This window comes from Rhinoderma darwinii, chromosome 1, assembly GCF_050947455.1.
Source record: "Rhinoderma darwinii isolate aRhiDar2 chromosome 1, aRhiDar2.hap1, whole genome shotgun sequence".
Lineage (NCBI taxonomy): Eukaryota > Metazoa > Chordata > Amphibia > Anura > Rhinodermatidae > Rhinoderma > Rhinoderma darwinii.
This window is the reverse complement of record NC_134687.1, coordinates 241,876,233-241,948,321: the sequence shown is the minus strand read 5'-3', so window position 1 is coordinate 241,948,321 and position 72,089 is coordinate 241,876,233. Positions and strand designations below refer to the sequence as shown.

Sequence of the window (72,089 nt, the reverse complement as noted above, 5' to 3'; positions counted from 1 at the left end):
AACCCCTTCCCGTTTCTGGACGTACTATTAGGTCATGGTAACTGTATCGTTCGCGCTCCATGACCTAATAGTACGTCACGGGAGTAACGGCCATTTCGGTTGTCTTCCCGACACATGCAGGAGCAGTGACAGCTGTTGTCTCGTACAGCAGTTGCCGCAGCTCCTATCGCGGGGACCGACTGCTGTGTCCCTGCTGATTAACCCCTTAAAAGCTGCGTTCAATAGCAATCGTGGCTTTTTAGGGGTTAAACCACCATCGACGGCCCGCTACATGATAGCGGGCAGCGATGGTTGCTATAGCTAATAATGGCGTCCGGCTATGCCATCTACGGAAGCCTAGTGGGTCCTGACAAAGTGACGAACCACTAAGCTTGCTGTCAGTGAGTAGCTGACAGCTCTAATAAACTGCACTACGCATGTTAGAATTGCGATCAGGGCCTCCTGCCCTCAAGTCCCCTAGAGGGACAAAGTAATAAAGTAGAAAAAAAGTTAAAAAAAAGTTGTGTAAATATAAGAAAATAAAAGTAATAAAAGTAAAAATAAATAAATAAATAAACTATACATAATTGGTATCACCGCGTCCGTAATGGCCTGACCTACAAAATTATTTCGTTATTTATCCTGCGCGGTGAACGCCATAAAAGAAAATAACAATAAACCATACCAGAATCACAAGCATATGGTATCGCCGTAATCGTATCGCCCCGCAGAATAAAGTGAATGTGTCATGTGAATGTGGGATATTTCTCAAAACTGCAGAATCTGGGCAATAAGTATTGAGTTGCGTTTCTCTAGTAAAAGCTTCTGTTTTACAGAAAAAAATGGAATAAAAAGGATTTTCTGACAAAAAAAAAAAGAAATATGTCAATTTCACCTCTACTTTGCTCTAAGTTCCTGTGAAACACCTAAAGGGTTAATAAACTTTTGAAATGCTGTTGTGAATACTTTGAGGGGTCTAGTTTCTAAAATGGGGCGTTTGATAAGGGTTTCTAATATATGGGCCCCTCAAAGCAACTTCAGAACTGAACTGGAACCTACAAAAAAAATAATGAGGCAATACTACGCTTCTTACATTATACTGATAATGAGCAGTATACACACAAGAAACAGAGTATAGAGCCAAGTATATATCAAAAGAATAGCAAATTTTATTAAATACATATAAGAACAGACATGTTAAAAAGGTAAATGAGTGGAGAGACTCTATATAGTATAAACACAGGTAAATAGGTTAGCCAGGTATGTAGTATATTATAGCCCCTATATTGAGGACATATGAATGGGACAATGTGTTATCATATATAACGTTAGTTGTTTAAGTGTAAACTATTTAGTTAAGGACATAAATGTCCACAGAGAAATTTCTACAATAAAAGTACTCCGGGCATTGGTAGTTCGGATAACCTTACCATATCAGTAGTATCTGGTAGCCTGGATACCTGTGTGTTGAACCCCGACGCGTGTTTCGCGATATCCGCTTCCTCAAGGGGTATAATGTGTCTAGCTGTAGTGTGCCCTAAATAGTATATGGCCCAGGTAATTTGAATATAATTTAGTGCCTATTTCCACATCCGTAGGTGTTCGACGCACATCCATCGACACGACCAGAAGTTTGGCATGCCTTACATCCGGCCTCCAGTGCTGCGGCGCACATCCGGGTTCCTGACGCGTACCAGGAATTCCAGACATGCGCACCACACTATAGGAGGCTCGGTCAGCGACAGTCCCGGATCCCGTGCGTATGGAGCGCGCTCCCAATAGGACGATATGAACTAGGAGAAGGTAAGTGTCTAAACACCAATATGTGTGTGTAACGTAACACAGAACGGCCCATTTCACATGTCCTCAACCAGAAACTTTTAGGGAATGTTCATACGGCAGCGTCCGTAACGGCTGAAATTACTGGGCTGTTTTCAGGAGAAAACAGCTCCGTAATTTCAGCCGTAATGGCATGTTGAGGCGCTTTTTGCTGCGTCCATTACGGACGTTAAATGGAGCTGGTTTTCCATGGAGTCCATGGAAAACGGCTCCATTTACGTCTGAAGAAGTGACAGGCACTTCTTTGACGCGGGTGTCTTTTTTACGCCCCGCCTTTTCACAGCGGGGCGTAAAAAAAATTACCGTGTGCACAGAACATCGTAAGACCCATTCTAATGAATGGGCAGATGTTTGCCAACGCTATCGAGGCGCATTTTCGGACGTAAATCGAGGTGTAAAACGCCCGAATTACGTCCGTAAATAAGCCGTGTGAACATACCCTTAGGCATAAATAAGTGTACAGATAATAATCGGTGTGTTAAAAAAACTGAATTGTGTATAAGTATAATAAAGAGTGTGTTATAGAAGCAAGGGGAGGAATGGCAACACATAATAATCCCTTATATTAAACTGTTTGTGAATAAAAACATTGTGAAGGAAAGATTTTTTGGAAGTTCACATATTAACAATGCAACATATTTATATAACTTTATAAAGCCACATAAAATGCAAAATGTTCCGTTGATAAAGATCATACTGAATAATGTTTGGTGGTATTATTTCAAGTCCACCACATGGACAGAAATGATTTTAAATTCGTTCTCCGTAATATTAGAAAAGAAAAAAAGTAGATCCGGAGTGTATATAAAATATAACTTTTACTTGTTTTTTTAAAAAACATTTATAATAAAGTAACATGTGTACATGAAGGTTTCATGTGCCAATATTGCATGCAATTTTTCATATATTCTTTTGAGACAGCAAGTAGTCCACCTTTTTAAGGATTATTAATCTGTATTATTTTATTGTTTCTCTTTTCATAGAGGTTCCCCCACATTTATTTGCTTTCTTTGGCTTGCATGAATTACATATACAGGTAATATGGAAGTTTTTAGGGCTGTTGCCCTCCTACCCCTTTTTTTGGATGTTAGTAGTCCGTCAGTTGTATCCAATACCAAGATAGTGGTGAACCTCTTTAAATAGCAAATGATAAGTGAATGTTCTCCCAACGCGCTTCCTCCTGACCAAACGATTCCTCAGGGGAGATAGGACAACAAAGCAGATACATCCAAGTTCATAGGAGGCTGCTTGAAGATTTATGTGGCTGTCTATTTTTCAAGAAAAATGCTTTCCAGTAAAAGCATACTTGCAGTGGCAAGAAATCAATCTTCCCATCTGGGAAATCAGACAACGCCCGTTCCTACGTCTGACGTTACTATACTAGGAGATTCCCTATCCTTTTTATATCCGATCACTCCCGCCGCCCCAAACCGTGCCAAAATCGAGCGCGTCGTTCTCTCTCATCAAGGGGAGATACAATGGGTCTGCAAGCAGCGATTGTAGTTCTTCGCTGTCTGGAGACGCGTTGTTAGGGAAACAGAGTAAAAACCACCCCTGGTTGAGTGACATTTCACCAACCTACTTCTCATTGGCCAAGTCCACAGCATCTCGGACAGGCGCTGTGGATCTGTGCCAGAGTAGGTATACAAATACACAGGAAAATCCTGTCTATGTGTGAGAGCAACGAGCCCGACCGCCAGGTGGAGGGGAGGGGGTTTTTTTTTTTTAGAAGACAAGACAATGGTATGGTGTATGAAAGTCGGGGTAAGACGTCCATGCATCCCCCACATAAAGATAGCGTCTCAAAACTCAGATTGGACTTGTTTATTTTTATGGGAATATATATTATATGATCATGTGATTATATATTAAAAATATTTAGTGGCAAGAAGACAGATTGTGAAACTGTCTCTAAAGCAAGTATAGATTGCAAAGATAGGAAGTATCGTTTTTATCTAGAGGAACTCATAACGGTATTTAAATGAAAATGTTTCATTTTTGCAAGAAGCACGCTAAGTTAGTTTAAATAAAACATCCAAAATCGAGCTGCTCATTGAGCCCATTTGGTACAGTTGATCCTAATTTAAAAATCCATTTTGACTCTCTCTGTAATAGTACTCTATCGATGTCCCCGCCTCTTATTGATGGTTGCAACCATTCTATTACTGTGAATTTAAGACAGCCTGGGTCTCCTTTATGTTTAAGATGAACATGACGGGATACTGGTTTGTCTCTTTTATGTAAAACGTCGCCTATATGTTCAAGGACTCTCTTTTTTAGTTCTCTTGAGGTCTTCCCGACGTAATCTAAGGAGCATGGACAAGTGATTTTGTATATTAAATTTTTTGTACTGCAGTTGGAGAAACTTTTTATGGGGTAACGGATTCCTGTATGGGCGCCATGAAATACTTTCGTTATTTGTATGAACGTGCATGCTTTACAGTGTCCACATCTAAAGCATCCGTCTATTTTTCTGTTTAGCCAGCAGCCTTCTTTTTTCATGCTGTCTAGATGACTATGTGTCACTCAATCCCCTATATTTCTTCCTTTTCTATAGGTAATTTGTGCCCTCGGTGTTGTTATTTCCCTTAGGTCTGCATCTATATGAAGAATTTTTCAATGTTTTTCTAATATACCCTTTATCGTATGATCTGCCATGTCATACGTTCCTATCAACCGTATGGGTTGGTTAATGGTTTCCTTCTTTTTGGGAATTAGTAGTTCTTCTCTTTTCTGGGAATATGCGTGTTGATATGATTCCTTTAGAATTTTGGGTGGGTAACCTCTTTCAATAAATCGTGCTTCAAGGTCTTTCGCTTTTTTCCTAAAATCTCGTGCATCGGAACAGTTCCTTCTGAGGCGGAGATATTGCCCCTTCGGTATGCCTTTCTTGAGTGGGTAAGGATGATAGCTTTCCCACCTCAGAAGGCTGTTTGTGGCAGTGGGTTTTCTGTAAATTGATGTTTTTAATTTACCATTATCTTCTATGGAGCGCATGAATTGCCCATAACGGTACCTCTGAGCTGGTGGTACATGCGTCCTTTGAACAGGAAGTAGTTCCTTGTTAGAACGAATTCTAACAGTTTCAACATGAGCGCGCTATGATCCCTAAAGTGTGTTCTTCTAGTGTGTAGAAAGTGACGTACTGCCTCAAGTCCCATTTCGTGAGGAATGGAAGAGTATAGTGCCTCAAAGTCTATACTACATAAGATAGTGCCCTGTTTGATGGGCAGCCCATCAATTTTGGCCAACAAATCCATGGTATCTCTTGTATATGAGGGCAGAGTTTCCACATAGGTGCTTAGAACCCTATCAATGTAGACCCCCACATTCTGTGTCAATCCCGCAATGCCAGATACAATAGGGCGCCCTTTTAAAGGGTTAATGCCCTTATGTATCTTCGGGAGAGCATAAAATGTGAGGGTCTTGGGTTTGTCGATCATCATGAATTTGTATTCATGTTCTTCAATAAGATTATTTCTTTTTGCGTCACTTAATATTTTGAAAAGGTCCTTTTTGAATTTCATGGTGGGGTCTTCGGTGAGAATTTCATTACTAGTGGGGTCATTCAGAATATTGTAGCACATTTCGATATATTTTTTCCTTTCCAGAATTACTACGTTGCCCCCCTTGTCTGATGATTTAATCACGATATTCTCATCCCTTTCCAAGGAGACTAGTGCATTGTTGTAATTTCTAGTCAGATTTGTTAGTTTTCTCTGTATGTTGATCTTCATAAGATCATTGATGACCATTTCTTGAAATACGTCTATGACCGAGGTTTCTCCAGTAGACGGCATTTTCTGACTTTTCGTTTTGCAAGTAGTAAAAGGACCCGTCCCTCTCTGTTTGTCATTTGAGGCTAGTAGAGCCGCTATATCTCTTGCATGTGGTAATTCCTTTAGCGTTATTCCCAATTCCTGACATTCTTTCTTGTCTTTAAAGGAAAGGTGTCACGAAAAAAAAAAAATTTATATCAATTTGCATTTAGTGTTTTATTATAAAATCTTTTATTTATGTGTGTGTTTGTTTTTTACTTTTTTCTAACTTTTACTTCACTATGGGGGCTGCCATTTTGTTTTTCATCTCTGTATGTGTCGATTAACGACACATACAGAGATGGAATACGGCAGCTACAGTGCATAGGAGTCAATGAACGGGAGCCGTCCCATTGACTTTGCACTATGGCTCTGTCCTGCGCAGACGCAGGTCAGAGTCACACAGAGCAGAGCAGCTGTTTGCAGGGAGAGAGCAGGCGCCATCTTGAAGACCAGCTGCACTGCAGGTAAGATGTGTGTCTCTGCATGTCCCACTCTCTACCTCACAGACCCCCGCTCTCGTGACCCCCGTCACGGGCCCCCCCCATAACAAGAGACAGTGCACTCAGGACAAGCCCTGCCCTCATGCCATAGTTGTGGTTCTGTCTGCGGTGATGGCGGTGGGTGGCTCTGACACCCGCCTCCCCCGTCGGGTCATCTCAGGACAGAAGGGGTGTCCGGATTTGAGACACAGCGCCGCACCTGTCCTCAGGTTTTGTCTGGTATTGCAGTTCACCTCCATTGAAGTGAATAGGACAGAGCTGCAATACCACACACGACCTGAGGACAGGTGCGGCGCCATGTTTTCCTGGACGACCCCTTTAAGACTTTTCCAGTGTGTGTGTGTGTGGCAGAGCGGAGAGTGCACGGGCGCCGCTGATACTTCATAGCCGCTTATCAGCTGTTTTGAAGAATCAGGGGCGAGAACACACACACATCCCCCAAACACGCAAAATCAAGTGTAATCAAGCGTTTTTTATGTGGTTTTTTTGCACGTAAAATGTGCAAAAAAAAAAAAACATGTCAAATACACGGCGTGTGAACCGGTCAACTGAAAAGTCATTCACTTCACTTTCATCATTCTAAGGCTGGGTTCACACGACCTATTTTCAGGCGTAAACGAGGTGTTTTACGCCTCGATTTACGCCTGAAAAGATGGCTCCAATACGTCGGCAAACATCTGCCCATTCATTTGAATGGGTTTGCCGACGTACTGTGCCGACGACCTGTAATTTTACGCGTCGCTGTCAAAAGACGGCACGTAAAATAACAGCCTCGGCAAAGAAGTGCAGGACACTTCTTGGGACGTAATTTGAGGCGTTTTTCATTGAATTCAATGAAGAACAGCTCCAAATTACGGCCGTAATTGTCCAGTACGCGAGTACGAGCAATTACGTCTGAAATGACGGAGCTGTTTTCTCCTGAAAACAGCTCTGTCATTTCAGACGTAAATGCAGTTAGCGTGTGCACATACCCTAGGGGTATGTTCACACACAATGTTTTCAGCTGAAAAATCGGAAGCAGAACGCCTACAAGCATCTGCCCATTGGTTTCAATGGGAAATACGGCGTTCTGTTCCGACAGGGCGTTTTTTACGTGGTAGTTTTCCAAAAACGGCACGTAAAAAGACGCCCGACCAAAATGAAGTGCACATCACTTCTTGGGACGTTTTTGGAGCCGTTTTTCATTGACTTTATAGAAAAACAGCTCCAAAAATGGCCGTTAAAAAACGCGAGTTTGATTAAAAAATGGCTGAAAATAGCAATTAGACCTACCGGTAATTGTATTTCCAGGAATCCATCATGACAGCACTACAGGAGGTTGCCCTATTGACCTCTGTAGGGACAGGAAGACAGAGAGGTTAAAAGGCCCCCTCCCACCACCCCTTGCCAGTGTTTTTCAATTACTACACCAGGATGGATGCAACCCTATTTTATTTCTAGGGATAATAACTGACATGTTAAATGCACAAATCAGAATTCAATAAGGGAGGGATGTAATGGTGCTGTCATGATGGATTCCTGGAAATACAATTACCGGTAGGTCTAATTGCTATTTTCCAGTACATCCCTCATGACAGCACTACAGGAGCAATACCAGATTATAATGCTCAGGGCGGGACTATGGATTGAAGGACTTTCCGTCCAAAACTTAAATCCGTATCGGACAGAACATCGAGCCTATAATGTTTGCAAAACGTATGATGGCTTGACCAAGTGGCGGCTCTGCAGATTTGATCCATAGAGGCTTCTCTTTTTTCTGCCCAGGATGCCGAAACTGCCCGCATTGAATGGGCTCTGATGCCTTGTGGGGCACATAGTCCTTGGGACTTGTAGGCTTCTTGTATGGTGGTTTTTACCCATCTCGCTAGAGAGCCTTTTGAGGCTTTCTTTCCTCTATTCTTTCCCCCAAACAGGACAAATAGATTTTTATCTTGTCTCCAGGAGGAGGTTCTATCCAGATACTGAAGAATTGTTCGCCTGACATCCAGGCAATGGAATTTTTCTTCTTGTTGGTTTTTTGGATCTGGATAAAAGGAAGGTAGAATTATTTCTTGTCCTCTATGGAAAGCAGTAGATACCTTTGGAATAAAGGAAGGGTCCAGCTTTAGGATGATCTTATCCTCTTGTACTTTTAGGTACGGTTCTATGACTGACAGAGATTGGATTTCTCCAATCCTTCTTGCTGAAGTAATAGCGACTAAGAATGCAGCTTTTAGAGTTAAAAAATGCATACTAATTGTGTTGAGCGGCTCAAATGGGGGCTCACAAAGAGTCGTTAACACCACATTCAAATCCCAGGTAGGAACTGATTTCTTTAGGGAAGGTTTCAATTTAGAGACCGCTTGGGTGAATCTTCTGATCCACCGATGTTCAGCCAGAGGAGTGTTAAAAAAATTACCTAAGGCTGAAATCTGTACTTTTAAGGTACTAGGGCTAAGCCCTTTCTTGAATCCCGATTGTAAAAAATCTTGGATTTTCGCAATGTTGGGAGAAAAGGGGTCTGGTCTTGGGTTTCCATGCCAGGAACAGAATTTCTTCCAAATTTTTTGATAGATTTTAGAGGTAACTTCTTTATGACTTGATAAGATAGTTGAAATTACCTCATCTGACAGACCGTGGTTCCTCAAGATCTGCCTTTCAGGATCCAGGCTGACAATTTCAGAGTTTCTATTCCCTGAAAGAATAAGGGACCCTGGGAGAGAAGATTCTCCTTGACTGGGAGCATGATAGGGTCTTCCAACGCTAGGTATTTTACGATTGGAAACCAACTTCTTTTTGTCCAATAGGGAAGAATAATGATGAGCTTTGTCAAATCTTCCTGGATTTTTCTTAATACCATTGGTATTAGAGGAAACGGAGGAAAGGCATAGGCCAGATCCATGTCCCAGGGTTGGGACAATGCATCTACTCCCAATGGGTTGTCTCTGAGATTTAGGGAGAAGAATGTCTCTACTTGAGAGTTTTTCCTCGTGGCAAACAGGTCTATTTGTGTATAACCCCAATTTCGGGTTAGGGACAGAAAGACTTCCCTGTTTAGGGACCATTCTCCAGGGTCTACTTTTTCCCGACTCAGGAAATCTGCTGATAGGTTCTCTGAGCCTTTTAGGTGGACTGCAGAGACTGATAGGACATTTTCTTCTGCCCAACTGAAAATTTGTGTAGAGAGGGCCTGAAGAAGAGTGTGTCTTGTTCCCCCTTGATGGCGAAGAAAGGACACTGCTGTCGTGTTGTCCGATAAAATTCTTATATGCTTCCCTTTTATGGCGGGTGAAGCTCTTATAAGTGTCTCCCATACGGCTCTTAGTTCTTTGAAGTTTGAGGACATCATCTTCATTTGAACAGGCCATGTGCCCTGAAAGTGCTGGTCTTGGATTACCGACCCCCAGCCGTGTTTGCTGGCATCTGTGGTAATCACTACATAAGGAGAAGTTCTCCAGGGGACTCCTTTGTCTATGTTGTTTGTGCAGAGCCACCACAGGAGGGATGATTTCACAGTCTCGGAAATTTGAATTTTTGAATTCAGGGAGTTTTGTTTTCGATCCCACTGGGACAAGATCAGATTCTGTAAGGGTCTGGAGTGAAATTGGCTCCATGGAATAGATTGGATGCAAGACGTCATCATTCCCAACATCCGCATACATTCCCTTATGGAACAGGCGTCTTTCCCCCAAAATTTCCTTACTTCTGCCAGTAGGAGTATTTGTTTCTCTCTTGGGAGGAAGGAATGTTGAAGGGAGGAGTCCAGCAGTACTCCTAAGAAGACCTTCCGTTTCTGGGGAGGAAGACTCGACTTCTGAAAGTTGATTATCCATCCCAATTCCTGTAGTAGGGAAAGAACCTGTGACCGATGACTGACTAAGATAGCCGGAGTATCTGCTGTCAACAAGAAGTCGTCTAGATATGGGATAATTACTATACCTTGACTTCTTATGAATGCCATGATCTCTGCCATCATTTTTGTAAAAATTCTGAGGGCGGAGGAAATACCGAAGGGGAGGCAGACAAACTGGAAGTGGAGAATGGAAGGACCGTCCTGAATTGCGAATCTGAGGAATCTCTGGTACGCGGGGTGGATAGGAACGTGATAATACGCATCCTTTAAATCGATCGTACACATTAATGCCTCTTCCCTTATTAGAGGAATCGTTGATCTGATAGACTCCATCTTGAATTTTCGATATTTCACCCATTTGTTTAGGACCTTCAGGTTGATTATTGTCATGTAGGAACTGTTTGGTTTTTTGACTAAGAAGATTTTTGAATAGTGGCCTTTGCATATTTCGTTGTGGGGAACTGGAGAAATGGCTCTCAATTTGAGTAGTTTCTGGACGTCCTGGATAAGGATCTGATGAAGGTCTTTTGCTTGGTACTGGGTTATTAGAAATTTCTCCGGAGGAATGGAGGAAAATTCTATTTTGTACCCTTCTTCTATGATCTTTAGAACCCAGGGGTTCTGGGTTATTCTCTACCATTTGGGATAAAATTGTAGGAGTCTTCCTCCTATGCTCTTGGCGTCATTGCTTTGAGGGCTGGAATGAATTATTTGGGTTAAGGAGATATCCTCGACCCCTTTTTCCTTTGGGGTAACTCCAGCGACCGGACTTTCCTTTCCCGCTGTAGTTCTGTAAGGTAGGATCCCTCTGTTGGCGAAATCTTCCAAACTGAGGGGGTTCTTTTGGTTTCTCTTCAGGAAACCCCTTTTTCCTATCTGTTGCACTCTCCAGCATGTTATCGAGGAGAGGACCGAACATCAGAGACCCTGTAAACGGGATAGAACACAATTTGTTCTTGGATTTCGTATCTCCTGACCAAATTTTGAGCCATAATGCTCTTCTAGCAGCATTTGAGAGAGCCCCATTCCTGGCAGCAAATCTAATAGATTCCGCTGAAGCGTCTACCAAGAATCCGGTTGCCATTTTTAGTAAAGGTAGAGATTCTAATAGATCTTGTCGTGATGTCTTCATCATCAAATGGGTCTCTAGCTGGTTTAGCCATATAAACATTGCTCTTGCTACTGATGTGGCCGCGATATTAGTTGAGATCAAGGCAGAGGAAGATTCCCACGCTCTTTTCAGTAGTCCGTCTGCCTTTCGGTCCATGGCGTCCCTCAACTGCGAGGAATCTTCAAATGGGATTGCGTTTTTTTTTAGCAACCCTGGCTACTGGGAAATCTACTTTTGGGATCTCATCCCAAGGCTTAGTGTCCTCTGGATCAAAGAGAAGTCTGTTTTTAAAATCTCTTGAAATGAAGAGCCTTTATTCTGAATATTCCCATTCAGTTGTCACCATTCTTTTGAGATTTTCGTTTACCGGAAAAACCCTTGTTTTCTTTTCCGTTAGACCTCCAAACATCTCATCCTGGATGGTATGTGGTTGGTCTTCTTCGGGAATATCCATGGTTTCCCGTATTGCTTGAATTAAGGTATCCGACATCTCGGAAGAGATTAAGAATTTTTTCTCTTGAGTGGAAGAAGTTGAAGGCAAGAGTTCCTCTCCTTCTTCTAACTCACCCTCCGATAGGTAATAACACTCCTGCTCAGAGTCAGACCCCTGAGAAGGAGGACAATATTTTTGATCCACTTCAATCCGTGGTCTTTTTGCCCGGGAGTGTGAGGGAGTTTCTTGCGGAGGGGCGAGGGAGGCTACTGACTGACCCACTTCTTCACGAATCATAGCCCTAAGTTCAGACATGAACGTTGGTTGTTCCTCCTTTAGTATTTTTGCAATACAATCCTGACACAATTGTTTCCTATGGGACTCTGGCAATTTTTTTGCACAAGTCGCACATTTTTTAACCTTCTTTTTATCAGTTTGTCTCTGAGAGGAATCTTTTTCCTAGAGAAAACAGAAGGTAGGTAAAGTATGGTGTACATACATAAGGGGTCATACCCTTCCCCAAGGGTGAGACTCACGTGACCCTGGGACATATCTGGAGTTCCATCAGGACGAGGAAGTTCCATACCGCGACAGGTAACAGGCAATGCAGAATGCAATCCACAAAAATAATCCAAGTTAGAGTTATCAGCTCTAACTACATACCTGTGCGTGTCCCTTTAAATGCGGGCGTTTTGAATTTCCCGCCTTCCAAGATGGCCGCAGACCGGAAGTAGCCCGACGTCATTTCCGGTCGGCTATTCGTCTCCAGCGTGTTTCCTTTGGAGTGCAGCGGTGCAGCGAGGATCCCTGCCGGTGTGTCCACGTTTATGGAGCTGCCGGTCCCCGCCTGGTCCGCGGCCAGGCCGAAGCCTGCTTGGGAAACCCCAGCCCCCACACACTACCAGAACCCTGCCTAGGATTCCTCCGGTAGGTGTCTCAGGGTGGGAGCTAAGGGACCCCTCGTTCGAGGGGTGTTAGCCTGGGCTTTAGGGGGAAGAGAAGGGGGAGTGCACGGACCCCCCGATCTTGTCCCCTGCCCGAGTTTATTTCCTGCACTAACACAGGAGCGACGCTCTCTGCTCCTGACCCTGTGGGGACAGGAAGAACACTGGCAAGTGGGTGGTGGGAGGGGCCTTTTAACCTCTCTGTCTTCCTGTCTCTACAGAGGTCAATAGGGCAACCTCCTGTAGTGCTGTCATGAGGGATGTACTGGAAAATCAGGATCGGTTTTCCCTTTGTTTAGTAAGCGTGTGAACAGAGCCTTAGCCTTTTGGTGTGTCCTAGAACTTCTTCCAGCTGCAGAATCACACCCAATATGGCTGCCAGACACTGCTTAGCAGTTTGAAGACACCTTTACCTGGCTTGTGAGAAGGGGGTGAGGTTCCCTCCCACATTTACAGCAGCTGTGAGTCAGGTTGCTTTGCCTTATTCACCTTGCTGTAATTCTGGGAAGTGCTCCCCCTGGTGGCCAACATTGGAAAACATGTCAAATTATTATTTAATTTGTAATACTTTCCACCATACGGAAAAAAAAAAAAAAATACAGCAAAAAACGTAAAAAATATAATAGAAATAAGTAACGACACTTAAAAAAAAAGGTTTAATTTGCGACACATTCCCTTTAATTTTGTATAGCTTATGCCATTTTAGTTTCCTCGTGAATAAATGAATGTCCTTGATCCAGTTGATAATATCAAAGATAGTGGTGGGTACGAATGATAATCCTCTACTGAGAACAGAAATTTAATTGTCAGTCAGTTTTCTTTCCGATAAATTTATTACCGTTAGTTCTTTATTTTTTATTTCGGATTGCTTGGTTTGTTCCGTAACTGATATGGTGTTCTTGGACCATCCCTATCTAAAAAAGGGGTTGTTTCTACTTTGAATCCAGAATTTTGGCTGGTTCCTGAATAGTTGGAGGTGCCCAAATTTTGCGACGAGTCCCATCGTTTTTGGGGGTTTCTGTTCTTTGGGAAACCTCTTGCTTTATTTGGTCTGGTAGAGTTCCTCCCTCTGTTTCCTCTGGTCCAGCTCTGATAATTTGATTCCTGATCAGTATAATCAGTGTCTGTTGAAGACTGATCTGTTTCAATTTTTGATCTTCCCTTTTTGGCTTCAAACGTATATACTTTGTTGTCTCTAAAGTCTTGTAGGTCCCGAACAAATTGATTGTGTTTCCTTTCTGTTAGATTGAATTGAAATTTCTCAAAGATGTTTTGCAATGTGAGTTCTTTTGCAGTGTATTCTGGTTCAGTTTTGAACTTAAGAACTATTTCAACTTGTTCTTTTAATTTCTTAGTTGTAATATCCAGAACTCGCTTTTCTTCATCCAGCAGAATTTGTATGAGTCTCAGAGAGCTATTTGTGGCCCCTGTTTCCCACCAATGCATTAATTCAGGGGTCTGCAGTCTTGTTGCGGGCATAAGCATAATTCTTAGTCCTCTCGGGACTATATTATGTTTAAGATCATTTTCAAATGATTGAACCTTCCACCATGATGTAGATTGTTCTTTGTAACATTTGGTTAGTTTAGAAAAAGTCGATTTCAAAGATGACGTATACTTCTTTTGGGAAAACTCTTTCTCAGAGAAAACTTCCCTAGCCTGATGCAACCATGCCTCTGTATTGATGCTACTTGCAATAAAATTTGCCATATCCTTTTGGAAATTTTTGAATAATGTTTGGTGGTATTATTTCAAGTCCAACACCTGGACAGAAATGATTTTAAATTTGTTCTCCATAATAATAGAAAAGAAAAAAGTAGATCCGGAGTGTATATAAAATATAACTTATACTTGTTTTTTTTAAAAAAACATTTATAATAAAGTAACATGTGTACATTAAGGTTTCATGTGCCAATATTGCATGCAATTTTTCATATATTCTTAATGCTATGCATTTTCATCATATTTTTTTGAGACAGCAAGTAGTCCACCTTTTTAAGGATTATTAATCTGTATTATTTTATTGTTTCTCTTTTCATAGAGGTTCCCCCACATGTATTTGCTTTCTTTGGCTTGCATGAATTACATATAGAGGTAATATGGAAGTTTTTAGGGCTGTTGCCCTCCTACCCCTTTTTTTGGATGTTAGTAGTCCGTCAGTTGTATCCAATGCCAAGATAGTGGTGAACCTCTTTAAATAGCAAATGATAAGTGAATGTTCTCCCAACGAGTTTCCTCCTGACCAAACGATTTCTCAGGGGAGATAGGTCAACAAAGCAGATACATCCAAGTTGATAGGAGGCTGCTTGAAGATTTGTGTGGCTGTCTATTTTTCAAGAAAAATGCTTTCCAGTAAAAGCATACTTGCAGTGGCAAGAAATCAATCTTCCCATCTGGGAAATCAGAGACAACGCCAGTTCCTAGCTATACTAGGAGATTCGCTGTCCTTTTTATATCCGGTCACTCCCTAATCCCTCCCTGTACACACACGTCTCCCTGTGACGTTTGAGGGCGTGTGCTTAAGTCCAGGGCCGTTTTCCAGCCGCGCGACCACAGCCCCACTGACAGCACAGAAAACGTCCACATATCAGTAGAGGCCGCGATCGCGCCGCTAGACGCCACCCCTTCCTGTTCAACAGACGCGTGTGCCACCAGCTCAGAGGTACCGCTATGGGCAATTCATGCGCTCCCACTTATGCCAACTTATTTCTGGGCTGGTGGGAAGAAACCATAGTGTTCACTGATGAACGATATATTTAGAATCTACCGGTTTCAATGTGGGCGCGCTATATCGACGATATTTTCGTCCTGTGGACTGAACCTATAGAAATTTTTGAGGGGTTCATTCGGTCCATAAATCAAAATGACATTGGGTTGAGATTCACGTTGGAATCTAACCCCAACACACTTCCATTTCTAGATGTGCTAATATCCATAGAAGATAATGGTAAATGAAAAACATAAATTTACAGAAAACCCACAGGCACAAACAGCCTTCTGAGGTGGGAGAGCTATCATCCTTACCCACTCAAGAAAGGCATACCGAAGGTGCAATATCTCCGCCTCAGAAGGAACTGTTCCGATGCACGAGATTTTAGGAAAAAGCAAAAGACCTTGAAGCACGATTTATTGAAAGAGGTTACCCGCCCAAAATTCTAAAGGAATCATATAAACACGCTTATTTACGGACGTACTTTATTATAAATGTTTTTTTTTTAAAAACAAGTTATATTTTATATACACTCCGGATCTATTTTTTGTCTAAAGATCATACTGGAAAGTTTAAAAGCGTATTGAGGAACATAGGTGTAGACGTGACTGCGCCTCCCACATATGCTCAACATTTCAAAAAAATATATAAATACAAAACAGTGCAAAGAAATAATAAATTGACAACAACGATTTAAGGTCATCTGTAAAGGACAGACGGCAAATAGTGAATATTCCGCAAAAGAGGAAAAAGAAAAAAGAAATGGCAGGACTTTAGCACATCACAAATTAGTATCTCCCGTATAAGACATATTTATCTTGATCCGTAGTATAAAAGATCATCTGGGTTTTAGGTTCTTATTTCAGTTGTATGGGCACTCAAAGTATAGTCAACTGGTACATCAAATACCTATTAAAAAGATATTATATTAGTACAAGACACACAAATAATAAAAAGGGATTAAAATAGCAAGCTGGTAATAGGGTGGTTAAACTTATTCACAAGTAGGGTGCAAAACGGAGTTTCTCGTTAAGTCCAGATGGTGTCATGGAACCCAGTTGGACAATCCATCTGCACTCCTTCTGCACCAAGACCTTCTTCATGTTGCCACCCCCCCCTGATGCCACAATGTATACGCTCAATACCGCGTATTTTTAAAGATTTTGGATTACATCCGTGGCACAATTTAAATTGCCTTGGCAGGGTTTTCAGCTCTGTAAGATCGTCTATGGCACTTGCTCCAACAATATCCTGCACGTGTTCTCTTGTGCGTACTCTTAACTCCCTGGAAGTCAGACCTACGTATACCTTCGGAAACCCACACACAGCATAGTAAATTACATGCGTAGTGCTGCAGGAGATGTAATCTCTAACATCAAAAGATCAGGAGCCATCAACTGTTTCAAATTTTGTCGCCCTACTAATATTCGGGCATGCAACACAATTACTGCAAGGATAGCAGCCTACCCTTTGTCCCCGTGATCCAAAATAATTCACTTTTTTTGGCGTATAATGGCTTTTTACTAGGAGATCTCCAAGATTTCTGCTTCTCTTGGCCGTCATCATTGGTCTTTCACTAAGACAGAGAGCCAGGGCTGGTTCAGTTCTTAGAATGGACGAGTGTCGCCCTAGAATTGTTCGCATTTCCTCCCATCAATTGTTATAAGTGGTAATAAACCTTATAGCGGTTTCTCCTGTTCTGCGGGTTTTAGTTCTTAAAAGATCAGTACAGGGTGTATTTTTAGCTCTACGGTATCCTGCTTTGATAGACCTTTTGCTGTATCCCGTTTTAAAATCTATATTTAAGATCCGCAGATTGTTGTTCGAATAGATGGTCAGTGGAGCAGATCCGCCTCATCCTGAGGAACTCACCAACTGGGATGGCTTTTACTGTAGACGGTGTGTGAGAGGAAGAGGCATGCAGCAGTGAATTGACGGAGGTAGATTTATGGAAGACATCCGTTTGGAGAAATCCGCACTCGTCAGTAAAGATTACAATGTCCAAGAATTCAATTTTATGTCTGTGAAAGGTATATCTTAGTTTAACATTAACCTGATTCACATTCAATTGCTGCATAAACCTCCTCAGCTCACACTCGGAACCCTGCTACACAAACAGAATATTGTCTATGTAACGGAGCCAGAACTGCACATGGTCAGCGGCGCGAGCGCCATCTCCATGAAAAACCTGCCTCTCCCAAATACCGAGAAACAGGTCCCCCGGGACATCCGATCGTGTCAGGTATGGGAGGCCTATGTGAACCTATATGTAGGTTGTTCCGTAGGGACATTACCTAGCCCATTATTATTTTTGCATTAGGAGGTTATTAATTATAATGATAATGAGCAGTGCCCACCCTGAGATGACCCCAGTTTTGACAGTTTATATAAACTTAGACCCCTATTAGACCATTTCAGTGCCCGGTTTTCCCAAGTGTATTTCAATTGATGAGTCTTTTGGTACATTTTAAAGGGAGGCTTGAATTCCGCCAGCACCTGCCGAGTAAGAGGGCAAGGTATGGCGTGAATATGTATAAGCTGTGTGAGAGGGCATCAGGGTATACTTACAAATTTAGGATATATGAAGGGAAGGACACCAGTATTCAGCCCCTATAATGCATCCCCCCCCCCCCTTACTGGGAGGTAATTCTAAAATTGTGTGGGATTTGGTGCACCCACTGCTGGCAGAGCAGGAAGCGGAAAGTTTCCTGCTCTGCCATAGTATTCAACTGTATCTGTGTCCTGAGGACGCAGATACAATTGAAGGTAGCATTTGCCGGGAGAAGTTCCGGGACAGTGATTTGTCAGGACTGTCTCTGTAAATTCGGGACCGTCCCGGCGAACTTGGGACAATTGGAAAGTATGCTATGGGCGTATTCACACAGGCAGTTTTGGCTCTATTTTTTTTAAGCCAAAGCGGATCCAAAAGGAAGAAAAGGTATAATTAAAAGACTGATGCATCCCCTTCCTTTTGTATCCACTTCTGTGTTTGGCTAAAAAAAACTGAGGCAAAAAGTGCATCAAAACGGTGTGTGATCCTGGCCAAAGGCTATTTTCAAACATAGTGAAGAAAATCTGCAAATTTTATTTTGCTGTAGAATTTGTTGCTGATTTCACCCCTCTCACTGAACGGAGTGAAATTTGCAACAGAAATTTACATACTGCAGATTTTAAAATCTGCACCGCAGGTCAATTTCTGCATGGAGATTATCTGCCGCACGTGGATGAGATTTGTTAAAATCTTATGCACTTTGCTGCTACTTTAACACGCTGTGTCATTTCCTGGAAAATCTTCAGCATTTTCGCTATGTGTCAACATAATCTAAGGCCTTATACAGACGAACGTGTCTGTTTTGCGTCCGCAAAAAAACGGCACGTTTGTAATGCGTTGCAGTTCCGTGTGGCATCCGGGTATGTTCTGCGTGGCATCAGTTGTTGATGTCTGTTTATGTACACATTTCTTTATTTTAAATTTTTTTTCTCTTCATCTCTTATTAACTTGTGCGTGAGTCACGGACAGCACACGGATGTGTGTCCGTGTGCTGTCCGCGATTTTCACGCACCCATTGACTTCAATGGGTGTGTGATGCACAAAATACGCACAAGAATAGGACATGCAGTGAGTTTCACGCAACGGAAACACGCTGCATTTAAAACACTGCATGTCTGAATGGCCCCATTGAATTGCATATGTCCGTGTGACGCCGATTGTTTTAACGGCCGTCAAACGGACGTATTCAACGTTCTTGTGAATAAGGCCTAAGTATAAGTTCACACACGCAATATGTGTTGCAGAAATTTCTGCCGCGTGTTACTGCACCCAAAAGGATCTTACCACTAGAGAAAACGAAGAGGTCCTTTCAAAATATGGAAAAAACTCTTTCCCACATGACAAGTCTATCCTTACACCTGAATCGACCACTAGGGGGCATCCTTGGAAAGGATGGGAAATGGCGTGTTCCTATATGAACTGACTGGTTCCTACCCCAGTACTGGACCAGACCATTAGAGGAAAAAAGTCAATTGCCTAGATAGGAAATTGCTCACTCATACAGTATATGTTATTTTATAATCACTGTGTATGGTAATACAGATTTTTATCTATTCTATGTCTATGAAAGATTTGCAGCGTCTTCGGTACAGCGGCCATTTTGGCTAGCATCTTGAACGATTCGCATACAACCTGACTCCGGAAAAATGGCCGCCAATGTAGGTTTTAGCACCCATGTAGCAGTTTGCGAGTCACACGTTCTTTATGGGACTACGTGCTCCCTTATTGGTGCTGCGAGCTGTCCGTCGGAAGTCGGTATATTGCCCTATAACAATCGTCCAAGGAACGGAAGTCGCCGCCCGGGAACGTGGGACGGAGGGAAAATGGTGAGGTTGTGATACTCGCTGTCATGCAATTCAAAAAGGGTTCTAAGCGTGCACAAAATGCAGTCATATCCTACGTGTGCCGGTATTGCCTCACTAATCCTGAGTATGTGCTGTGAGCCGGATTTTTATATATGAAATATATACGGTGAACTAGAGTTTTATCTGCAGACCGTACTCGGGTATTTCACTTGGTATTGGTATCAAAGTTTATTACACCTTGCTGTCCTCAATGAAGGTCACAGATGCCAGGTCATGCATTAGAGCTGTAAATGGCGTTTTCAGGTGATATAATGTGCAGCTCCTCGTGCACACACCTTTTTTATCCACGGTTAGGCCCCATGCACACCGTAAAAAATCTACTTTGTATGGGAGCACGGCCCGAAAATGCATCCGTCGGTGGCTGGCCGTGCTCGCAATCGCGTGCCGTGATTACGTGCACGGCCGTGTGCATGAGGCCTTGCGGGTCTGTAATTGCGGATGAAAATACTGATCCATTCATTTCTATGGGCCACGGACACCTTCCCGCATATTTGCGGGTGTGTGTCTTGGCCGTAGAAATGACCTGCAAAAAATAGGATGTCCTATTTTTTGCATTTATCGGCCGTACTACTATAACTTGTGAGCACGGCCTGTCTGTGCCGTAATCGCGGACCGTGCACACGGCTATGGCTGTACGCAGGGGGCCTAAAACTGATTGCATTTGAAAGGTCTACTATAAATAATAATGGCTTAACCCCTTAATGACCAGCCTATTTTAAACCTTAATGACCAAGCCATTTTTTACGCTTTTCCATCGTCTCATTCCAAGAGCTATAACCTTTTTATTTTTGCGTCGACATAGCTGTATAAGGTCTTGTTTTTTTGCGGGACAAGTTGTATTTTTTATTAGCACCATTTTGGCGGACATATTATTTATTAATTAACTTTTATTAACTTTTTTTGGGGGGGAATAGAAAAAAAACTGAAATTTCGCCACTCGTTTTCGCGTCTTAAATCTACGCCGTTTACCGTGTGGTATAAATAACACTAACTTTATTCAGCGGGGTGTTGCGATTGCAACGATACCAAATTTGTATAGTTTTTGTATGTTTTACTACTTTTACACAGTAAAAACGCTTTTTTTTCAAAAATATTTGGTTTTGTGTCTCCATATTTGAAGAGCCGTAACGTTTTTATTTTTTTGCCGATGCGGTTGTGAGGGCTTTTTTTTTGCGGGAAGACTTGTAGTTTTTATTGGTACTATTTTGGAGCAGATGCGACTTTTTGATCACTTTTTGTCACATTTTTTTAAAGTCAGGATTCACATAAAACAGCAATTTTTCCATAGTTTTTTGTTGAATTTTTTACGGCGTTCACCGTGCGGGTTAAATAATGTTATAGATTTATAGTCGGGGTCGTTACGGACGCGGCGATACCAAATATGCGTAACGTTTTTACTTTATTTTGGTTTTTTAATAGTAAAGCATTTTGTAATGGGAAAAGCTGGGTTTTTCATTTTTTTTTTCACTTTTTTTAAATTAACTTTATTAAACTTTTTTTAAACTTTTTTACTAGTCCCACTAGGGGACTTTAATATGCGATTCTCCGATCGCTATTATAATACACTGCAATAAACGGGGTTAAACGGGTGAGATCGATACTTATATTGATCTCACACGGCAGAGCAGGGACGCCCCCAGCCTTCAGCTGCCTCTGGCAGCTGAGAGCAGGGAGATTTGACGCTCCCTGCTCTGTTTACTTATCCTGATGCAGTGCCGTAAAAAGGCATATGCATCAGAATAAAGCCCGTTAGTGGCCGCCGTTAAAAGGCGTATTGGCGGTCACTAACGGGTTAAAAGGCCTCAAGCGCACATCTGTTGCCAAATATACAGCCATGCAACACGGAGCGCACACGGATGGCTTTCGTGTGCCGTCTGTTTTAACGGACCAAATGAATAGAAAGGCCAAGACTGATCCACAAAAAACAGATGGGAGTAGGACCTGTTCTATTTTTTGCGGAACGGACGCACGGAACCGTTAAAGTAACGGAAGTGTTCATGGCCCCCCTAGAAATGAATGGGTCAGTATTCTATTCGTTAAAAAAACGGATAGCCCACTGAAGCATGTCACTGACTAACAAATTGTCACACCATTAACGGACGCTAGAAAGGAGCTCTATGGTGAGCGCCTCGCTCTCCACAAAATCCAGGTCCCATAACAAAGGCCCCATGTACCTTTTTTGCACCGTAAGCCCATGCTGTCTGTGTCCGCTACTGACGCGTTTTCATGCAGTTATACTGTACCATCCTCATAAAAGAATATATGTATGTTCCTAGTTTATAATCAGGATAATCTTAATTGTAACTAAACGTACAACAGACTTCTGGCATATCAGAAGTTTTGATCGGTGGGGGTCTGAGCACTGAGACCCCCACCAATCGCTAAAACGAAGCTGCAGAAGGCCTCGTGTGAGCGCTGAGCCGCTTAGTTTTTGTTCAGCTATTTCCGGAAAGCCGATGTATTGGTATACGGGCTCATAGACTTTCTATTGAGCCCGTACACCGCTATGTCGATTTCCGGAAAAAGCCGAACTGAAACGAAGCGGCTCACGAGCGCGTCTTCCGCTTCGTATTTGCCATTGCTGGGGTTCCTATCTTTTGCGGGGTCTTTCTCTGACAAGGACACCTTCCCGGAAATATACGGGAAGGTGTCCGTGGGCAATAGAAGTGAATCGGTCCATAATTACGGACGAATTCTACGGTCGTGTGTATGGGGCCTAAAACAGTGTATTTTAGTGTGAGGGTATGTTCACACGCAGTGTTTTCAGGCGTATTTCGGGGCGTTTACGGAAGCTGAACGCCTACAAACATCTGCCCTTTGAAATCAATGGGAAAAACATCATTTAGTTCATACGGGGCGTATTTTTACGCCACGGTTTTAAAAAAAACGGAGCGTAAAATTACGCTCCGTAAGTCCCTGTTCGCACAGGTTTTTTTACCCGTCTTTTTTACATGGAAACAGCGCCAAAAAACGGCCGAAAATGCCTCGCATTGATTTCAATGGGAGGCGGACGCGTTTTTTACTGATCCGTTACGGATCCGTCAAGAAAAAACGGACTTTTCTTTCTGTTTGTCATCAGTTCTACTCTGTTTTTTAATGGATCCGTTTTTATCTTTGCATCTTTCTTGCTTTCATTTTTAGTCTGTGCATGTACAGAAATAAACTAGATCCATTAACCCCTTAATGACCAGCCTATTTTGGACCTTAATGACCAAGCTATTTTTTACGTTTTTCAATCGTCGCATTCCAAGAGCTATAACTTTTTTATTTTTGCGTCGACATAGCTGTATAAGGTCTTGTTTTTTTGCGGGACAAGTTGTATTTTTTAATAGCACCATTTTTAGGTACATATTATTTATTGATTAACTTTTATTAACTTTTTTTTTGGGGGGGGGAATAGAAAAAAATCTGAAATTTTGCCACTCTTTTTTTGCGTCCTAAATCTACGCCGTTTACCGTGTGGTATAAATAACATAATAACTTTATTCAGTGGGTTGATACAAATTTGGTATCGTTGCAATCGTATGTTTTACTACTTTTACACAGTAAAAACGCTTTTTTTTCAAAATTATTTGTTTTTGTGTCTCCATATTTGAAGAGCCGTAACGTTTTTATTTTTTCGCCGATGCGGTTGTGTGAGGGCTTTTTTTTTGCAGGAAGACTTGTAGTTTTTATTGGTACTATTTTGGAGTAGATGCGACTTTTTGATCACTTTTTATCACATTTTTTTAAAGTCAGTATTCACAGAAAACAGCAATTTTTCCATAGTTTTTTATAAAAAAAAATTTACGGCGTTCACCGTGCGGGTTAAATAATGTAATAGATTTATAGTCGGGGTCGTTACGGACGCGGCGATACCAAATATGTGTAACTTTTTAACTTTATTTTGTTTTTTTAATAGTAAAGCATTTTGTAAGGGGAAAAGCTGGGTTTTTCATTTTTTTTCACATTTTTTTTTAAATTAACTTTATTAAACTTTTTTAAAACTTTTTTACTAGTCCCATTAGGGGACTTTAATATGCGATTCTGCGATCGCATTTATAATACACTGCAATACTTCTGTATTGCAGTGTATTATGCCTGTCCGTTTAAAACGGACAGGCATCTGCTAGGTCATGCCAGAGGCATGACCTAGCAGGCATACACTACAGGCAGACCTGGGAGCCTTTATTAGGCCCCCGCCTGCCATCGCAGACACAGACACTCGGCGATTGAGCACCGCATCTGAGGGGTTAAACGTGTGAGATCGATACTAATATCGATCTCACACGGCAGAGCAGGGATGCCCCCAGCCCTCAGCTGCCTCTAGCAGCTGAGAGCAGGGAGATTTGACAGCTCTGTAAACTTATTCCGATGCCGCAACGTAAAAAGTCTATGGCATTGGAATAAGGCCCGTTAGTGACCGACGTAGAAACACGATGGGCCGGTCACTAACGGGTTAAAAGTAATGCATAACTGATACAAACGGATGGCATATCAGTTTGTATCTGTCATCCGTTGACTTTAATGTTAAAAACAGAAACGGAAAGCTCCTTTCCGTCAGGTTTCCCTAATTTTTGACGGAAACAATAGAGGCGCAGACTATGGTATTTTTTTTCTGTCGATAAAACGGAAACCTGACGGAATGGAGCCCAATTGAGCAAGACTGATGCAAAAATAAAACCCATTGAAATCAATGTTTTTTTTTATGTAAACATCCGCAACAGAATGAGTTTTTCACGTCCGAGGTGCACCCGTGCAGGACGCGTTATCACGGATTAGAGTCTATGGGGGGGATGCGTGAAACGCAAGAAAATGGGACATGTCCTATTTTTTTCTTGGACCCTTCACACGCTCCGTTGAAACCACGCTTTGAAATACAGAAGTCCGTGTGATCACTGTTGTTTCAAGGACAACTTATACGCTCGTCTGAATGAGCCCTTACTGTAAGAGAAAGGAAACGCCTCATAAAATGTGTATGTCCAAGGCTATGTTTTCATTTTGCGGCTTCCCCTTTACAGCAAGAACAGTGTCGTCTGCAGCAATAACACCACATTGACCATTCAGGGGCTTATTTACATATCGGGTGCCAAATATAACGGCACCAATATGTAAATAACGGAGGAAAATAGGATTTTTTTTTTTTTAAGTGAGACCATGCTTGTGAAGCCCTGCTTATTACATGCTGCACATGTATGGGCAGGGGAAAGGTTCTTTCACTTTCTGAAATTTTTATTCACTTTGGAAACAGTGTAGCACAGAGAGCCATAAATTTCCGAGGTGGGAATACCGCATAAAATTGGAGGAGCCACAGTGAGAGCAGGGAACCATTTGAAAGCCTGGGTGATTGTGACTAAATGATGGCTTCTATAAGTTATCTTCTTTCTGAGCCCCACTACAAGAGGTCGAGAGCAGAACGGCTATTATAGGAAGTAAATCACAACACCCTGTGATAGTTTTCAACACAAAACAGAAGTGTAGATTTCTGGGCATGTCCCTTTTTAGTTGCTTTTGTTTTCTAACCAATAAATCAGGGGCGGCAACCTTCAGTACCCATGCCACAGCTGGCACCCGGTGCCTTGATCTCTCCCCGTGTCCAGGGCCGTTGTATGCTGCGGCGCTAGAAACGGAGAGAGCGCGGGGAGACTGGGGCAGAGCGGGTTAGAGCAAAGGTAATGCTGCTTTCTTAGGTCGGCAGAGCGGGGTTTCAATTTGATCAGATCGCTGATAGAACGAAGCTCTGCTGCTTGTATTTCTTGCCGCTGAACACTGGATGGTGCTGTGTTGTGTGCTTGGCTGTATGCTCTTTGTCCTGTTCAGCGCTGACAAGCCTCTGTTCTCCTCGTCGTCGCCGCCTCCGCCGCCATTACAGGTTTACCTGTAAAATAAGAGATACAAGTTATGAAGTTATTAGAAATCACTGAAAATATAAAAATCTTCTGAGCAGCTTTTTGTCAGCCCCCACGCAAGTGTTTAGCACCCCCCAGGAAAATCTCTGTAGAGCCCCCCCCCCCCCCCGTTGCCACAAGCTGGTGTTTAGTAGCCACTCCCGCCTGTGAGCACCCCCCTACAAGCTGGTGTTTAGTAACTGCTCCCTCTTGTGAGCACCCCCCTACAAGCTGGTGTTTAGTAGCTGCTCCCTCCTGTGCGCACCCCCCTACAAGCTGGTGTTTAGTAGTTGCTCCCTCCTGTGAGCAGCCCCTACAAGCTGGTGTTTAGTAGCCGCTCTCTCCTGTGCGCACCCCCCCTACAAGCTGGTGTTTAGTAGCCACTCTCCTGTGCGCACCCCCCCTACAAGCTGGTGTTTAGTAGCCGCTCTCTCATGTGCGCACCCCCTACAAGCTGGTGTTTAGTAGCCGCTCTCTCCTGTGCGCACCCCCCTACAAGCTGGTGTTTAGTAGCCGCTCTCTCCTGTGCGCACCCCCCCTACAAGCTGGTGTTTAGTAGCCGCTCTCTCATGTGCGCACCCCCTACAAGCTGGTGTTTAGTAGCCGCTCTCTCCTGTGCGCACCCCCCTACAAGTTGGTGTTTAGTAGCCGCTCTCTCCTGTGCGGACCCCCCCTACAAGCTGGTGTTTAGTAGCCGCTCCCTCCGGTGAGCACCCCCCTACAAGCTGGTGTTTAGTAGCCACTCCTCTCCTGTGCGCAGCCCCCTACAAGTTGGTGTTTAGTAGCTGCTCTCTCCTGTGCGCAGCCCCCTACAAGCTGGTGTTTAGTAGCCGCTCCTCTCCTGTGAGCAGCCCCCTACAAGCTGGTGTTTAGTAGCCGCTCCCTCCTGTGAGCACCCCCCCCCTACAAGCTTGTGTTTAGTAGCCGCTCCCTCCTGTGGGCACCCCCCTACAAGCTGGTTTTTAGTAGCCGCTTCCTCCTGTGCGGTGCCCCCTACAAGGTGGTCTTTAGTAGCCACTCCTCTCCTGTGAGCACCCCCCTACAAGCTGGTGTTTAGTAGCCGCTCCCCTCCTGTGAGCAGCCCCCCACAAGCTTGTGTTTAGAAGCCGCTCCCCTCCTGTGAGCAGCCCCCCACAAGCTTGTGTTTAGAAGCCGCTCCTCTCCTGTGAGCAGCCCCCCACAAGCTTGTGTTTAGTAGCCGCTCCTCTCCTGTGAGCAGCCCCCCACAAGCTTGTGTTTAGTAGCCGCTCCTCTCCTGTGAGCAGCCCCCCACAAGCTTGTGATTAGTAGCCGCTCCTCTCCTGTGAGCAGCCCCCCGCAAGCTTGTGATTAGTAGCCGCTCCTCTCCTGTGAGCAGCCCCCCGCAAGCTTGTGATTAGAAGCCGCTCCTCTCCTGTGAGCAGCCCCCCGCAAGCTTGTGATTAGTAGCCGCTCCTCTCCTGTGAGCAGCCCCCCGCAAGCTTGTGATTAGTAGCCGCTCCTCTCCTGTGAGCAGCCCCCCGCAAGCTTGTGATTAGTAGCCGCTCCTCTCCTGTGAGCAGCCCCCCGCAAGCTTGTGATTAGTAGCCGCTCCTCTCCTGTGAGCAGCCCCCCGCAAGCTTGTGATTAGTAGCCGCTCTCTCCTATGAGTATCTGTGAGCAGATCTTCTCACACATGAATTCCATCCTCAGCCACTCATGTAGCCGGCTTCCTGCAGATCACAGTAAGGGTCAATGCACACGATGTGTATTACGTGCAGCAAAACTGCAGCGTAATACTGTACCAGCATAGACTGAGATTCCAGGAAATCTCATGTACACGCTGCAGTATTTTTCCATACGTATATTGACCTGCGGTGTGGGTTTTAAAATCCGCAGCATTTCAATTTATCTTGTGTTTCCGCTTGCGAATTCTATATACCTATTGCAGAGGAAAATCGCGCCCAAACACGCAGCATGAAAACGCAGCGCTTTACGAATCAAAGCGTAAAAACCGCACCAAAAAAAACGCCTGGTGTGGTTTGTACCTTCAAATTTCCTGCATGTTGCTGTGGTTTTGGTGTGTGTTTTCCACTGCAAAATACGCAACATGTGCGTGTAGCCCACGGCTTGTGATCATCTTTGCAAAGAAAGTCAGGGACAAGGCTCACACTGAAATGTACGTTTAACCCGTTAGTGACCGCCCCATAGTGTTTTTACGGCTGCCGATGCAGTAGCCTTTTCACGGCGCTGCATCCGAATAAGTAAACAGAGCAGGGAGCCGTTAAATCTCCCTGCTCTCAGCTGCGAGAGGTAGTTGAGGGCTTGGGGCATCCCTGCTCGAATGGGTGAGATCGATATCCGTATCGATCTCACCCATTTAACCCTTCAGATGCGGAGCTCAATAGCGTGCGCCGCAGCTGAGTGGTTTTGGAGAGGGAGGGAGCTCCCTCTCATCCCACCAGCACCCAGCGATAAGATCGCCGAGTGTCTGTGTTTCCGGTGGCAGCCGGAGGCCTAATAAAGGCCCCCAGTTCTGCCTATAGTGAATGCCTGCTAGGTCATGACAAAGGTTTTACACGGACAGGTATAATACACTGCAATACAGAAGTATTGCAGTGTATTATAAATGCGATCGCATAGTGAAGTCCCCTAGTGGGACTAGTAAAAAAGTAAAAAAAACAAAAAAAGTTTAATAAAAAGTGAAAAAAAACAAAACTGAGAAACCACCCACTTTTTTTTCCCTTACAAACTGCTTTATTATTAAAAAACAAAATAAAGTTAAAAAGTTACACATATTTGGTATCGCCACGTCCGTAACGACCCCAACTATAAACTTATTAAATCATTTAACCAGCACGGTGAACGTCGTAAAAAATAAAATTAAAAACCAAGCAAAAATTGCTGTTTGCTTTAAATCCAGCCTTTAAAAAAATTTGATAAAAAGTGATCAAAAAGTCGCATCTACTCCAAAATGGAACTGATAAAAACTACAAGTCCCGCAAAAAAAAAAAACCCTCATATAACTGCACCAGCGAAAAAATAAAGATATGGAGACACAAAAACAAATTATTTGAAAAAAAAAGTTTTTTTCACTGTGTAAAAGTAGTAAAACATACAAAATCTATATAAATTTGGTATCATTGCAATCGCAACATCCCGCTGAAAGAAGTTATTGTGTTATTTATACCACACGGTAAACGGCGCAAACTTAGGATGCAAAAAAGTGTCAAAATTGTTTTTTTCTATCCCCCCCCCCAAAAAAAAGTTAATAAAAGTTAATCAATAAATTCTATGTACTCCAAAATGGTGCTATTAAAAAATTACAACTTGTCCCGCAAAAAACAAGACCTTATACAGCTATGTCGACGCAAAAATAAAAAAAGTTATAGCTCTTCGAATGTGACGATGGAAAAACTTAAAGGGAATGTGTTGCCAGAAAAACATGTTTTTTTTTTTTTTTTTAATTAATCATTTAGTGTGTAGGTGATTAAACATTGTTCAAATTTTTTATTTTTTTTTCACGAGTCAGGAAATATTATAAATTAGATTCTAATTTATAATATTTCCCATTGCTGGTCACTAGATTGAGCTATTCCCAAAATTGCAGCATTGCAAAATTGGGTGAAAAGCCCTCGCTCTAGTGAAGTTTTCAGCATCCCCCCCTCCTTTATCCTGGCTAGTGCCGGGATAAACGAGGGGTTTGAACGGTCTAACCTCCTACACTGTGTGTTGCCATTTTTTGAGCTAACACACAGTGTAGTAGGTTTACATACAGTAGTAAATGTACACAAACACGAACATACATTGAAATCTCTTACCTGCTCCTGCCGCCGCGGCTCCCTCCGGCCCGTCCGCTCCGTCTGCTGCTGCTGGTCCAAGTGCACAAGTCCGGAAGCCGCGACCGGATGTAGTAATCTTACTGTCCGGCCGCGACTTCCGGTCCACAGGAAAATGGCGCCGGACGGCGCCAATTTCAAATTGGACTGTGTGGGAGCGGCGCATGCGCAGTTCCCACACAGACGGCGTACACAGAAGTGGATGGGACGGGAGCCGTTCGCAGTCCCTATGGGACTGTGGCTGCCGTATTCCATGTCTGTATGTGTCGTTAATCGACACATACAGAAATGGAACAAAAAATGGCAGCCCCCATAGGGAAGAAAAAGTGTAAAAATAAGAAAAAGTAAAACACAAACACACAAATAAATATAAACATCTTTAACATATGAAAAAAAAATTTGTGATGACACTGTTCCTTTAAAAAATGGCTTGGTTATTAAAGAGACTCCACATTATAAGTGCCCTATCTCCTACATAAGGAGATTGGCGCTATAATGTAGGTGACAGCAGTGCTTTTTATTTAAAAAAAAAACGATCTATTTTTACCACTTTATTAGCGTTTTTAGATTTATGCTAATGAGTTGCTTAATGTCCAAGTGGGCGTATTTTTACTTTAGACCATGTGGGCGTTTTACAGGGGAGTGTATGACGCTGACCAATCAGTGACCAATCAGCGTCATGCACTCCTCTCCATTCATTTACTCAGCGCATAGGGATCCTGCTAGATCCTTATGTGCTGTCTTATACTAACTCATTAACAATAGTGAAGTGTTTAGACAGTGAATAGACATTCCACGGGATGTCTATTCACAATCTCTGCACTTCGGTACTGTTTCTATGGTAGTTACAGCAGAGGAAGCGTGATCTCGTTGTAACCTGTCATTTACTGCGTAATCTCGCGAGATTACGCGTCCTCTGCTGTAACTACCACAATCTCCCGAGATTACGCGGTAAGGCCTGGTTTACACGAGCGTGTGCGTTTTGCACCCGCAAAAAACGCGGCATTTTGCGTGCACAAAAGGCACTTAACCGCTCCGTGTGTCATCACCATATGATGCGCGGCTGCGTGGTTTTCGCGCAGCCGCCATCATTATGACACTCCGTTTGGATGTTTGTAAACAGAAAAGCACGTGGCGGCTTTTCTGTTGACATTCATAGTTTGACAGCTGTTGCGCGAATAACGCTTGTCCCACGGAAGTGCTTCCATGTGACGTGCGTGGTTTTCACGCACCCTTTGACTTCAATGGGTGCGTGATGCGCGAACAACGCACAAATATAGGACGTCGTGAGTTTTTCGCAGCGGACTCGTGCTGCGCAAAACTCACGGACTGTATGCACTGCCCCATAGACTTACATAGGTCCGTACAACATGCGTGAAAATCACGGGCGTTGCACGGACGTAATACACGTTCGTGTAAACAAGCCCTAAATGACAGGTTACGAGATCACGCTTCCTCTGCTGTAACTACCATAGAAACAGTAATGAAGTGCAGAGATTGTGAATAGACATCCCGTGGAATGTCTATTCACTGTCTAAACACTTCAGTATTGTTAATGTGTTAGTATAAGACAGCACATAAGGATCTAGCAGGATCTAGCAGGATCCCTATGCGCTGAGTAAATGAATGGAGAGGAGTGCATGATGCTGATTGGTCAGCGTCATACACTCCTCTGTACAACGCCCACTTGGGCATTAAGCAACTCATTAGCATAAATCTAAAACCGCTAATAAAGTGGTAAAAATAGATCGTTTATTTAAATAAAAAGCATTACTGTCACCTACATTGCAGCGCCGATCTCCTTATGTAGGAGACGGGGCACTTATAATGTGGTGACAGAGCCTCTTTAAGGCCTAAAATAGGCTGGTCATTAAGGGGGTTAATTGATGTCACATACATAGCAACAGTTTATGACTTTCTTTTTTGCATGACACACTGTAGTTCATACTTGTTTTTTTTTTATTGGCTCACCATGCAAAAAAGGTTGGCTATCCCTGCGCTAAATGTTATGTGAAAAAGCTTTTCTTACCTTGAAGTTTCTCTGACCCCTTTTTGTTTTCTGCAGCTTCCTTTATCATTATTGAAGACTGCCCAGAACCACCCTATGGTGAGTTGTCTCATTTAGATTAACATAGTTTTGGGAAAACTTCTGCTTTCTGGGGAAATATCAGATCTTTATAAGTGCAGTACTTTGATTTTAATGTCAGGCTGGGTTCACACTCCGTTTTCTGCAGGAGGAAAATCTGCCTCAAAATTCAGTTTGGAAGTTTGAGGCAGATTTTCCTCTCCCTGCACGCCGATCTCCGCTGCGTTTTTCGCCCGCAGCCATTGAGCGCCGCGGGCATAAAACGCTGCGAAATACGCTTTCTCTGCCTCCCATTGATGTCAATGGGAGGACAGAGGCGTAAACGCCCGAAGATAGGGCATGTCCCTTCTTTTTCCCGTGAGCCGGTTTTTCCGCTCGCGAGAAGAAACTCCTCCGTATCCCATTGAAATCAACTACAGGCATTTGGCGCGTTTTGCGGTGCGGTTTCCGCGTCAAACTCGTCAAAAAACTCTGTGTGAACTCCCCCTAAGACTATATCTTTTCAAGAACATTTCGAATGCACCTTACAAAATGATAACTACACATTTTGAATTTTATTGATATCGCCTTTTTATTGATAACTTAATAGATGTGCTTTACAGCAAAACCAGATGTGTCAGAATCCGCATAATTTTTTTTCTCATGTGAACAAGACCATCAGAAGCTCCATCAGAAACCTTGCATAAACGCTTTGATAAGCGTACTGCAATGTCTCATGCAAACAAAATTTGGTTTGGGTGTATTTATTGGGTTTTTATTATACACTTTTAAATATTCTGGAATTCTTTGTTCTCGTACTCCTAAATCTATTTTCTAAGACCTGATAAACCTGCAGTAACACCGATAGTGAAATTCAATCATTTTGGTTTGTGTTACTTGGATAGGTTTTTAGAAATGGGAAAATCCGTAATGCAGTGACACTAGATGCATATGGAATTAATAGACGGCATGTGCCTGCTGCGGTAGTGTCTGAATGTCTGTATTAAAGAGTAGTATGTACTAAATATTTTATTTTCCTTTTCTAATTAGCTGGTTGAATTAAAGAATGGCGAAACTTACAATGGGCACTTGGTGAGCTGTGACAATTGGATGAACATCAATCTTCGTGAAGTCATTTGCACTTCAAGGGTATGTCCTCTTATTGCTGATATGCTTTATTACATGGCTTCTCAATTTTTTTCTGCTGGGGCCTCACCAGCCAGAACATGGTAACGTCTGGGCTTCACAATTGGTCAAAGCTCATGCAAACCTTTTCAAAGCATGTCTTCCATTTATCTTTAAAAATTTGTTTCCTGAACCCAGTAGAACAAAGCACAAAAGGTTAAAAAATGTTGATGAACCAGAGATTGGTGCAGCCAGTACAAGGCCTTTGCAGTGTATAATCACATCTGTCAAAACCGTCTCTCCAGCTGCGCCCTACCAAAAACTGAGGGGCGCTTTACAGTTTTAGAAGCGCTATTATTAGATTGTTATTAAATGAGCGGATTTGATCAGTTTGTTTCCATTGTCTTTGTGTAAAAGGGGATCTATCACCCCTCCTGACATGTCTGTTTTAGTAAATACTCCACAATGTGTCGTTACTCTGTCACTCCTACTGGAAATGTATGATTAAATTGACAACTGGGTGTTTTAATTTCCCTGGTGACAGCAAGTTTTCAATTTAGTCATACATTTCTATGAGGAATAACCGTGGAACCACACTACGCGGTATTCTAATAAAAGTTCTAGAATTGTTATTTCATGGGGATTACAAGTGTTTACTAAAGCAGATATGTCAGGCGGGTGGAAAGGTCCTCTTTAACCAGTTCAGGACCGGGCTGTTTTGAGCCTTCAGGACCAGACACCGTTTAGCCCTTTTTAGCACGTGTTAGATAAATGGCTATAACTTTTTTATTTGTTGAGCGAACGACGTGATTTTTGCAATGTTTTTTTTCCGTAGACAATGCAGGTTTCTTTTTTTTTATCGTTTTTATACACCTCCTTTTTGCTATTTTAGAATTTTTATTCTTAAAAAAAATTATATTTTTTTTTTTTTACTATAATTTTCAAACTTTAAGTTTCAGCTATTTTTTTTGGTAATAACATAGTTTTACCCTAAAATAGACCTTTTATTTGTGATCGTCATTGTCCACCGTAAATTTTAATATATTACGTGTCTACATTAGGGTAATTGGGTCAGCGCTAGCGTTATAAAAATGATTGCCGGAGCGGAACGTTTTTTTTTGGGGGTGGGTATTTTATGTGTATTTATTTTTTTATTTTTTTTCCACCTTACTTTTTTATTAGTATTGTCTGTCTCTCAAAGGTCAAAAAAGACCTTTGGGGAACTTTATATATATATATATATATATATATATATATATATATATATATATATATTTTATTTATTTTTTCTTTCTTTTACACCATGTTTTTCTACTGTAACTGGAGCTGCACAGCGGCCCCAGTTACAGGGGAAATCAGCCCTCATATAGTGACGATCGTCACTAATAGGACTGTGCTGGGTCTAGTACAACCCAGCAGCAGTCTGTCAGTAACGGCACCCGGCAATCATGTGACCAGTCACATGAACACCGGGAGCAATAGAGACAGCGGCGTGGCCGCTGCCTCTATTCCTATACACAGCGTTTATTGAGCGCTGTGTACAAGTAATCAGAGAAGACAGAAGCAGCGAAAGCTGCTTCTATCCTCTCCTCAGGGTCCCCGGCAGACCAGACAATCGGCTGCCCAATCTCTCGGGCAGCAAGTTAAAACCCGAGCTGTAAAAAGTCTATGGCTCGGGTTTTAAGTACCCTGACCGTTGGCTGTAAAAACACAGCCAGCGGTCGGGAACCAGTTAAGCCCTTCCCATATTTGTGTGTCCCAAAAAAGGGTGTACAGTTACGCCCAGGCATTAAACAGTCACTATGTCAAACTTGTAGAAATTGGTTAGGAATGCACTAGATCCGGGTAGGTGCACGAATAGGGTCCCAACCCAATCGTATTGTAAAAAAGTATTCGGCACACTGAGTCGTAAGTGATGAATTCTTGAAAATTTTTATTTTTGATGCCAAGAGTTAGGTGCAACGTTTCGGTCAAAGGACCTTCGTCGGGCACTACAAGTATACAGAATATTTATACATTGGTATATTAGCATCATATACGTTCATTGGTCCAAAAATAATTTTTTAAGGGAAGTAAAACATGACGTCATAAGGAAAATATAATGTGGAAACTAAAATGAAAATAAAGATAAAACAAAGAACAGAATTGTGTTGCGAAATATCACAGGATAAATGATCTAGCTAGAACAGAATGTATATACGGATGACATCCTCATCCCATGTACAATAATAGTCAGGTATCAGATGATGCAGTGAGTTCCTCATATAGGCAGCAATTCTACAGAGACTATGTTAGAGAATACAGATGTCTATACTTAAATAGTTAAGGAAAAAAGACAGAAGGACTAAGCAGTATCTCTTGCTGTAAAAACGGCACACCACTAGGGGCAACATAGTAGCACAATAACACATTCACATAGTAGCATAATATGGCAAGCATCTAAGGTACGTACAGACTAACAGTTCAATGCTAACTAGCATAACATAAGACCACAGTTGAACCATGTTGGGTATAGAATTGTTGCAGGCATACCTTATTACCCTGGTTTCTGGTGTATCCAGAAGATCAGCGCTGTAGATAAGAATGGCGGATTTCCACTCCTTTTTGGCGCTAAAATGGGGGATACACTGCAGGTTTAAATATCCTAGTGCGGGGCGGGCAGTGGGCGTGTCTTAGCGCGCGTCCGTAGACGTCATGCTATGGGCGTTCTGCTGGTCCGAGGACACTCGTGTCCTCTCCTGTCAAACCCTGCCTCCCCTGCATCTGGTTGGTCAGAGCCGTCCCTAGTCACGCCCACACATTATCGAACGTGTGGTGGCTAAGGGGAATCCCTGCTGTCAGGTCTCGGCTGGTCTCGTAATTAAGTGCACTTTGTGCCGTGCTAGGGATATGTTAATTTGTAGGGAAACATAGATGATGTGCTTGTTATTGTGATTAGACCGCATCTTTAGAGAGTATACATAGAGGGGACATCGGACGTAATACAGATGGGGTAGCTAGTGGTAGTTTGTCATGCTGGTAATTTTAAAGACTTGTAAATCTCCTGAGCTGGTATGAATAAATAGTAAGGGAACCACAGTTACTGGTTATGTATGCTGTGTTTGTATAAGTCCAAACATTTCTCTGTTCTCGGTCCCAGTCTGTCGATAAGGTGGTACCTAATTTTTTGTCTGCTGTAAATAGGTGCTATGAAAAAATTGTCTGTGTATAGACGTTTGATACATATCTCTATCAAAATTCCTAGATATAGGTTATTATATACCCTGTTGCACAGGAGAATTAATACTCTAAAGGATACCTTGTCCGGCATGTAGGTAGGTATTATGCCCTGTGTTGGGTCAGCGTGTCTGCAGGAGAGATATTGGTCATATTTAGTGGTGGTTATTTACTGTGGTGGTTATTTACAAAAAACTGCTCACTTCGTACTCCCTGTTCAGGCCTTTGGGCTCTAATGTTTGCAACCTATGAATCCAGTACGCCTCTCTGCGCTTTAGTGTCTTAATCCTATCTCCTCCTCTTCGTGGGGCAGGAATGTGTTCAATTACCTGAAACTGTAGTTGCGAGACATTGTGTGTTCTGGATAGAAAATGCGCCGGAATTGGTAATGGGGTCTTGTTGCATCGAATATTGCTCTTATGTTGGCCTATTCTGTCCCGTATGCGCTGCGTCGTTTCCCCCACATACGCTAGCCCGCACGGGCATTTTATCAGGTAGATGACATAATTTGTGTTGCATGTAAAATATTCCTTTATCGGTATACGTTTGCCAGTATGGGGATGTCGTAATATGTCACCTTTTATGATATGCGAGCACTGTAGACAGGATCTACAAGGGAATGTCCCTTTTCTTGGGGTATTCAGAAAGGTTTGTCTTAAAGGTTTTTTTGTTGATCCTACATCTGCTCTAATTAACCTATCCCTGAGGTTCCGGGGTCTCTTGGCGCATGGAAGAAATGGAGTCTGAAACTCTACGACCTTTGGATACGCTTCTTTGAGGAGCGACCAGTGTTTTCTAATGATATGGTGCACCTTGTAGGCACAGGGGTGGTATGTATGTACAAAGGGTATACTTTTGGGTCTATCCATATTTCTGTCGGAAGTTGATGTTGATTGTGCTTCCCTTAGTGTTTGGCTTGGATAGCCTCTATCCCTAAATTTTTGAGTCATGCTGGCCATGCGCACTGCCCTATTATCGGTATCGTCCACTATCCTGGATATGCGTGTGTATTGGGATTTAGGAAGAGCTCTCTTGGTGGCAATTGGGTGGCAACTATCGTAATGCAGGAGGCCATTTCTGTCTGTTTCTTTCGTAAATAGGTCAGTGCTAAGGTGGCCTTCACCATCCTTAATGACCATGGTGTCCAAGAAACTGATCCGGGACCTATCAAAGTTTAATGTGAACTGCAGTTCAGGCCAGATGCTATTGAGGTATTCAATGAATTCTACCAACGCTTTTTCGGTGCCCTGCCACAGGCAGAATATATTGTCTATATATATCTGGTCCATAACAGTATGTGTTCTTTAAACATAGTTGTGGGGTATACGTAGTTTTCCTCAAAGTGGGCCATGTAGCAGTTGGCATATGGTGGTGCCACATTGGAACCCACGGCCGTGCCTCTCTTTTGAATAAAGTATGTGTCTTCAAATAAGAAATAATTATCGGTTAGGATAATTGTCAGCAGGTCAAGGCCTAGGTCTATAATCTTATTCTCTTTCCCAGCTTTAGTGAGTATCTCTTTGACCGCAGTCAGCCCTTTTGTGTGTATGATCAAGGTATATAGGCTGCAAACATCTAATGTCACTAAGATGACATCTGGAGTCAAAATCTCGAATGTGTGAATGATCTCTAGAAAGCTAGATGTATCCAACAAGAATGATCTTGTGTTTTTAATAAGTGGGGTCAGGAGTTTCTCCATAAATTTGGAGAGAGGCGTGAATACTGAATCAGTGGAGGCCACTATCGGCCGTCCAGGAGGATTGTCTAGACCTTTATGTATTTTGGGGAGTATGTAGAACACAGGTATGACCGGATGTCTGTTGGTCAGATATGAAACTGTGTCCTGGTCTATTGTCCCTAGGGTCATGTGTTTCGCTAGGGTATTCTTTATTTTTAATGCGATTTTATTCGTAGGGTCCTGACTTATGGGTTGATAAACCGAAGTATCTTGTAACTGCTTCTGTACCTCTCTAAGATAAGAGGACCTGTCCATCACTACAATCGCTCCCCCCTTATCTGCAGGTTTTATGATCAGATCCTTATCCCCAGTAAGGGAAGCTAAAGCTTGTCTGTCCAAACTGTTCAAGTTGGCCTGACTTTTAAACTGGCCTAGTCTAAAATCGTGATTAAATCTGTCCACTTCTCTGTGGATCAGATTGATAAATGTCTCCAACGCAGGTGAGTTCTTTGGAGGGTTGAAGAAACTCTTTTTCCTCAATCCAAAGTCTCGAGAAGTAATCACAGGGCCCTCTGAAGGGTTGACAATTGACCCTTCATTCCTCCGGGGCTCCTCCATGTTGGAGAAGTAGACCCGTAGGTGTAGGGATCTGAAAAAACGATTTAGATCCATATCTAGCTGGAACAAATCGTACCTGTATGTTGGGCAGAAGGAAAGGCCCTTCTGGAGGAGGAGTAGTTGGGCTGGACTCAAGGTTTTAGACGAGATGTTGACTATCAGTGATTGCGATGTCGAGGTCATACCTGTGATCTCGTCTCCATCATCCGATTCAGATCTTCTTGATTGTTTTCCGCCTCTCCTCGTCCTCTTCTTGGGCGTCTGCCCCGTCGTTGGCCTAAAAAACGGTTTCCGTAGGATCTTTGTTGATGATATTCCTGACCTTCGCCCCCTGAGCCTGAGTATGAGGATCCTGATGAGATGTATGCCCCTCTTCGTGTTTGTCTGCTGCCTGGATAACCTTCATGCCACCTGTATACCCTCTGGTTGTTGTAGTCGTCCAAATCCCTCTGGAACTTCTTCCTCTTTTGTTGTTCAATTTCAATTCTATGAATGTTGAGGGTTCTCAACATAGTCTCTGTAGAATTGCTGCCTATATGAGGAACTCACTGCATCATCTGATACCTGACTATTATTGTACATGGGATGAGGATGTCATCCGTATATACATTCTGTTCTTGCTAGATCATTTATCCTGTGATATTTCGCAACACAATTCTGTTCTTTGTTTTATCTTTATTTTCATTTTAGTTTCCACATTATATTTTCCTTATGACGTCATGTTTTACTTCCCTTAAAAAATTATTTTTCACCAATGAACGTATATGATGCTAATATACCAATGTATAAATATTCTGTATACTTGTAGTGCCCGACGAAGGTCCTTTGACCGAAACGTTGCACCTAACCCTTGGCATCAAAAATAAAAATTTTCAAGAATTCATCACTTACGACTCAGTGTGCCGAATACTTTTTTACAACAGTCACTATGTCAAGACATGGTGACATCACAATGACTGGTGCTGTCTGTGACCGCTAACAATCAGTTAGCCGGCAGCGGACCAATCAGTGTGATCCCGTGTCGTCGTTTGCTGTGATTAGTCAGTCAAATGTGCCTGACCGATCACATCTGTCAGTAACAGAGTAGTGCCATTTACCGGCTCTGGGAAGCGCATTTCTTTGTCAGAGCTTCTCAGAGCCGGTCGTCAAATATAGTACTGTCTGTCCATGTTTCTGACAAAAATTCTGCAGATCGCCCCACTAACGCCCCTATACTCACCTCTGTATCCAGCTGATCTCTGCCTCCTGTCAGATCTGTGAAGGTCTCTGTCAAGTCTTCAATAAAGATCCCCCTCCCAGACTGCCTCCCAAGTATCTCAATTCTACCCTATGTTGACACCTGACTTCCGTCACCACCTGACTTCCGTCACCACCTGACTTCCGTCACCACCTGACTTCCGTCACCACCTGACTTCCGTCACCACCTGACTTCCGTCACCACCTGACTTCCGTCACCACCTGACTTCCGTCACGCTCCTGTATTTTTAGGGAGCGCCTTTTTTTTTTTGTTTGAAAAAAATAAAAACCCCATAAAATAAATTAGACTGTTTACATAGCAATTGTTATGTTATAGTGTTAGGTAGTAGTGTTAGGGGTAGTCTGAGACTGTCACCACCTGTGACCGTGCCACTCCTATATTTTTATAATTCCCGTTTCCAACCTCCCCAGGACCCCAATAATCATCGACCACTTTAGGAAAAACTTTTCCGAAATGTACATCCCTGAATAAAATACAGCGATTGAGTCCCTCGTAAACTTTAAATGGAGGCTGCATTTCAGGCAATACCTGCCAAATAAAAGGGCCGATACGGGATAAAAATGTACAGGGTATGTGAGCTTGGAGCTACGGGAAACACACAGCTTTGAAATTTACCAGGGAAAAGATTTGAAAATTTATCCCCCAGACTACCCTCCATTTCTCTGTATAAGCGGCAAAATAGTTTGGAACCTGATACACCCCTTACTTGGCCAGGGCTATCACCTATATATGGACAATTTTTATAACCGTATACCCATCCTAAAGTCCCTTTCAGCCATATCCACTGGCACCAGCCAGAAGAATCCCTGCTGCGGCAGACGTTGCAGAACGGGGAACGTAGTGCTGTCTGCAACAAAAATCTGCTCTCTTAAATGTAAGCACAAAACGGACGTGCATATATTGTCTACCCAAAAAAGAGATAGAAGCAGCACTCAAAAAAACTCTGGTTTATTCATCCAGCATCCACTGCAACATTTCACCTTCTCTATGAAGGCTTTTTCAAGTATTGTCTACCCTATATCATGCTAGCAGCCGACCTGTTGCATTACATGGAGCCTTCACCCCAACTACCAAGGCAGCCTGCATCCAGGACTACAATCACTTTATGGGTGTGGTAGACCTATTTGATCAAGTGATCAAACCATATAGTGCCATGCTTAGAGGCTCTGTCACTACCTTATAAGTGCTCTATCTTCTACATAATGTGATTGGCGCTGTAATGTAGATTACAGCAGTGTTTTTTTTTTATTTAGAAAAACTATCAATTTTGACCAAGTTATGACCTATTTTAGCTTTATGCTAATGACTTTCTTAATAGAGAACTGGGCGAGTTTTTACTTTTTGACCAAGTGGGCGTTGTGAAGAGAAGTGCGACGCTGACCAATCAGCGTCATACACTTCTCTCCATTCATGTACTCAGCACATAGTGATCTTGAGAGATCACGATGTGCAGTCACTTACTCATACATTAACCTTACTGAAGTGTCTTGAGAGTTAATAGACATCGCTTCCAGCCAGGATGGGATGTCTATTCACAATCCCGACACTTCGGTAACGTTTGTGTGGGACTTACAGCACATCAAAATCACTCTGTGCTATCATTAACCCCTTCCCGACATCCGCCGTATATATACGGCACACGCCGGGTGGGGGAATATGGAGCGGGCTCACGGGCTGAGTCCGCTCCATAGAGCGAATCTGTCGGCTGTGTGTTATAGCCGACACTTCCGGGTTACGAGCAGGATCGCGCTTTAGCGTGATCCCGCTTGTTTAACCCGTTAAATGCCGCGTTCAATAGAGATCGCGGCATTTAAATTACTAAAAACAGGGGGGCGACCCCCTGTAACGTCTCAACGGCCCCCCTGCGGCGAGATCGGGGGGAGCCGTTGGTTCACACGGCTGCCTGGGGGTCTGACGAAGTCCCCCAGGTCCGCCATCTTGGTACTCCTAAGAAGCTCTGCCTCCGGCAGGGCTTCATAGGAGACTGTCAGAATCACGATATACTGCATTACATTAGTATTGCAGTATATCGTGCAAGCGATCTAACGATCGCTGGTTGAAGTCCCCTAGGGGGACTAATAAAAAATGTAAAAATTAGTTAGTTTTTTTTGTGTAAAAAAAAATAAAATATTAAAAGTTCAAAAAACCCCCCTTTTCCCATTTTCCCCCTAGAGCATAGTAAAAAATTAAATAAATATAATTGGTATCGCCGCGTCCGTAAAAGTCTGAACTATCACAATATATCATTATTTAACCCTCACGGTGAACGCTGTAAAAAAAACAAAATTGTAAACGCCAGAATCTCTATTTTTTGTTCACCTAATCTCCCACAAAAAATGAAATAAAAAGTGATCAAACCGTCACATTTACACCAAAATTGTATTAAAAACTACAGCTTATCCCGCAAAAAATAAGCCCTTATACCACTTAATCGACGGAAAAATAAAGACGTTACGGCTCTCGGAATTTGGCGAAACAAAATAAATTTTATTTTTTACACTTAGGTTTTTACTTGTAAAAGTAGTAAAATATAGAAAAACCTACACATATTTGATATCGGCGTAATCGTATTGACTAGGGATGTCACGATACCAGAATTTGGACTTCGATACCGATACTTCGTTTAGTATTGCGATTTCGATACCAATTTCGATACTTTTGCCAACAGTAATAAAAAAAAAATTCTTCCGTTTTCTGATGTGAGGCGCGACGTGTGATGAATTTTGAACGCGCCTCACATTAATAGTAATCCCATCATGTTTCTCAGTCATAATGGGTTAATGTGTGAGGTACATAATGGGGTTAATTACTATTAATGTGAGGAACATGGAGGGTAAATTCATCGCACCTCGCGCCTAACATTAATAAGTGAATGAAAGCCGTGTTTATTTCATTTTTTTACAGCGTACACATCATAAATGATGCAAAAAACTTGTGCGCGCCATTACTGAATGTGTATATTTTATGTATTGAGACTTATTTTAATGTTTATTGTAAAAAAGGTGAATGTGTATTTTTTTTTAAAATTTAACAATACTTTGTTTTTACTCTATTTTTAAACTTTAATGTACTGACATATATCAGATATGTGCCAGTACATTAACCTGTGGACGGATAATACACAGGCAGTTGTTAGGACATACTTGGGTATGTCCTAACGACATGAAATATGGTAAGACAGCCCTGGGGTCCGTCAATAGACCCTGAGCTGTCTGCCCAAACATGGTATGGCCCTCGATCGCGTCACAGGAATTCCCTGTGACGCAATCCAGGGGCATCCCCCTGCTCATTTTCTCCTGAATGCTGCAGTCAGCTGTGATCGCAGCATTCAGGAGAATAACGGCGGAGATGAGAGGTTTCTCTGATCTCCGCCGTTATAGAGCGGGGCTGCGGATGTGTAATACAGCCATTGCCCCGCTCCTGACAGGAAGTGCGCGCGCGGTCATCAAGAGGAGGTGCGGCCGGCGCTGCACTAATGAGCGGCAGTTCAGGCACGGAGGACAGAACATGGGGGTGTTTTGTATAGCGCCCATGTTCTGTCTTCAGTGCCGACGCTCATTAGTGCAGCGCTGGCCGCATCGCATCATCCTGACCCCGCGAACTTATCATGACTCAGGAGCGGGGCTGTGGCTGAATTACACAGCCGCAGCCGCGCTCCCATACATTCATGTATTACTATACTGAGCTGTGCGGCTGCGCAGCTCAGTATCGAAATACAGGAAATAGCGGTATCGAACCGTTTAGGGATGCACAGTATCGAAACAGTATCGAAGTTTCGATGCACCGTGCATCCCTAGTATTGACCCATAGAATAAAATGAATATGTTGTTTTAATTGTACAGTGAATTCCGTAAAAATGGCGCGCAAAAAACCATGGCGGAATCACTGTTTTTTTTCATTTTCTACCCCACAAATAATTTTTCCCCCGTTTCCTAGTACATTATACGGCAAAATAAATGGTGCTACGAAAAACTACAGCTTGTCCCGCAAAAATCAAGCCCTCATAGTACTATATAGACGGAAGAATAAAGGCGTTATGGCCTTTGGAAGGTGGGGAGGGAAAAACGAAAATGAAAATCTGAAAAAGGGCTGCGGCGGGAAGGGGTTAAGTCCCACACAAACGTTACAGAAGTGTCAAGATTGTGAATAGACATCACGTCCTGGCTGGTAGCGATGTCTATTCGCTCTCAAGACACTTCAGTAATGTTAATGTGTGAGTAAGTGACAGCACATCGTGATCTCGCAAGATTACTATGTGCTGAGTACATGAAGTGATTGGTCAGCATCATACACTTCTCTCCACAACGCCCACTTGGTCAAAAGCTAAAAAACGCCCAGTTGGCTATTAAGAAAGTCCTTAGCATAAATCTAAAATAGGTCATAACTTGGTCATAATAGTTTTTCTAAATAAAAAAAACACTGCTGTAATCTACATTACAGCGCCGATCACATCATGTAGAAGATAGAGCACTTATTATGTGGTCACAGAGACTCGTTAAAAGCAAAACATAGTACAATAAGCTGTCCATCCACCTCACCCAAATTGCATGCGTTTGTGATGTCCAGGTATGCGGGCAATTGTGAAACCTTTCTGCAATTCCAGGAGGTCATAAAGGCCCTTTATTTTTGGAAACCCAGAACTGCATTTCCCCACAGAAATATCCCCTACCCAGAAAAAGATCCCCCCCCCCCCCCCTCAATTTTTTATTTTATTTTTTTTAAGTTGTGTACAAAGAGGAAATAATAAGCACAACGCCTACCAATGCGAGACGTGACCCACAAAACCATGTCTATACATTAACCCCTTCCCGCTCCTGGACGTACTATTAGGTCATGGTAACCATAGCGTTCGCGCTCCATGACCGAATAGTACGTCTCGGGAGTAACGGCCATTTCGGCCGCCGTCCTGACACATACAGGAGCTGTGACAGCTGCTGTCTCGTACAGCAGCTGTCTCAGCTCCTACAGCGGGGACCGATCGCTGTGTCCCCGTTGATTAACCCCTGAAAAGCCGTGTTCAATAGCGATCACAGCTTTTTAGGGGTTAAGCTGCCATCGCCAGCTATACGATAGCTGCCGGCGATGGTGACTATGGCAACCGGACACCAAACAATGGCGTCCGGCTATGCCATCGACGGAAGCCTTCGCACCAGAAAATCCACAGTAGGCCAAATGGTGGTCATTTCCTTCTGAGCCCTCCCATGGGCCCAAACGGCAGTTTATCACCACAAATGGGGTATTGCGGCACTCAGAACAAATTGCGCAACAGTATTTTGTTTCTTGTGAAAATAAGAAATTTTCAGCTAAAACTACATATTATTGGATAAAATTAATTTTGTTTTAATTCCCAGCCCAATTCAAATAAGTTCTGTGAAAAAACTATGAGGTCAAAATGGTCACAACACCCATAAATGAATTCCTTGAGGGGTGTAGTTTCCAAAATGGGGTCACTTATGGTGGGTTTCCATTGCTTTGATACCTCTGGGGGTCTGCAAATGCGACATGGTACCCAAAAACCAATCCAGCTAATCTGGACTCCAACAAACACACTGCGCTCCTTTCCTTCTGAGCCCTCCCATGGGCCCAAACGGCAGTTTATCACCACAAATGGGGTATTGCCGCACTAAGGACAAATTGGGCAACAAAATGGGGTATTTTGTTCCCTGTGAAAATAAGAAATTTTGATCACAAATGACATCTTATTGGAAAAAATGAATTTTTTTTAATTTCACAGCCCAATTCAAATAGGTGCTGTGAAAAAACTGTGGTCAAAATGGTAACCACAACCATAAATGAATTCCTTGAGGGGTGTAGTTTCCAAAATGGGGTCACTATTGGGGGATTCCTACTGTTTTGGCACCTCAACACCTTTTCAAACCTGGCATGCTGCCTAAAATATATTCTAATAAAAAAGAGGCCTCAAAATGCACTAGGTGCTTCCTTGCTTCTAGGGCTTGTTTTATTCTACGAGCGCAGTAGATGTGGGACATTTCTAAAAACTGCAGAATCTGGACAATACATATTTAGTAGTGTTTCTCTGGTAAAACCTTGTGTGTTACAGAAAAAAAAATTGAATAAAATTGAAATTCAGCAAGAAAAATGAAATTTGCAAATTTCACCTCCTTTGCTTTAATTCCTGTGAAATGCCTGAAAGGTTAAAAAACTTTCTAAATGCTGTTTTGAATACTTTGAGGGGTCTAGTTTTTAAAATGGGGTGTTTTATCAGGGTTTCTAATACATAGGCCCCTCAAAGCCACTTCAGAACTGAAGAGGTACCTTAAAAAAAGGCTTTTGACATTTTCTTAAAAATATGAGAAATTGCTGTTTATGTTCTAAGCCTTGTAACGTCCAAGAAAAATAAAAAAATGATCAAAAAAACTAAGCCAATCTAAAGTAGACATATGGGAAATGTGAACTAGTAACTATTTTGGGTGGTATAACCGTCTGTTTTACAAGCAGATGCATTTAAATTCTGAAAAATGCAATTTTTTTCAACATTTTCTCTAAATTTTGCAATTTTTCACCAATAAACACTGAATATATCGACCAAATTTTACCACTAACCTGAAGCCCAATGTGTCACGAGAAAACAATCTCTGAATCGCTTGGACAGGTTTAAGCATTCCGACGTTATTACCACATGAAATATGTCAGATTTGAAAGATGGGCTCTGAGCCTTAGGCCTCATGCACACGACCGTGTTTTTGCGTCCGCAATTCCCCCGAAAATCCACGGGAGAATTGCGGCCCCATTCTTTTCTATGGGGCCGTGCACACGACCGTAGTTTTTGCGGTCCGTGCACGGCCCGGGAGCCCGGACCGCAGAAAGTACGGCCATGTCTTATTACGGTCCGGAGTTGCGGTCCGGGCTCATTGAAAACAATGGCCGCGGCCATGTGCATGTGCGGGCGGCTTGCGGCTGACAGTCCGCTGACAGTCCGCAGCCGGCCGACCCGAAAATCACGGCCGTGCACACGGCTACGGTCGGGCTACGGTCGTGTGCATGAGGCCTTAAGGCCAAAACTAGGCTGCGTCCTTAAGGGGTTAAAGGGTTAAGGCCAAAACAGGCTCGTCCTCAAGCTTTTCTTGCCTAGTTATTTTTAAATTAATTTTACTACCTCCTTCCCTTGTAAATAAAAAGATATTCATTTTTAGATATAGAGCAGACCTGGATGAAGCCTGAACATGAATGGCCAGCAAAATTTCAGCAGATCCATATGCAGATTTTATTGTGGATTTCTCGATAAATTGTCAAGTCTGCAAAATCCACAACCTAACGGTCTGCATATTTAAAGCTTCAAAGTCGAGTTTATACCTTCGTCATGTTCTGTACTTTATTGTGGATTTTTTAATCCAGACTCCACCAGAAATCTGGCCTCTGTGAACGTGGCATTATATTCCTCGGATGTTTGCCATCCTTAACAAGCATTAACCCCTTAAGCTGGGTTCACACAACCTATTTTCAGACGTAAACGAGGCGTATTATGCCTCGTTTTACGTCTGAAAATAGAGCTCCAATACGTCGGCAAACATCTGCCCATTCATTTGAATGGGTTTGCCGACGTACTGTGCCGACGACCTGTCATTTACGCGTTTGTCGTTTGACAGCTGTCAAACGACGACGCGTAAATTGACTGCCTCGGCAAAGAAGTGCAGGACACTTCTTTGCAATGTAATTTGAGCCGTTCTTCATTGCATTCAATGAAGAGCAGCTCAAGATTCCGGGCGTCAAAGACAGCTCGCATAATGCGAGGAGGAGCTTTTACGTCTGAAACGACGCAGCTGTTTTCAACTGAAAGCAGTCTGTCTTTTCAGACGTAAAATACAGTTCTCGTGTGCACATACCCTTAAGGACGCAGCCACTTTTGGACCATATGACGCAGCCTCATTTTTTTTAAATCTGACGTGTCACTTTATGTGGCAACTCCAGAATGCTTTTACCTATCCAATTGATTATGAGATTGTTTTCTCGTGACATATTCTACTTTGTTAGTGAAAAAATTTGGACGATAAATTCAATATTTATTTGTGAAAAACACCAAAATGTAGAGAAAATTTTCAAAAATTTGCATTTTTCTAAATTCAAATGTATCTGCTTGTAAGACAGATAGTTATACCACACAAAATAGTGACTAGTTAACATTTTCCATATGTCTACTTTATGTTTGCATCATTTTTTGAACAGCATTTTATTTTTCTAGGACGTTACAAGGCTTAAGTTTAGCAGTAATTTCTCATATTTTCAAGAAAATTTCAAAAGGCTATTTTTTTATGGAACAGTTCAGATCTGAAGTAGCTTTGAGGGCCTTATGTATTAGGAATCCCCACAAATCACCCCACTTTAAAAACTGCACCCCTTAAAGTATTCAAAACAGCATTTAGAAAGTTTCTTAACCCTTTATGCGTGTCACAGGAATTAAAGCAAAGTGGAAGGGAAATGTGCAAATTTCATTTTTTTTTGCAGAAATTCAATTTTTCCTGTAATACTAAAGGTTTTTACAAGAGAAACACAACTGAATATTTATTTTCCTGACTGCAGTTTTTAGAAATATCCCACATGTGGCCCTAGTGTGCTACGGGCCTGAAACAAAGGCCCCAGAAGCAAAGGAGCACCGAGTGGATTTTTCGGCCTTCCTTTTCTTAAATTATATTTCAGGCACCATGTCAGGTTAGAAGAGGTCTTGTGGTGCAAAAACAAAGGAAACCCCCCAAAAGTGACTCCACTTGGGAAACTACACCCCTAGAGGAATTCATCTAGGGGTGTAGTGATCATTTTGACCACACAGGTATTTCATAGATTTCATTGGAATTGGGCAGTGAAAATGAAAAATTAAATTTTTCCCCACTAAGATGTAGCGTTAGGTCAAAATGTTTCATTTTCTCATAAAATAAAGGAGAAAAAGCACCGTAACGTTTGCAAAGCAACTTCTCCAGAGGACGGAAATACCCCATATGTGATAATAAACCACTGTATGAATACACATCAGGGCTCAGAAGGGAAGGAGCGCCATTTTGCTTTTGGAGTACAGATTTTGCTGAATTCATTTCTCGGCACCATGTCTCATTTGTAAAGCTCCTAAGGTACCAGTACAGTGGAAACCCCCCAAAAGTGACTCCATTTGGGAAACTACACCCATTGAGGAATTCATCTAGGGGGGTAGTGAGCATTTTGACCCCACATGTGTCTCATAGATTTTATTAGAAATGGGCAGTGAAAATGAAAAATTATATTATTTTCCAATAAGACGTAGCATTAGTTCAAAATGTTTCATTTTCTCAACAAATAAAAGAGAAAAAGCACCGTAACATTTGTAAAGCATTCTCTCCAGATTTGGGAAATACCCCACACGTGGTCATAAACTGCTGTTTGGACACACAGCAAGGCTCTAAAGGGAAGGAGCCACATTTAGTATTTGGAGTGGAGATTTTACAAGATTTGTTTTTTGACACCATGTTGCATTGAGCTATAGTATTAGTACAGTGGTACTCCCGAAAAATTACCCCATTTTGAAAACTAGATCCCTCAAAGAATTTATCTAGGGGTGTAGTGAGCATTTTGACCGCACAAGTGTTTTGCAAAAATGAGTAAACAATAGATGTTGCAGATTAAAAATTGCCGTATTCCACAGATATGCCATTTCAGTGCCCAATGTGTTGTGTCCAGCTTGTACCACCGTAGACACACATCCCATAAATTGTTAAGCGGGTTCTCCAGAATACAGTAATACCCCATATGTGGTAATAAATTGTGGTTTGGGCACACTGCCAGGCTCAGTTGGACCACCATTTGGCTTTTGAAGCACAGATTTTGCTTGGTGTTTTACTGGTATTTCAGCTTATAATGTGGGGGCATATGTAATCTGGGCGGAGTACATCAGGGTATATGTAAGCTGGGCAGAGTACATCAGGGTATGTGTAAGCTGGGCGGAGTACATCCGGGTATGTGTAAGCTGGGCGGAGTACATCCGGGTATGTGTAAGCTGGGCGGAGTACATCAGGGTATGTGTAAGCTGGGCGGAGTACATCAGGGTATGTGTAAGCTGGGCGGAGTACATCAGGGTATGTGTAAGCTGGGCGGAGTACGTCAGGGTATGTGTAAGCTGGGCGGAGTACGTCAGGGTATGTGTAAGCTGGGCGGAGTACGTCAGGGTATGTGTAAGCTGGGCGGAGTACATCAGGGTATGTGTAAGCTGGGCGGAGTACATCAGGCTATGTGTAAGCTGGGCGGAGTGCATCAGGCTATGTGTAAGCTGGGCGGAGTGCATCAGGCTATATGTAAGCTGGGCGGAGTGCATCAGGCTATATGTAAGCTGGGCGGAGTGCATCAGGCTATATGTAAGCTGGGCGGAGTGCATCAGGCTATATGTAAGCTGGGCGGAGTGCATCAGGCTATATGTAAGCTGGGCGGAGTGCATCAGGCTATATGTAAGCTGGGCGGAGTGCATCAGGCTATATGTAAGCTGGGCGGAGTGCATCAGGCTATATGTAAGCTGGGCGGAGTGCATCAGGCTATATGTAAGCTGGGCGGAGTGCATCAGGCTATATGTAAGCTGGGCGGAGTGCATCAGGCTATATGTAAGCTGGGCGGAGTGCATCAGGCTATATGTAAGCTGGGCGGAGTGCATCAGGCTATATGTAAGCTGGGCGGAGTGCATCAGGCTATATGTAAGCTGGGCGGAGTGCATCAGGCTATATGTAAGCTGGGCGGAGTGCATCAGGCTATATGTAAGCTGGGCGGAGTGCATCAGGCTATATGTAAGCTGGGCGGAGTGCATCAGGCTATATGTAAGCTGGGCGGAGTGCATCAGGCTATATGTAAGCTGGGCGGAGTGCATCAGGCTATATGTAAGCTGGGCGGAGTGCATCAGGCTATATGTAAGCTGGGCGGAGTGCATCAGGCTATATGTAAGCTGGGCGGAGTGCATCAGGCTATATGTAAGCTGGGCGGAGTGCATCAGGCTATGTGTAAGCTGGGCGGAGTGCATCAGGCTATGTGTAAGCTGGGCGGAGTGCATCAGGCTATGTGTAAGCTGGGCGGAGTGCATCAGGCTATGTGTAAGCTGGGCGGAGTGCATCAGGCTATGTGTAAGCTGGGCGGAGTGCATCAGGGTATGTGTAAGCTGGGCGGAGTGCATCAGGGTATGTGTAAGCTGGGCGGAGTGCATCAGGCTATATGTAAGCTGGGCGGAGTGCATCAGGCTATATGTAAGCTGGGCGGAGTGCATCAGGCTATATGTAAGCTGGGCGGAGTGCATCAGGCTATGTGTAAGCTGGGCGGAGTGCATCAGGCTATGTGTAAGCTGGGCGGAGTGCATCAGGCTATGTGTAAGCTGGGCGGAGTGCATCAGGCTATGTGTAAGCTGGGCGGAGTGCATCAGGCTATGTGTAAGCTGGGCGGAGTGCATCAGGGTATGTGTAAGCTGGGCGGAGTGCATGAGGGTATGTGTAAGCTGGGCGGAGTGCATGAGGGTATGTGTAAGCTGGGCGGAGTGCATGAGGCTATGTGTAAGCTGGGCGGAGTGCATGAGGCTATGTGTAAGCTGGGCGGAGTGCATGAGGCTATGTGTAAGCTGGGCTGAGTGCATGAGGCTATGTGTAAGCTGGGCGGAGTGCATCAGGGTATGTGTAAGCTGGGCGGAGTGCATGAGGGTATGTGTAAGCTGGGCGGAGTGCATGAGGGTATGTGTAAGCTGGGCGGAGTGCATGAGGGTATGTGTAAGCTGGGCGGAGTGCATGAGGGTATGTGTAAGCTGGGCGGAGTGCATGAGGGTATGTGTAAGCTGGGCGGAGTGCATGAGGGTATGTGTAAGCTGGGCGGAGTGCATGAGGGTATGTGTAAGCTGGGCGGAGTGCATGAGGGTATGTGTAAGCTGGGCGGAGTGCATGAGGGTATGTGTAAGCTGGGCGGAGTGCATGAGGGTATGTGTAAGCTGGGCGGAGTGCATGAGGGTATGTGTAAGCTGGGCGGAGTGCATGAGGGTATGTGTAAGCTGGGCGGAGTGCATCAGGCTATATGTAAGCTGGGCGGAGTGCATCAGGCTATATGTAAGCTGGGCGGAGTGCATCAGGGTATATGTAAGCTGGGCGGAGTGCATCAGGGTATATGTAAGCTGGGCGGAGTGCATCAGGGTATATGTAAGCTGGGCGGAGTGCATCAGGGTATATGTAAGCTGGGCGGAGTGCATCAGGGTATATGTAAGCTGGGCGGAGTGCATCAGGGTATATGTAAGCTGGGCGGAGTGCATCAGGGTATATGTAAGCTGGGCGGAGTGCATCAGGGTATATGTAAGCTGGGCGGAGTGCATCAGGGTATATTTAAGCTGGGCGGAGTGCATCAGGGTATATATAAGCTAGGCGGAGTGCATCAGGTCATAATAGGATGCTGTAATAATGGGGTGAATGAATAATCCATGGATGTGTGTGGTACGCTTTGAACCAATCCTTTATGCACAGGCCGGGATTATTGGGTATTATACAAAATATCTGCGCTCCAGTATTGCCTAATCTTTGACTTCTTCACTAGCCCTATAAGCCGCACAAGGCCCTAAAGTTTCCTCATCTCCGCTGCATCTACAAGGTCCACCTGTGGGATCCAGGAAATGATGATGTGGGGTACTTAGTGAAATTCTACAGGACCTAAAATATGGGTCTGGGCCATCATTTAGCATCATTGCGTTTTGAGAGTCATAACGTGTTATTTTTCCGGTGACGGAGCTGTGTGAGGGCTTGTTTTTTGTGGAACGAGCTGTAATTTTTATTGGTTCCATTTTGTGGTACATGTGTGTTTTTGGTTTTTATCATCACTACTTCTTCCATTTTTTGGGAGATGAGGAAACCAAAAAAAGCCATTCTAGCACGTTTTTTTTTTTTTTACAGTGTTCACCGTGCAGTATAAACAACATGTTAACTTCATTCTGTTGGTCGATACGATTACAGTGACACCAAATTTATATAGTTTTTTTTTACGTTTCACTATGTTCCCACAATAAAAACTCTTTTGTAAAAAAAAAAAAAAATCCTGTTTGTGTCGCCATTTTCTGACAGCCATAACTTTTCTATTTTTTAGTTGATATCGCTGCGGTAGGGCTTGTTTTATGCATGACAAACTGTAGTTTCTATTGGTACCATTTTGCGTTACTTGCAACTTTTTGATCACTTTTTATTACATTTGTTTTGAGTCAAGATGACAAAAAAATAAAATGCGGTCATGGTTTTTTATTAAATGTTACGGTGTTCACCGTGCGGTAAAAGTAATGTGACATTTTTATAGATCAGGCCATTCCGAACTCGGCGATACCTATTGTATAGTTTTTTTTTTTTTCATGTTTTAATTTCTTTTCTAATAATAAAGGAGTTGATCAGGGAAACAGGGCGATTTTATTGTTTTTATTAGTTAAAACTTGTATTTATTTTTCTTTAACATTTTTTTTTTACCTTTTTCACTTTTTCTTTTACACTGACCTGGGGACTTGAAGATCTGTTCTTCTGATCCCCGGTACAATACACCGCACTACTTATGTAGTCATTCTTCATCTGACAGTTAGGCCCCATGCACACGACCGTGTTCGGTCCGTGATATACGGTCCGCATGTCGGCTGCATGTCCCGGACCGAACACAGTGCAGGGAGTCGGGCTCCTAGCATCACACTTATCTATGACGATAGGGGTCACTGCCTGTCCGCGGAACTACTGTCCCGTACTGTAATCATGTTTTAGTGTGTGACAGTAGTTACGTGGATAGGCAGTGACACCTAGCGTCATAGATAAGTATGATGCTAGGAGCCCGGCTCCCTGTACTTTGTACGGTCCGGGACAAGCGGCCGACATGCGGACCGTATATCACGGACCGAACACGGTCGTGTGCATCAGGCCTTAGTGTATTAGGTCCTGCCTCGGGCAGGACCTAATAGGCTTCCTTACCTGGGCAACCAGGAAGCCTAGCAACGGCTTCCTGGTTGCCATCGCAGGGGAGCACTGGGGGTACAGAGGGAGCTCCCTCCCTCTGTCAACCACTTCAATACGGCGGACGCCATTGACAGCCGCATTGAAGGGGTTAAATGGCTGCGATCGGCGGTAACAGCCATTGCAGCGGGATGTCAGCTCTGTATGACAGCCGCTGAAGATAAAGCGCGCACAGCTCATGTGCTCGCTTTATCTACAGGGCGTGACTACGCCCGTGTGCGGGAACGCCCTTTGTATCTGGACGTACAGTCATGCCCAAAAGCAGGAAGGGGTTAATTTTCAAAAATAGTTTGTTCAGGTCCTACTCCTGATACCTTTTTATTAAGTGTCAAACATTATATTAGTTGGGAAAGTAGCTAACAGAAAATGTAGAGTGCTACATATGACAGCAAGTATGTACATGAAATGGCTTATCGTAGACAATGATAGCTAAGGCACCATGCACACGAACGTGTTTTTGCGGCCGCAATTCACCCACAAATCTGTGGATGAATTACGGTCCCATTCATTTCTATGGGCCCATGCACACGACCGTGGTTTCCACGATCCGTGCATTGCCCAAGAGCCTGGACCGCAAAAAGATAGGACGAGTCTCATTACGCCTGTGTTTTGCAGTCCAGGCTCATAGAAATGAAAGCACACAGCCATGTGCACGGCCCTGCGATTTGCATGCGGCCCACTGGTGACACTCTGCGGCCATCCGAGCAGAAAATCACTGCCGTGCACATCACTACGGTCGTGTGCATGAGGCCATACTCCCGTACCTGTGAGTTGTGCGAAGGCACAACACATTCTTAATGTAAATATAGCGGTGCAGCAGTCTCCCTCGGTACTCCGTTGCAAGCGGTTTCCTGGGTGTGAAGTGCAGCAAGGTGAAGAAAATGGGATAATACATAGGAGCTTAAAGAGGCTCTGTCACCAGATTTTCAAACCCCTATCTCGTATTGCAGCAGATCGGCGCTGCAATGTAGATTACAGTAACATTGGGTTTTTTCAAAAACGAGCATTTTTTGCCAAGTTATGAGCATTTTTATATTTATGCAAATGAGCCTTTCTTAAGTACAACTGGGCGTGTTTAAAGTTATGTACAAGTGGGCGTGTATTGTGTGTACATCTGGGCGTTTTTACTTCTTTTACTAGCTGGGCGTTGTGAATAGAAGTGTATGATGCTGACGAATCAGCATCATCCACTTCTCTTCGTTAACACCCAGCTTCTGGCAGGATACAGACACACACAGCGTGTTCTCGAGAGATCACGCTGTGACATCACTTCCTGCCCCAGGTCCTGCATCGTGTCGGACGAGTGAGGACACATCGGCACCAGGCAACAGAGGCTACATCGACTTACCTGCAAACGCCGATGCTGCCGCAGAGTCAACTGTAGCCTCTGTCGCCTGGTGCCGATGTGTCCTCGCTCGTCCGACACGATGCAGGACCTGGGGCAGGAAGTGACGTCACAGCGTGATCTCTCGAGAACACGCTGTGTGTCTGTGCACTGCCAGAAGCTGGGCGTTGTGAAGAGAAGTGGATGATGCTGATTCGTCAGCATCATACACTTCTATTCAAAACGCCCAGCTAGTAAGGGTATGTGCACACACACTATTTACGTCCGTAGTTGACAGACGTATTTCGGCCGCAAGTACCGGACCGAACACACTGCAGGGAGCCGGGCTCCTAGCATCATAGTTATGTACGACGCTAGGAGTCCCTGCCTCGCTGCCGGACAACTGTCCCGTACTGTAATAATGTTTTCAGTACGTGACAGTTGTCCTGCAGCGAGGCAGGGACTCCTAGCATCGTACATAAGTATGATGCTTGGAGCCCGGCTCCCTGCACTGTGTTCGGTCCGGTACTTGCGGCCGAAATGCGTCCGTATATTACGGACGTAATTAGTGTGTGTGCACATACCCTTAAACAAGTAAAAACGCCCAGATGTACACACAATACACGCCCACTTGTACTTAACTTTAAACCCGCCCAGTTGTACTTAAGAAAGGCTCATTTGCATAAATATAAAAATGCTCATAACTTGGCCAAAAATGCTCGTTTTTGAAAAAAACAAAAACGTTACTGTAATCTACATTGCAGCGCCGATCTGCTACAATACGAGATAGGGGTTTGAAAATCTGGTGACAGAGCCTCTTTAAACAGGGCCTGGAGGAAGAAAGATATGTAGATAACAAAATATTATTTTATTCAGACCTTCTTTTTGTAACGCGTTTTGGGGCGTAGATACCCCTTCAGCCAATAAAATTTTATTGTCTGAAGGGCTATTTATGCACCGAAACCGGTTACGAACAGAGGTCTAAATAAAATAATATTTCTGTTTGAACAAGGTGACGCGCTGCTGACATGATTCAAATGTATGGGGAAGAGTAATGGGATTAAGGAGCGCTCGTCCTCATACATAGCTCCTTGTGAAAGGAGCAAACAAACGCCAATCAACGAGTTGTCTCTTTGATCGGCGGTCTGTTGCACAGGCCAAACTTGGCTAGTGTAAAAGTACCTTTACTCGATATCCGGTTTTTGAGGGAGTCGTGACAAACTTATCAGATCAACTTCTATTAGAAGATAATTTCTAGACTTGTCCTAGGTGAGACGGTGGATTGTGTGTGTGTGTGTGTGTGTGTGTGTGTGTGTGTGTGTGTGTACCACTTGATCAAGGATAGAAGACTGTTGTCAATGGAACACATTCAGAGTGGGTCCCATTTACTAGTGGGGTTCCACAGGGGTCAGTGTTAGGCTCTATTATTTTTAATATCTTGACCTTATGGAGGGGTCGTGGATTTTATAATTTTTTTTTAAATGATACTAAAGTATTTAAAGTAATTGAAGGGGTTTTCTGGGATTTTTATATTGATGACCTATTTTTAGGATAGGTAATCATTATCAGATTGATGGGGGTTTGACTCCTGGCACCCCAACCGATCAGCTGACTGAAAGTCTGCGGCCACTTTATAGTGAACCAGACAAAGCACCATACACGTTCGTAGCAGCTCTGCCTGGGACTGCAGCTTAGTTCCTTTTACTTAAACGCGACTGAGTGGCAGAAAACTGCAATCCCAGGCACTGCCGCTACAGATTTGTATGGCGCTGTGCTTGGTAAACTATGAAGAGGCCGCTGATCGTGGGAGTGCCGGGAGTTGGACCCCCGCTGATTTGATATGGGCGAGCTTTCCTACGGATAGGCGCTCCAATATAAAAGTCCCAGAAAACTCTTAAAGAGGCTCTGTCACCAGATTATAAATGCCCTATCTCCTACATAATCTGATTGGCGCTGTAATGTAGATAACAGCAGTGGTTTTTATTTTGAAAAACGATAATTTTTGAGCAAGTTATGAGCTAGTTTAGATTTATGCTAATGTGTTTCTCAATGGACAACTGGGCGTGTTTTTACTTTTTACCAACTGGGTGTTGTACAGAGGAGTGTATGAGGCTGGCCAATCAGTGACCAATCAGCCTCATACACTTCTCATTGTTCCAGCCCAGCATGATCCACAGCACAGTGTGATTGTGCAGTGAAAGAAGTAAACACGCCCAGTTGCTAAAAACACAATACACGCCCAGTTGGAAAGAAGAGAAAACACGCCCAGTTGTCCACTAGAAAGGCTCATTTGCATAAATATAAAATTGCTCATAATTGCACAAACAAAAACTTTACTGTTATCTACATTGCAGCGCCGATCACATGCAATAGGAGATAGGGATTTGATAATCTGGTGACAGAGCCTCTTTAACACAGAAGATGGCTTAAACAGAGAAGTGTAAGGTTTATGCACTCGGGAAAGAAAAATAAATGGCACCATTACATACTAAATGGGGAAAACACTAGGTAATACCGACTTGGAAAAGGACTTAGAGATATTTGGTTGACACACAACTTAGCTTTAGCAACCATTGCCAAGGCAAATAAGACCATGGGATGCGTCAAAAAAGCATAGATGCATGATGAGAATGTAGTTGTACCTCTGCAAATATCTTCTTAGACCACCCATGGAATATTGTGTTTAGGTTTGGGCACCCAGTGTACAAGAGAGAAATGCAGAGGTAGGCCTCATGCACACGAACGTATATTTTCCCTCCCGCAAATACTGGTGTAAATACGGGTCCTGGTCACACGTATTCGACCCGTATTGCACCCGTATTTACGGGCACGTTTTCGATACAAAATTGCACTAATCGGCAGCCCCTTCTCTCTATCAGTGCAGGATAGAGAGAAGGGGCAGCCCTTTCCGAGGTAAAATAAATTCATACTTACCCGGCCGTTGCCTTGGTGACGCGTCCCTCTCGACATCCAGCCCGACCTCCCTGTATGACGCGACAGTCCATGTGACCGCTGCAGCGGTCACATGGGCTGAAACGTCATCCCGGGAAGCCGGACTGGAGGAAGAAGCAGGGAGTTCTGGGTAAGTATGAACGTCCTTTTTTTTTTTTTTACAGGTTGATCTATATTGTGATCGGAAGTTTCTGTCCAGGGTGCTGAAAGAGTTACTGCCGATCGTTTAACTCTTTCAGCACCCTGGACAGTGACTATTTACTGACGTCGCCTAGCAACGCTCCCGTAATTACGGGTGCACACACACGTAGTCACCCGTACTTACGGGAGCCCCATAGACTTCTATGGGCCTGCCCGTGCCGTAATTGGGGCCTAAAATAGGACATGTTCTATATTTTTCAACGGCACGGGTACATTCCCGTAAGCATACGGGGAGGTACCTGTGGCCACTAGAAGTCCATGGGCTCGTAAAAATGTTCTGTAATTACGGGCGTTTTTACGTTCATGTGCATGGGGCTGTAGAACAATTTCAGAGGAGGATAACAAGATGATTAAAGTGATTGAATAGACTGCAGTACCCAGAAAAAATGTATTTCGTTTGGGGAAAAAAAAAGAGATGACCTACCGGTGACCCCATAATTCTATATAAATAAATGAAAGTTCAGTACAGAGAACCATCTTATGATGTTATACCCAGGCCTCTAAATATAACAAGGGTGCATTCAATACGTCTAGAAGAGATAAGGTTTCACCATCATCCTAAAAGGGATTCTCTACTGTAAGAGCAGTGGTATTATACAGCACTCTGCCAAAGGATGATGTGATGATTGATTCATTGAAAGTGTTTATTAGAGGCCTGGATGCCTTTCGTGAAATAAAAATTACATATGTGTACTATAGTACCGGAGATGGGTTGTTAATCCAGGGATTTATTTTTGATATACAGTTAGGTCCAGAATTATTTTGACAGTGGCACAAGTTTTGGCATTTTAGCTGTTTAAGCCCATAGTGATTATATAACTGTATATTCAATATGTTCAGGTAAAGTACAAACTCTCTGCTTTTAATTTGAGGGTATTCACGTCCTCATTTGAGGAAGGGTTTAGGCGTTACAACTCTTTAATTGCCTCTTTTTCAAGGGACCAAAGGTAATTGGACAATTATCTCAAAAGCTATTTAATAGGCTGCATGGGCTATTCCCTTGTTAATCCATCATAAATTAAGCAGATAAAAGGTCTGGAGTTGATTTCAGGTGTTGCATTTGGAAGCTGTTGATGTGAACCCACAACATGAGTCAAAGGAGCTCTCAATGCAAATTAAACAGACCATCGTTGGGCTGAAAAAAAAATGAAGAAATCCATGAGAGAGAGCACAAATGTTAGGAGTGGCCAAATCAACAGTTTAGTACATTCTTGAAAAAAAAAAAAAAAAAAGAGCGCACTGGTGATCTCGTGAACTCCAAAAGGCCTGGACGTCCACGGAAGACAACAGTGGTGGATGACGGCAGAATCCTTTCCATGGTGAAGAAAAACCCCTTCACAACATCTACCCAAGTGAAGAACACTCTCCGGGAAGTAGGTGTATCAGTATCTAAGTCTATCATAAAGAGAAGACTTCATGAGAGCAAATACAGAGGGTTCACCACAAGGTGCAAACCATTAATTAGCCTCAAAAATAGAAAGGCCAGATTAGAATTTGCCAAACAACATGTAAAGAAGCCAGTCCAGTTCTGGAACAGCATTCTTTGGACAGATGAAACTAAGATCAACCTGTACCAGAATGATGGGAGGAAGAAAGTATGGAGAAGGCTTGGAACGGCTCATGATCCAAAGCACACCACATCCTCTGTAAAATATGGTGGAGGCAGTGTGATGGCATGGGCATGCATGGCTGCCAAAGGCACTGGGTCACTAGTGTTTATTGATGATGTGACTGAAGGCAGAAGCAGCCGGAGGAATTCTGAAATGTTCAGGGATATACTTTCTGATCAGATTCAACCAAATGCAGCAAGGTTGATTTGGACGTTGCTTCACAGTACAGATGGACAATGACCCAATACATACTGTGAAAGCAACCCAGGAGTTTAAGGCAAAGAAGTGGAATATTCGGTAATGGCCAAGTCAATGTCCAGATCTCAACCCGATTAAGCATGCATTTCACTTGCTTAAGACAAAACATAAGGCAGAAAGACCCACGAACAAGCAACAACTGAAGACCGCTGCAGTAAAGGCCGGGCACAGCATCACAAAGGAGGAAACCCAGCGTTTGGTGATGTCCATGGGTTCCAGACTTCAGGCAGTCATTGCCTGCAAATGATTCTCTACAAAGTGTTAAAGAAACATTTTATTTATGGTAATGTTAATTTGTCCAATTACTTTTGAGCCCCTGAAATGAGGAGGCCGTTTAGAAAAATGGTTGCAATTCCTAAACGTGTCACAGGATATTTTTGTTCAACCCCTTGAATTAAACCTGAAAGTCTACACTTCAATTGCATCTCAGTTGTTTCATTTAAAATCCAATGTAGTGGCATGCAGAGCCCAAATTATGAAGATTGTGTCACTGTCAAAATAATTCTGGACCGAATTGTAAAAAGTCAGTAAGGCCCTGTTCACATCTGCTTCGGGCCATTCCCTTGTTCTGCTCCTTAGAAGGAGCAGAACAAGGGAATACTAGACTCAACGGTTCCGTTGCACCCCGGACACCACCGACGGCTGGCAGAACCCATTGACTTTAACGAGTTCCTTCGGAGTGTCCGTGGTTTTATCGAAAACAATAGCGCTGTTGTTTCCGGTCATTTCTGCCGGATATGTGACAGAGGCCTCCAATGGAGCCTCCAACGCAGATGTGAACAGATCCTTAGAAATGTTTTAACGTAAGATGAGGAAAATTGGCTTTTTGCTTTATAGAGCTTGCTTTGTTTTTCGTCTAGATAAACACTGCAGGATAATAGGTTGAACTAGATGAATTTGTTTTGTTTTTCAATCTTACTATAGAAATGGCCCTACTCATGGTACTACATAACCGCTTAAATGTTAATAGGCTATTGTTTTATCTACAAACCCATCCAAGAGATATTCTAAACCAAAGAATGCAATTCAAAACTCTCTCTGACTCTTAACAGGATGGTGACAAATTCTGGAGAATGCCTGAATGCTACATACGTGGCAGCACAATTAAATACCTGCGAATCCCCGATGAAATTATTGATATGGTGAAGGAGGAAGTCATGTCGAAGGGCAGAGGCCGTGGTGGAATGCAGCAACAGAAGCAGATGAAAGGCAGAGGGGCTGGTGCAGCTGGAAGAGGTACGTTTTTGTTTTTTTTGTTTTTGCATTTTTCATGGTAAATTGGATAGGAGGAGGCACTTTTAACCCCTTTAGGACACAGCCTGTTTTGACCTTGTGGACACAGATGATTTTTTCAAATCTGACGTGTCACTTTATGTGGTAATAACTCCGGAATGCTTTTACCTATCCAAGCGATTCTGAGATTGTTTTCTCGTGACATATTGTACTTTGTTAGTGAAAAAATTTGGTCGATAAATTCAATATTTATTTGTGAAAAACTTAAAATTTTAGCAAAAATTAGCATTTTTCTAAATTTAAATGGATTTGCTTGTAAAACAGATAGTAATACCACCCAAAATAGTTACTAGTTAACATTCCCCATATGTCTACTTTATGTTTGCATCATTTTTTTTCACGTACTTTTATTTTTCTAGGACGTTACAAGGCTTAGAACTTTAGCGGCAATTTCTCATGTTTTCAAGCAAATTTCAATAAGCCATTTTTTCAGGGACCAGTTCAGTTCTCTATTAGAAAGTCCCCATAAATCACCACATTTTGAAAACTGCACCCCTCAAGGTATTCAAAACCACATTCAGAAAGTATTTTAAAGGAACAGTGTCATCACAAATTATGTTTTTATATGTTAAAGATGTTAGTGCTTTATTAAAAACGTTTATATTCATTTGTGTGTTTGTGTTTTACTTTTTCTTATTTTTACACTTTTTCTTCCCTATGGGGGCTGCCATTTTTTGTTCCATTTCTGTCTGTGTCGATTAACGACACATACAGACATGGAATACGGCAGCCACAGTCCCATAGGGACTGCGAACGGCTCCCGTCCCATTGACTTCAGTGTACGGCGTCTGTGTGGGAACTGCGCATGCGCTGCTCCCACACAGTCCAATTCGAAATTGGCGCCGTCCGGCGCCATTTTCCTGTGGACCGGAAGTCGCGGCCGGACAGTAATATTACTACTTCCGGTCGCGGCTTCCGGATTTGTGCACTTGGACCAGCAAACGGAGCGGACGGGCCGGAGGGAGCCGCGGCGGCAGGAGCAGGTAAGAGAGTTCAATGTATGTTCGTGTTTGTGTGTGTTTACTACTGTATGTAAACCTACTACACTGTGTGTTAGCTCAAAAAATGGCGACACACAGCGTAGGAGGTTACACTGTTCAAACCCCTCGTTTATCCCGGCACTAGCCAGGATAAAGGAGGGGGGGATGCTGAGAGCTCACTAGAGCGAGGGCTTTTAACCCATTGTTGCAATGCTGCAATTTTGGGAATAGCTCCATCTAGTGACCAAAAATGGGTAGTATTATAAATTAGAATTAATTTATAATATTTCCTGACTATTTCCTGACTCGTGAAAAAAATAAAAAAAATTTGAACAATGTTTAATCACCCACACACTAAATGTTTAATTTTTAAAAAAAAAACATGTTTTTCTGGCAACACATTCCCTTTAACCCTTTAGGCGTTTCACAGGAATTAAGGCAAAGTAGAGGTGAAATGCACAAATTTCATTTTTTTTTTTTTGCCGAAATTCATTTGTAATAAAAAAAAATAAATCTGTAACACAGAAGGTGTATTTATTGCCCAGATTCTGCAGATTTTAGAAATATCCAACATGTGGCCCTAGTGTCCTAATGGACTTAAACACCGGCCTCAGAAGCAAAGGAGCACCTAGTGGATTTTGGGGCCTCCTTTTTTTAGGAATATATTTTAGGCACCATGTCAGGTTTGAAGAGGTCTTGTGGTACCTAAACAGTCGAAACCCCCAAAAAGTGACCCCATTTTGGAAACTACACCCCTCAAGGCATTTTTCTAGGGATATAGTTAGCATTTTGACCCCACAGTTTTTTTGCAGAATTTAGTGGAATTAGTCTGTGAAGATGAAAATCACCTATTTTTCTGTTGAAACATAGAATTTTTTCATTTTTACAAGAAATAAAGTAGAAAAAGCACCCCAACATTTGTAAAGCAATTTCTCCCGATTACGGCAATACCCAATATGTGGTCATAAACTGATGTTTGGACCCACAGCAAGGCTCAGGAGGGAAGGAGCGCAGATTTTGCTGGATTGGTTTTCAGTGCCATGTCGGGTTTGCAACGCCCCGGAGGGACCAAAACAGTGGAAAACCCCCAAAAGTAACCCTATTTTGGAATCTACACCCCTCAAGGAATTTTTCTAGGGGTATAGTGAGCATTTTGACCCCACAGGTTCTTTTTTTAGAGCTAAGGTGACCAAAAAACAGCGATTTTGGCGCTTTAAATTCTTTATTACTTACAGCCTTCACCGTTGGCAATAAATTACATTTTAATTTATTCTGCCAGTCGGTACGATTACGCCGATACCATATGTGTATAGTTTTTTAAGTTTTGCAGCGTTTGCACAATAAAATTACGTTTCTATAAAATTTATTTTCTGAGACGCTATTCTGAGCCGTAACTTTTTTTTTTTTTTCGTCAAAAAAGCTGTGGAAGGTCTTGTTTTTTGCGGGACGGGTTGTAGTTTTTATTGGTACCATTTTGGGGTAAATGCGACTTTTTGATCACTTTTTATTTTATATCTTGGGAGGGGTGGTGACCAAAAAATAGCGATGCTCACAGTTTGCTGTTTATTTTTCTTGCGGCGTTCACCGTGCGGAAAAATTAACATTACAGTTTCATAGTTTGGGTCGTTACGAACACGGTGATACCAAATATGTGCACTTCTTTTTTTAACGGTTTCATTTTTTCCCTATAATGACTTCTTATAGGAAAACAAAACCTTTTATTTTTACACTTTTATAAAACGTTTTTAACTTTTTTTTACCTTTTACACTTAATTTTTTTGAACTTCAGCTCTGATCGTTGCTAGAATACATTACACTACCTAGGTAGTGTAATGTATTCCAACTGTCAGTGTGACGTCAGTGTCACTCTGACAGTTAGTCTACGAGGACCAGCCAGAGGCTGATCCTCATATGCTTCTATACATGGCATTCCCGGAGGCCGTTGTCTGGCCTCCGGATGCCATCACAAGCATCAGCAACCCCCACAATTGCATGGGGGCTGCTGATGTGCTACAAACCCCCTACATGCGGAGCTCGCAATCGAGCTCCGCATGTAACGGGTTAATTGCCGAAATCAGCGGCGATGAGCCGCTGATCGGCAACACTGGCGTGTCAGCTGTCGGGGACAGCTGATCTCCAAGTTCCCGATGCACACTGTCGGCGACAGTGTGCATCGGGAACGACACAGTGACTTCCTGTCACTCTGACAGGAAGCCTATCAGGACCAGCCGAAGGTTTGGTCCTGATGGGCTTCCGTCCATGGCAGACACGGAAGCCATTGTTTGCCTTCCGTTTGCCATACTAACTATCGACAAACCTCGCGATTTCGGACCGGGCTCTGCCGATGTTAGAAACCCCCAAAATTCGGCGATTGCAACCGATCGCCGAATTTAAGGGGTTAATTCGCTGAAATCAGCGGCAAAGGACCGCTGGTCGGCAAGAGTGGAGTGTCAGCTATCGGCGACAGCTGACCTCCCGGTTCCTTGTGCACACTGTCGCCGACAGGGTGCACCGGAAAAAACTCAGTAACTGTACGTCGTTGTGCGGGAAGTAACCTTCCGCGACGACTTAGTTACTTCCTCGTGCGGGTAGGGGTTAAATGTGGTAAGCGGAGTTGCTGTGCAGCTTCCATTTTGGATTTCCAGTAATGCAAAGCATGTGAAATGAAATATGCATGTGATTTCAGAGGAAATGGCACTTAATCTGATATCCTCACTCGTACGTGAGACATTTTTAAAAATAAAATGGACATGTATTTTTTTAATATATATAGTATATTTATATTAAATATTCTGTAAGGGTTGAGAACTGAAATTGTTAATAAGACCATTTGCAAGTTACGGGTTTGCTTGTTATCCACTTTTCTTAAAGGAGCACTCCCACAAATTTTTTTTGTTTTAATGCTCTGGCCCGTTGGAAAGGCACATTATGTAAATTGTGGTGACGGTAATCTTCTTACCGGTGGCTGTATTTGAGTTATCCTCTCCCTTCTGGTCCTCAGCTGTGTCATGTGACCAGCAATAGGAATCTACAACGTACACCGCTTCATGTGTGGACAGGAAGTCAGTTTCTCCATTCATTCCTAGAAGACCCATATCGAGGCTGTGATAGTAATAAACAGAGAAACTGACTTCCTGTCCACACATGAGACGCTGTTGCTGCTGGAGAGTCCTATTGCTGGTCACATGACGCAGCTGAGGACCAGAAGGGAGAGGATAACTCAGAAATACAGCCACCGGTAAGAAGATTACCGTCACCACAATTTACATAATATGCCTCTCTGATGGACCAGAGAATAAATAAATTTTGTGTGAGTGCAGTTTTTTCACCCAAAAGTATTGGATTCATAATAAATAGGAAGTATAAAGGAGGGTCCCATACTTTTTCCCTTTGTTGGATCCCCTCCTGGTTTTGGCTGCATCAGAAACTACACGTGTGATTCCAGCCTTAGACTAGTTTGGATCTGCTTAATTTCCTACCATAGTGTGTGACCGTTTCATGAGTACAGTGGCTTTCAACTACACCTTATTTTGGGTTATTCCATAACCGCAATAAACGGAAAAAAACAGTAGAAAGTCTAATTTGAATAAATCTCAGGAAAATCAGGAGACTTTAGGTTTTATCTTTTTATTTTCAAACCTTTATGTACTTGCTAAGCCACTAGATGGCAGTCTGTAATAAGGAAATGATTCTAAATGTAAATAAGTGAGTTATGAACAACACTAGTTATTATATTACTTCATGTGCCCTACTAAACTTACTCAGGCCTCATGCACACAACCGTATATTTTATCCGTAATTACAGACCCATTCATTTCTATTGGACACGGACCCCTTTCAGTATCTTTACTGATGGGTGTCCATGCTGAAAAAATTATAGAAGCTGTCCTATTCTTGTCCATAATTACGGCACGGATTCTCCTATAGAAGCCTATTGGCACTTCTGTAAATACAGTTGCAGTCCTTTTAATGGATCTGTATATAATCAAATATGGAGGCAATACGGACAGCCTTCTGTATATACGGGTTACTACAGATACGTATTTACAGACAGTGTTTATGGATAGATGAAAATACGGTCGTGCATGGGGCCTGTTCACATCACCGTTGCCCTTCCGTTGAGGAGTTTAGTCAGGTTAACCCCTCAATGGAAAGGCAAACGGAAACGTAAGGTTCCGTTTCCCTCAACATTGAGATCAATGGTGACGGAACCAATAGCGCAGTCGACTGCGCTATTGATTCCATCAAAACAGAACCCTGTCACAACGGTGACAGACGGAACCCATTAGCTAGGTTTCCGTCACCATTGTGTTCAATGGTGAGGGAAACAGAAGCTGAAGTTTTCCGTTTGCTTTCCGCTGAGTGGTTAACCCGACGGAAACCTCAGACATAACCCCTCAACGATACACAGACGGTGATGTGAACACAGCCTTTGGCTTAAAGACTACACTCACTGACTATTAAATTGCTCATTCATTTTTTTTACATTGTTAATAAATTATCAATCTCATTACCGTAGGTGTCTTTGGAGGACGAGGTAGAGGAATGCCAAGCGGAGGCCGAGGGGGTCAAGATAAAAAGCCAGGCCGACAAGCTGGAAAATAGTGAACTTATAATGGGTGTTATACTTTACTTTTCTTTTTCTTCCAAGAGAATAACTTTATAACATCTGATTGGGCAAACTGCATGTCAAAGTATATGAAGTGTGAAGCCTCACATTTTCTAGCATGTTCAAAATAATCCCAGAGCCCTCTTACAATTTCGACTTTACTCTTTTCAACAACTATAACAGTTTTGACCTTCCTTTCATAACATATCCCCCCTGTTAGCACTCTTCCATAGAATCGATGAGTCTTAGAGGTTAATAATGGATTTTCTAAATGATTTTCCATGAAACCGGTTTAAACAAATTACGATAATTTAACAGAGAATGTGAAAGTGGGGTACAAATCAGGCTTTGTTCACATCTGCGTTGTGGCTCTGTTCAGTGGTTCCGTCAGAGCTTTCAGTCAGGGGAACCCATGAACGGAAACCATAGGTTTCAGTTTCCATCATGATTGATTTCAATGGTGACTTATCCGGTTCAAAAGGTTTCCCTTTGTCTCCGTTGTGTAAGAGTTCCGTCGTTTTGACGTAATCAATAGCGTAGTCTACTACAGTATTGCTTCCATCAAAACGACAGAACCCCCTACACAACGTACACAAACGGAAGCAATTTGCACCAAATCCATCACCATTAAAATCAATGGTGATGCAAACGGAAACCTATGGTTTCCGTTTGTCTCAGTCAGGGTTCCGTTCATGGGTTGCCCTGACGGAAAGCTCTGATGGAATGGAACCCCTGAACAGAGCCCCGACTCCGATGTGAGCGAAGCCTCACTTGTAACAACTGTGGAAAACTAGTTTTGTTTTTTTTTTGTTTTTACATGACGACAAAGCATGCAAAAAAAAAATGTACCTTAAGTTTGCCAGTTGCTCTTGTATTTTAAATGGGCTAGAGCACCACGGCAACACAGTCACTGGTGAGTTTCGGTAATGCTGCAATTTTACAGCGACTCGCCAGTGACTCCTTGTGGCTATGGATCCCTATCCTTAAAGTCCCAATTTTTCTGAAATTTACTGCATAATGTTTAAAATTCTGACAGTTGGTTTTTAGCAACTGATAAAACTGTCACTCCAGGACCAAATCTCAGCAGGTGGTCCTGCGCTTGAATTTCAGAGGGGGCTGAAATGTGTGGTTTGCTTTACATAGTTAAAGCCCATGTACACCTTTTTGAAATATTATATTTATTTTTTTTATAAAATTGTGCACCCGTGTGATTAGTGCAACTTTCAAAATACTTTTTATTAATTATTATTTTTGAGATACAACTGCTTTGTATTCTGTATACAGAGCAGCTTTATCTAGCAGTGACAGCGGGTCCTGCATGTCTCCGATTTGTGGTTGGATCCTGCATGTCAATCACATCTAAGTTCATAGACGTGATCGATAAAAGCTCGATCTTGCGTGTCAGACGCAGGACCTGCTGACTCTGAACCCGTCAGTCTCGCGGACCTGACAGATACAGCTGCTCTGTGTAGAGAAAACAAAGCAGATGTATCTTAAAAAGTAAAAATAATATTGAATAAAAAGTATTTTGAAAATTGCACCAATCACACTGACATTTTTATTAAAAAAAACAAAACATTTCAATGGTGTACATCGCCTTTAATGGAGTTCATCTAAATCTGAGAGGAATTTAAAAATATCTGCCAGATCATCTGAAATAGTTAAAGTATTTCCCAAATTACCTCATGGTGTAATACAGTACTTTGTGTAAAAAAAAACAAGGTCTAATTTCACTGACTGGCACCAGCAGTTTGTACCAAATGTAAAACATTGAATTCTGTTTTTTTCAGTTCATAAATCCTTCTCCCTGGAGAGTTAAATCACTGATTTGATTCTCGCAGCAAGAACATGCAGAGCACATTTCTCATTTGTGTTTGGTTAGGAATGTTCTAAACAAATAGAGGTTGTAGTCCTCAATTGCATTGGCTATGTGCTCAAATATTTTGGAGTAGTCATGGCAACAGTTGGAGTTAATTTTTTTTAATTCATTTATTTATTTTTTTTTCACTGAAGATGTAATTTTTTTCATTTTAAAGTGGCACTTGTAAAACTTGTATGTCCCTGGTTGCCAAGTACAGCACACATTTTCAAATTATTATTTTTTTTTTTCAGTAAGATGTTAAAAATAAAACACACTTTGCTATGCTTCATTGAAAATTCACACACTGTAATTTCGTACAGTTTGATCGCTGTTTAGGCATAGTAGGTTTTGTTCAAAATAGTGTGTATTTGGTTGAAATTGTTGTTTTTGTAATGCTGAAGACCTGAATAAAGAGGTTAAATGCACTTAACCGTTTTTGTAAATTTATCAAAATGTGAATAAATTCCATGAAAAGTGCACACACATCTGAGCTATATTTGGTAGATATTGGGCTTTTCTATTTTTTTATTTTTTTTTTACTGTTTGATTACTAGTTCTAAAATGAAAAATAAGGCAGTTTTGCAAATGATCCTATTGATTTTATCTACAGCTCCTATGCAGCTCTATACATCTCCATGGTAACCGAGAACAAGCATACACTGTGTACTTCTCTTACATCTGTACCACACTTCTTGCTATCCTACCAAATGTATGTTCGCAAGTAGGGATGGAAGTAAATATATCTTCAGAATCACACTGCACAGAGTTGGTTTCATTGGAGATACATGGTGCTGTAGAAACAAAATAGTAGGAAATTTTTAATGAAGACTGTTAAATCACATTCTGGTGATGGCCGTGTATTACCCGGCCCCATAGACTTCTGTTGGAGCCGGGCGGCTGGGTAAACGGCCGAAAATAGGTAATGTCCCATTTTTTGACGGCCAGGTTTCCCGGGCCGTCAAAAAAAATCGGTTGTGTGAATAGCTCCATTAGGGGTCTATTGTTCCTACTGCAGCGTTTTATGAACGGCCATCACCCAGCCGAAAAAACCCAGTAGTGTGAATAAGGGCTAAGGATATGGTAACTTAGAAATTCTGAACAGTATGCTTTTTCTCTTTTTACTGTAAATACTTCAGTTCCTGTTTGCAGAGTCTAATAAGAGCATTCAGCAGATCATTGTGCAACCTTTCCCTTAGAAGACCTTTAAAAAAAAATAATAATATATGTATGGATGCCTCAGTTTTATGTAGTATCCAGTTCACAGACCACTTATATTATGGAAATTCCACTCTACTCTTGATCAAATAATAAAGTAAATTGCAACCACTTGTAAGTTCTAGAGAACACAGCGTTCGATACTAAATAGCCATCATTTGTCAACTCTTGTTTCAATGTCCTGTGTAGACTGCAGCCAAGAAGATTGTATAGCATCTTTTTAACCTTTTGTATTCAATAGTATAACCATTAACTATTCTCATTTTTATTTCCAAAATCCTGGGCGTTAATGTGGAAGTTGGACAATGAGGCTTTGCTTGCATTTGCCGTTCAATTCATTCCAAATGTTTTTTATGAGATTGAGGTCAAGGTTCTGTGCAAGTTCTTCCACGTATTACTACAACAAACATATATGTAATGGTATGTCAAAATCAGCTGGATGAAATAAGAAAATGTTTACTCATCTGAGTCGGTTCCTTGGCTAACCTGTTGGTGCACTGTGCCGTATTAGTTTGTCGGTAGCAGAACGATGTACCTGCAGCCCAACATACTATTACTGAGCTTTCATAAACTCACGGTGTGAGTGTTAAGGGATAGAAGAGTGATGCAGCGGTCATGGATGGCTGACCAGTTCTGCATCGGCTGGGGAACCAATCAAAGTGGTCACTTCCCACCAATCGCTGTGACTTTAGTGCAATATGGAGCCAAAACCCAGTCACCAGCTGTGATCTCAGTTCTGTGGAAGTCAAAGCTGTGTCCTTTAAGAGAGCCTGCGGTGGATAGCCGCCTTTATATTGCACCAACACGCAGCTCCCCAGTGCGACTTGGTGCCTGATGAAAATCTAGTGTAAGACCAAAATGTCACACACGGCCACTGACATAAAAATAAACAGTACTTTATTCCAACTGGTGTGCAGAGTAACTTCTGAATTACCATTGGTTTGGGCTCCTACTTATGCACCTATCACTCCTAGTGCTGCCTGAACCACCACAAGTTAAATATATATATATATATATATATATATATATATATATATATATATATATATATTTACTACCCCTCAGGTTGTTTACACACAGTGTGATTTTGCTGCCTGGTCGGTAACCACATTGAAAAAACGCACCCGTTTTTACAGCTATTTGCCGCAATTTTTTTGCAAGTCGTGGCAAACGTGTTATTTCAGTGTGGTTTTTGGCCATGCGGCAAAAACGCAGTGTGAATACACTCTAAAGCAGGGGTCTCAAACTCGGCCGGGTAAGTGGGCCGCATATAGAAAAAATGGGAAGTTCACGGACCGCATTACTTTAAAATTTGATACAATACAAAATTATTGTTAATCAATTAGTTATTTGAACTACTACAACACTACATTACTATAATAATAGCGCTAGGTTTAAAATTTGAGATCTTTCTCCCCGTGCTTATGTCAACAATCCAGTTTTCCAGTTTGTGTCGCTAAATGCAGTCGGGTGGCTCAGTTATCAGCGTTTGGCAGTCGGTGGATGCTGCCGCAGTGCCCTCCGTAGACGCTGCCGCAGTGATGGCAGGGGCTTGCCCAGAGCTGGAGTCCCGGAGCAGAGCCGCTTCAAGCACTCTGCCTGGGATTCCAGCTCTGCTCCTGACATCACTGTCAATATATGGAGAGAGATGTCAGGGGCAACCCCAGGGCTGGAGTCCCGGGCAGAGCGCTAGTAGGCGCTTCCTGGGACTCCAGCTGTGCTCCTGACATCACTGGGACTCCTGCTCTGGGGAACTCCCTGACATCATTGTCGATGTATGGACAGCGATGTCAGAGGCTTCCCCAGAGTCTCAGAGCAGAGCCTATACTAGCTCTCTGCCTGGGACTCCGGCTCTGGGGAAGCCCCAGACATCGCTGTTCATATGTGGACAGCAATGTCAGGGAATTCCAGAGTCTCGGAGCAGAGCCTATACTAGCGGCTCTGTGTCCCGCGGGCCGCAGATGACAGGCCCAGGGGCCGCATGCAGGCCGCGTGCTTGAGACCCCTGCCCTAAAGGATGTCTGTTTTGGACTCCAGGATGCAGGCCCACTTTTTAAATCTGGTCCCTTTTTATGAGAAGTAAAAGCATTCTAAAGTTATCTAAGTTTATTCTGAGATTGTTTTTTTTTTTTTTCGTGACACTTTGTTAGTGGTAAATTTTGGTCAATATTGTTAAAAAAAATAAAATCTGAATTTGGAAAAATTTAATTTCTTACATTTGAAATCCTCTGCTTCTAGAATTGATAATGGTAATAAGTTCAACCATATGTCTTCTTTTTGTAGGAATATAATGCTAATGGTAACAGAGAAACGCAACTCAATATTTATTACCAAGATTCTGCAGTTTTCAGAAATATCCCACACGTGCCGATAGAAAAAATAAAATCAATGATGAAGTACTCCCTGTTATCTGACTTTCATGTTTTTATGGCACACTAAGGCATCATTTACACGAGCGTAATATACGCGCCTGCTTTTCACATGTGCCGTACGCACCTATATTAGGCTATGGGGCAGTGCAGACAGTGCGAGAATTTTGCGCAGCGCGAGTGCGTTGCGTAAAACTCACGACATGTCCTATATTCGTGCGTTGTTCGTGCATCACGCACCCATTGA

General features: G+C 42.8%; 1 protein-coding gene across 2 annotated transcripts; it reads left to right on the top strand.

Annotated features, from left to right (window-relative positions):
* Positions 1–19,351: 19,351 nt before the first annotated feature.
* Positions 19,352–68,683, top strand: LSM4 (LSM4 homolog, U6 small nuclear RNA and mRNA degradation associated). 2 transcript variants are annotated; one of them, XM_075863151.1, is made up of 5 exons: positions 19,352–19,546; positions 31,315–31,356; positions 32,365–32,463; positions 60,568–60,751; positions 66,308–68,683. In XM_075863151.1, exons 1-5 carry the CDS (start codon positions 19,367–19,369, stop codon positions 66,391–66,393), a joined length of 591 nt encoding a protein of 196 aa, XP_075719266.1. In that variant the 5' UTR covers positions 19,352–19,366; the 3' UTR covers positions 66,394–68,683. The 2 variants fall into 2 exon arrangements, with proteins under 2 accessions (XP_075719266.1, XP_075719276.1); XM_075863161.1 differs by lacking the exon at positions 19,352–19,546 and adding an exon at positions 19,627–19,649.
* The last annotated feature ends 3,406 nt before the right edge of the window (positions 68,684–72,089 follow it).

Bases quoted from the DNA above. Each gene is read 5' to 3' on its own strand.
- LSM4 (XM_075863151.1), top strand. From the start codon at position 19,367: ATGGCCGCCAATGTAGGTTTTAGCACCCATGTAGCAGTTTGCGAGTCA. The intron at 31,357-32,364 runs GTGAGTTGTCTC...TTTTCTAATTAG, and splicing joins CTGCCCAGAACCACCCTATG to CTGGTTGAATTAAAGAATGG. The intron at 60,752-66,307 runs GTACGTTTTTGT...TCATTACCGTAG, and splicing joins GGCTGGTGCAGCTGGAAGAG to GTGTCTTTGGAGGACGAGGT.